This window comes from Neovison vison, chromosome 7 (assembly GCF_020171115.1).
Source record: "Neovison vison isolate M4711 chromosome 7, ASM_NN_V1, whole genome shotgun sequence".
Classification (NCBI taxonomy): domain Eukaryota; kingdom Metazoa; phylum Chordata; class Mammalia; order Carnivora; family Mustelidae; genus Neogale; species Neogale vison.
The window spans coordinates 74,883,077-74,955,165 of record NC_058097.1 but is presented as its reverse complement, the minus strand read 5'-3'; positions in this window follow the sequence as shown (position 1 = coordinate 74,955,165).

Sequence of the window (72,089 nt, the reverse complement as noted above, 5' to 3'; positions counted from 1 at the left end):
ACAAAACAACATTAGAATAATTGGGATTCCAGAAGAAGAAGAAAGAGAGAGGGGAGCAGAAGGTATACTGGAGAGAATTATTGGGGAGAATTTCCCCAATATGGCAAAGGGAACGAGCAACAAAATTCAGGAGGTTCAGAGAATGCCCCTCAAAATCAATAAGAATAGGCCTACACCACGTCACTTAATAGTAAAATTTACAAGTCTTAGGGACAAAGAGAAAATCCTGAAAGCAGCCCGGGAAAAGAAGTCTGTAACATACCATGGTAAAAATATTAGATTGGCAGCTGACTTATCCACAGCGACCTGGCAGGCCAGAAAGAGCTGGCATGATATTTTCAGAGCACTAAATGAGAAAAACATGCAGCCAAGAATACTATATCCAGCTAGGCTATCATTGAAAATAGAAGGAGAGATTAAAAGCTTCCAGGACAAACAAAAACTGAAAGAATTTGCAAACACCAAACCAGCTCTACAGGAAATACTGAAAGGGGTCCTCTAAGCAAAGAGAGAGCCTATAAGTGGTAGATCAGAAAGGCACAGAGACAATATACAGTAACAGTCACCTTACAGGCAATACAATGGCACTAAATTCATATCTCTCAATAGTTCCCCTGAAGGTTAATGGGCTAAATGCCACAATTAAAAGGCACAGGGTATCAGATTGGATAAAAAAACAAAACCCATCTATATGTTGCCTCCAAGAAACTCATTTTAAGCCCGAAGACACCTCCAGATTTAAAGTGAGGGGGTGGAAAAGAATTTACCATGCTAATGGATTCAGAAGAAAGCAGGAGTGGCAATCCTTATATCAGATCAATTAGATTTTAAGTCAAAGACTATAATAAGAGATGAGGAAGGACACTATATCATACTCAAAGGGTCTGTCCAACAAGAAGATCTAACAATTTTAAATATCTATGCCCCCAACGTGGGAGCAACCAACTATATAAACCAATTAATAACAAAATCAAAGAAACACATCAACAATAATACAATAATAGTAGGGGACTTTAACACTCCCTGCACTGAAATGGAAAGATCATCCAAGCAACAGACCAGCAAGGAAATAAGGGCCTTAAATGACACACTGCATGAGATGGACATCACAGATATATTCAGAACATTTCATCCCAAAGCAACAGAATATACATTCTTCTCTAGTGCACATGGAACATTCTCCAGAATAGATCACATCCTCGGTCCTAAATCAGGACTCAACCAGTATAAAAGATTGGGATCATTCCCTGCATATTTTCAGACCACAATGCTATGAAGCTAGAACTCAACCACAAGAGGAAGTTTGGAAAGAACCCAAAAACATGGAGACTAAACTGCATCCTTCTAAAGAATGAATGGGTCAACCGGGAAATTAAAGAAGAATTGAATAAAATCATGGAAACAAAAAATAATGAAAACACAATGGTTCAAAATCTGTGGGACACAACAAAGGCAGTCCTGAAAGGAAAATATATAGCGGTACAAGCCTTTCTCAATAAACAAGAAAGGTCTCAGGTACACAACCTAACTCTACACCTAAAGGAGCTGGAGAAAGAACAAGAAAGAAACCCTAAGCCCAACAGGAGAAGAGAAATCATAAAATCAGAGCAGAAATCAATGAAATAGGAACCAAAAAAAAAAAAAAAACAACAATATAAAAAAATCAACGAAACTAGGAGCTGGTTCTTTGAAAGAATTAATAAAATTGATAAACCCCTGGCCAGACTTATCAAAAAGAAAAGAGAAAAAACCCAATTAAATAAAATCATGAATGAAAGAGGAAAGATCACAACGAACACCACAGAAATAGAAACCATTATAAGAACATACTATGAGCAACTCTACGCCAACAAATTTGACAATTTGGAAGAAATGGATGCATTCCTAGAAACATATAAACTACCACAACTGAACCAGGAAGAAATAGAAAGCCTGAACAGACCCATAACCAGTAAGGAGATTGAAACAGTCATTAAAAATCTCCAAACAAACAAAAGACCAGGGCCAGACAGCTTCTCGGGGGAATTCTACCAAACATTTAAAGAAGAACTAATTCCTATTCTCATGAAACGGTTCCAAAAAATAGAAATTGAAGGAAAACTCCCAAACTCATTTTATGAGGCCAACATCACCTTGATCCCCAAACCAGACAAGGATCCCATCAAAAAAGAGAGCTACAGACCAATATCCTTGATGAACACAGATGCTAAAATTCTCACCAAAATACTAGCCAATAGAATTCAACAGTACATTAAAAGGATTATTCACCACGACCAAGTAGGATTTATCCCAGGGCTACAAGGTTGGTTCAACATCCGCAAATCAGCAAATGTGATACAACACATCAATAAAAGAAAGAACAAGAACCATATGATACTCTCAATAGATGCTGAAAATGCATTTGACAAAGTACAGCATCTCTTCCTGATCGAAACGGTTCAATGTGTAGGGATATCATCAAAGCCATCTATGAAAAATCCACCGCAAATATCATTCTCAGTGGAGAAAAACTGAAAGCTTTTCTGCTAAGGTCAGGAACACGGCAGGGATGTCCATTATCACTACTGCTATTCAACATAGTACTAGAAGTCCTAGCCTCAGCAATCAGACAACAAAAGGAAATTAAAGGCATCCAAATAGGCAAAGAAGAAGACAAACTATCACTCTTCGCAGATGATATGATACTATATGTGGAAAACCCAAAAGACTCCACTCCAAAACTGCTAGAACTTGTACAGGAATTCAGTAAAGTGTCAGTATGTAAAATCAATGCACAGAAATCAGTTGCATTTCTCTACACCAACAACAAGACAGAAGAAAGAGAAATTAAGCAGTCAATTCCATTTACAATTGCACCCCAAACCTTAAGATACCTAGGAATAAATCTAACCAAAGAGGCTAAGAATCTATACTCAGAAAATTATAAAGTACTCATGAAAGAAATTGAGGAAGACACAAAGAAATGGAAAAATGTTCCATGCTCCTGGATTGGAAGAATAAATATTGTGAAAATGTCTATGCTACCTAAAGCATTCTACACATTTAATGCAATTCCTATCAAAGTACCATCCATCTTTTTCAAAGAAATGGAACAAATAATTTTAAAATTTATATGGAACCAGAAAAGACCTCGAATAGCCAAAGAGATATTGAAAAAGAAAGCCAAAGTTGGTGGCATCACAATTCCGGACTTCAAGCTCTATTACAAAGCTGTCATCATCAAGACAGCATGGTATTGGCACCAAAACAGACACATAGACCAATGGAACAGAATAGAGAGCCCAGAAATAGACCCTCAACTCTATGGTCAACTAATCTTTGACAAAGCAGGAAAGAATGTCCAATGGAAAAATGACAGCCTCTTCAATAAATGGTGTTGGGAATATTGGACAGCCACATGCAAAAAAACGAAATTGGACCATTTCCTTACACCACACACAAAAATAGACTCAAAATGGTTGAAGGACCTCAATGTGATAAAGGAATCCATCAAAATCCTTGAGGAGAACACAGGCAGCAACCTCTTCGATCTCAGCTGCGGCAACATCTTCCTAGGAACATCGCCAAAGGCAAGGGAAGCAAGGGCAAGAATGAACTATTGGGTTTTCATCAAGATCAAAAGCTTTTGCAAAGCAAACAGTTAACAAAATCAAAAGACAAATGACAAAATGGGAGAATATATTTGCAAACGACATATCAGATAAAGGACTAGTGTCCAAAATCTATAAAGGACTTAGCAAACTCAACACCCAAAGAACAAATAATCCAATCAAGAAATGGGCAGAGGACATGAACAGACATTTCTGCAAAGAAGACATCCAGATGGCCAAGAGACACATGAAAAAGTGCTCCATATCACTCGGCATCAGGGAAATACAAATCAAAACCACAATGAGATATCACCTCACACCAGTCAGAATGGCTAAAATCAACAAGTCAGGAATTGACAGATGCTGGTGAGGTTGCGGAGAAAGGGGAACCCTCCTACACTGTTGGTGGGAATGCAAGCTGGTGCAAACACTCTGGAAAACAGCATGGAGGTTCCTCAAAATGTTGAAAATAGAACTGCCCTATGACCCAGCAATTGCACTACTGGGTATTTACCCTAAAGATACAAACATATTGATCCAAAGGGGCACGTTCACCCGAATGTTTATAGCAGCAATGTCCACAATAGCCAAACTATGGAAAGAACCTAGATGTCCATCAACAGATGAATGGATCAAGAAGGTGTGGTATATATACATAATGCAATACTATGCAGCCATCAAAAGAAATGAAATCTTGCCATTTGCAACAACATGGATGGAACTAGAGCCTATCATGCTCAGCGATATAAGTCAAGCGGAGAAAGACAACTATCATATAATCTCCCTGATATGAGGAAGTGGTGGTGCAACATGGGAGCTTAAGTAGATAGGAGAAGAATAAATGAAACAAAATGGGATTGGGAGGGAGACAAACCATAAGTGACTCTTATTCTCACAAAACAAACTGAGGGTTGCTGTGGGGAGGGGGTTGGGAGAAGGAGGGTGGGGTTATGGACATTGGGGAGGTTATGTGCTTTGGTGTGTGCTGTGAAGTGTGTAAACCTGGCGATTCACAGACCTGTACCCCTGGGGATAAAAATATATGTTTATAAAAAATAAAAAAAATATATAAAAAAAAGAAAGAAGAAGTTCCCTAAAGGTCTGCGCAGAAACCCGACATGAGGAGCCTGGTGCACAGCTCTCAATGGAACCCAATTATTATAGGCTGCCCTCTGCATGAATGCTCTATCGTACACAGCTCAAGCCCCAACTTCCTGCCAGCCACCCAGACAGCAGGCCCCATATCTTTCAGGTGGGTCATATCTTGGCCCAAGACCGTCATTTCGAACTGACCTGAGTATTCAGGTACCTGTCCCAGAACGTAGAACAAATTCCTGCCCAAGGGTGACCCAGAAGCACAAAGGAGTACTCCTCCTTCCTTATGGCAGGAAAACTGAATTGAGAAGGCTGTTCAACCCTCAGAGTGGGATCCAGGTGCATGGCCCATGAGACCACGCCCATGCCGTAGGGGCTTCTGGACACAAACAGGCATTGTGACCCTTAGCTTGAGACACCTTTCCAACAACCCCCCTTGGGAGCTGGACCAGGAGCCAACAGAGTGGACCTGTCATGCCCCTAGGCCCAAATCCTAAGCCTTGGTGGGGTTATCCAGGTTCCCGAACCCAGAACCAATCTCCGGAATGCCTCTTTGGACAGGACCCCTGAGATGGAAAACTGCGCTTTCCCCTTACCCCAGAAAGACACCAAACTCTTGGATGCCGGGCAGAATCCCCAGATAGGTAGAATCTCCCATGGACCCATGAGGCCACCCCTCCATTCCATGGCCATCCAAGGAATCCAGAGAGAAAAGCCTGTGCTCCTGCCTCCAAGCCATCCGAATTTCAAATCCCGAGCAGCTGCCCTCAGGGTCTGCAGATGGGGCCTGCCATCACTTCACCCCTAACTCTTACCTGAGTTTTTGTCTGAAGAATTTGGTCCAAAATCCCTGACCCACATGCCCTCCTTGATGGTACCTCCAGAACCACATCGTATCACTGGGCCTGCTCTTCCGAGGAAACTCTGGCCGTCTCAGTATCCCAAGCCCTCCAGATTAGCAGAAACCTGCAAAGCCCCTAAGCCCACCCCAATTTCATAGGCCACACTGGAAAAACGCACAATCTGACACAGCCTCAGAATATACCTCCAGCAAGACACACAAGTCAATGGGAAGACATGAATGCCCTAAGACCATGGCGGGTCCAAGGTGCTGGGTGTTCAGCCAGCTGTCTCAGTGTCTTTCAGAAGGTCTGGGCTCAGGCTACGTAAGACAGAGCATTAGTGCTTAGGGTAGCCTATCCAATTGGGGTTTTGCCGAGGGTCGAGCAGTTTGATCCTCACTTGGGGTTTCTGGGCAATGCCATAGACAATGTATTTCTTCTGGTGGACAGGCAGAGTGCTTCGTTTTGGCCCCAGTATATCCAATCAGGAGGGCGTGTGGGCCAGGAGTGTGAGGATGGAAGTCTGAAAACACAGCTAGGGTGAAGTTTGGGGCCGAGGACATGGCAGGCCCACTCTTCAGAGGCTGAATCGAGATCTCCCGCATCTGAGGTGAGGGCTAGTATCAGATGTTGCCTCAGGCTGGAGTTTGTGTCCATGATGGCCCCTTCCTGAAGGGGTTGGGGCCGTCATGATACCAGATATGTTTCCCTATGCTGGGAGTTGTGAGTTGCTCCAAAACTCAAGGTTCCCTTCTGAAGGACTGTCAAGTCCCATTGGATGGTTCCAGGATGCCACATACGGAAAGACTTGAGAACAGGGATCTATGCATGGATGCATAGATCACCTCACATTCCCATTGACTGGTTGGGATAAGGCATGCTCAATCTGCGGGCTCTTGGGCAAGCTACCCAGGGGGCTGGGATGAAATGGACTTTGCTGATGATGGGTCGTAATGTGGGTTGGTGACCATGGAGACCTTTGAATGTGCTGTTGGCTCAGGGTCATTGCAGGATTTTCCAACCCGAAGGGTTTGGCACAGCTCCAACAAGGAAGCTTCCCATGTGGAGACGAGAGGTGTTCTGTTTGATGCCTCAGGAAAGCCCCATATGGTGGTCTTCAGACCCTGGCCTCTCAGGAGTGACACCTGGATACCAAAGCAAGAGTTCATATTGGGGTGGGGGACAAGATGGTGGGGGAGTAGGAGGAGGCGCCTTTTAAGCCGGTACTCCAAAGCGAGCTGATTACCTACCAAAGAACTCCGGTCACCCATGAAATCAGCCTGAGATCAGAATTATACACATCTGGATCTCTACAGGGGCCGAAGATGCCAGTGGGCAGGTAAAGCGGAGTGGGAACGGTGGACTGATATCAGAAGATAAACAAAAGGGGGATGGAGCCACCAGAGGCGACTTGATGGAAAGTAATACCCCAATACGAGTGAGAGTGCCCTGCCTCTGGGGATCAGCATTAACTTGGAGACTGCTCTTCTCCAAAAGAGCAAAGGATCGTGGGGGGAAATTGTGGGAATTGGGGAAGCTAGGGACAGGGGCTTAAGTCCCCGGTCCCAGGACAGCCTCCCCGGCGCTGAGGCAGAGAGAGTGCGGCAGAGAAACCAGGTCTTGGTCCCTAAGCCGCCAGCGCGCCCGAGAATGCGTGGGTTCTAGCTCCTGTGAGAGGATAGGAGCCAAGCCAGTCATCGGAAAACCGGAGCCCTAACACAAAGCTTGAGATACAAGCGCATGTCCCTCATGCTCCCCTGAGTTACAAATGCCTGGCTGGCACTCTTTGACTGGCGCCATTGCTTCAAAGCCTAAGCCGCGCACCCCAAACTCTCCCCTGACACAGGTGCGCAAAAGCCCAGTCTGGTGCTTATGGACTTGCGCCCCATTCTCAGTGCCTGAGACGTGCGCGCAACCCATAGCTGCCTCTGAAAGAGGTGCGCGCAAGCCGGGCACTCCCAGCCTGGGCCAGCGGCAAAATCTCAGTGTGCGATCGCTGCTTGGAACCTCTCTGGCAGTCGGGAGCTCCCAGACAGCTGCCACTGCCTTGGCTTTTGGTACAAGCAAAAGATCCTGAGCCCCCAGGGTCTGCAACTTGGAACCTGCTCTGCCCGCGGCCAAGGGAGAACTTATTTAGGCTCTGCACCCAGACTGAGGCTGCACTCTGAGAGGGAGATCAAGGTGTGGTTTGTTTCCTCTAAAACTACAAAAACCATCAAAGGCGGTCAAGGTGAGAGAAAAAAAAAGTGAACAAATAGAGAAACCGCCAGAGAACAAATGCCTGAAAAAAACCAGTTTCCTCAGAGCCCATCCCCTTGAGGGGGGCGGGAGGACTTAACTCAGGACACATGATTGACTGACAACCCACATGGCAGGCCCCTACTCCAGAAAACAAACCAAGAAAGAAAAAAAAAAAGAAAAAAAAGGACTACAAGAGAACAACCATTACTTCATAGGAAAACTTGTATTCTTCACTCGTTCCCATTATTCTGGTTCTTTTTTTTTTTTTTAAACATAGGTAATTTTTTTAACCTACTTACCATCACAGCAAGCTGTACAGTACATCAAATTCCATAATACCCTTCTAACCTGAGCTTTTTGATACATACACCTATGTTTTTCTTCTGCATTTTTATTTTTTGAATTCCTTTTTTTTAAATTTTAATTTAGTTTAGTCTAGTTTATTCCCTTTTATTCTTATCTTCTTATATTCATATAGAGTTAAACTTCAAAGTAATTCCCTTTCCCCAATCAATACTACCCCTATAGGTAAACCCATTTTTTTTTTAGATTTTATTTATTTATGTATCAGAGAGAGAGGGCGAGAGAGCAAGCACAGGCAGACAGAGTGGCAGGCAGAGGCAGAGGGAGAAGCAGGCTCCCTGCAGAGCAAGGAGCCCGATGCGGGACTTGATCCCAGGATGCTGGGATCATGACCTGAGCCGAAGGCAGCTGCTTAACCAACTGAGCCATGCAGGCGTCCTGGTAAACCCATTTTTAATCCCCTTTATCTTAGGAAAGTTGAGTCCTTTAACAAAGATATAAAGATACATCCAGGAAGAATCAAAACAATCTTCCTCACACACGCTGATAATTTAAAAGAACTCTCCCATTTTCTTCTTCCACAAGTGTTTCTATGTTTTTGTCTTTGTCCTGATAGCATATAAATATTACACCTGGGGTTCTTTTTGATGAGGTTCTTCCTTTATTTGCATATATATATATATATTCTTTTGTCATATACTTGTATTGGTCTTTTTTCTCTTTTTGTTTGTCTACTTCATAAATCTCACCTTGGGGCCCATCTGGGCTGAACCTTCTCTTTCATCTTCCCTTTCTTTCCTGTCTCTCCCTCTCTCTTTTCTTCATTTTTTCTTTTTCTTTTTCTTTTCTTTTGTCTCTCGTTTGGGTGGAGAATCCTGATTGCTAAGAAGTGTGCCAGGTTGCACCTTGATTGCACCACAGTTGATACTGTGCATCAGTATACTGGTTGCACCTTGATACTGCATCTGTTCAGTCATCCCCCACCAAAATGACTAGGAGGAGGAATGCCCAACAGAAGAAAAATACAGAGTATATACCTTCTGCAACAGAGCTAATGGCTATCAACATAGACAATATGTCAGAAAGAGAATTCGGGCTAACAATTATCCAGGCAATAGCTAAGTTGAAGAAAGCCATCGATGACCAAACAGAATTGATTAGGGCCGAACTGAAAGTGACCAGATAGGATGTTCACAATGTTAGGGCAGAGCTTAAAGCTACCAGGGAGAAGGTTCACAATGCTCTCAATGAGTTCCAATCTAATCTAAACTCTCTCAAAGCTAGGGTAACTGAGACAGAAGATAGAATTAGTGATCTGGAAGACAAACAGATAGAGAGAAAGGATCAGGAGGAAGCCTGGAACAAACAGCTTAGAAACCACGAAAACAGAGTCAGGGAAATAAATGATGCCATGAAGCGTTCCAACGTCAGAATTATTGGAATACCTGAAAGGGAGGAGAAAGAAAGAAGTCTAGAAGATATAGTGGAACAGGTCCTTCATGAAAATTTTCCCAAACTCACGAATGGAACCAGTGTTCATGTACTAGAGGCTGAACGGCCTCCACACAAGATTATACATTCCAAAAAAAAACCACGACACCTGATAGTCAAATTGAGGAATTATAATTGTAGATATAATCTCTTGAAAGCCGCCAGGGCAAAGAGGCTCCTTACTTACAGAGAGTGCCCATCAGAATAATGTCAGACCTGTCAACAGAGACCTGGCAAGCCAGAAGAGGCTGGCAAGATATATTCAGGGCACTAAATGAGAAGAACAGACAGCCAACAATACTTTATTCAGCAAGACAGACATTCAAAATGGATGGAGAGATAAAGAGTTTTCAAGACCAGCAAGGCTTAAAAGACTATGCAACCACCAAGTCAACACTGCAGGAAATATTAAGGGGGGTTCTATAAAAGAGGAAAAATCCCAAGAATAGCATTTGACAGAAATATAGAGACAGTCTACAGAAAGAAAGACTTCAAAGGTAATTCGATGTCAATAAAAACGTATCTATCAATAATCACTTTCAATGTGAATGGCCTAAATGCACCCATAAAACGGCACAGGGTTGCAGATTGGATAAAATGACAGGACCCATCCATATGTTGTCTACAAGAGACCATTTTGAACCTAAAGATACACCCAGACTGAAAGTGAAGGGGTGGAGAAGCATCTTTCATGCCAATGGGCCTCAAAACAAGGCTGGGGTAGCGATTCTCATGTCAGATAAATTGGACTTCAAACTAAAGACTGTAGTCAGAGATACAGAAGGACACTACATAATCCTTAAAGGGATTATCCACCAAGATGACCTAACAATTGTAAATATCTATGACCCCAAATGGGAGCAGCCAATTACTTAAGAAACCTGTTAATCAAGATAAAGAGTCATATTGATATGAATACACTAATCGTAGGGGATCTTAAAACGCCTCTCTCAGAAACAGACAGATCATTGAAGCAGAAAATCAATAAAGAAACAAGAGTATTGAATGACACATTGGACCAGATGGACCTCATAGATATATACAGAATATTCCACCCTAAAACAACAGAAGACTCATTCTTCTCAAGTGCACACAGAACCTTCTCCAGAATAGACCACATACTGGGTCACAAATCAGGAATCAACAGATACCAAAAGACTGAGATTATTCCCTGCATATTCTCAGATCACAATGCTTTGAAACTGGAGCACAATCACAAGGAAAAGTTCAGAAGGAACTCAAACACCTGGAAGCTAAAGACCACCTTGCTTAAGAATGTTTGAATAAACCAGGAGATCAAAGAAGAACTGAAACAATTCATGGAAACCAATGAGAATGAAGGCACTTCAGTCCAAAACCTATGGGATACAGCAAAGGCTATCCTAAGGTGGAAATACACAGCAATCCAAGCCTCCCTTAAAAAATTGAAAAATCCAGAATACACCAGCTGTCTCTACACCTTAAAGAACTGGAGAATCAACAACAAATCAAACCAACTCCACATAAGAAGGGAAATCATTAAGATTAGAGCTGAGATCAATGAGGTAGAAACCAGAGGTACAGTAGAACGTATCAATGAAACTAGAAGCTGGTTTTTTGAAAAAATCAATAAGATCAATAAACCATTGGCCACACTAATCCAAAAGAGAGAAGCTTGAATTCATAAAATTATGAATGAAAATGGAGAGATCACAATGAACGCTAAGGAAGTAGAAACAATCAAAAGAAATTATTATCAACAGTTATATGCCAATAAGCTTCGCAACCTAGATGAAATGGATGCATTCCTGGAAAACTATAAACTCCCAAAATTGAACCAGGAATAAATCGACAAGCTGAATAGACCGATATCTAATAACAAGATTAAAGCAGTGATCAAAAACCTCCCCAAAAACAAGAGCCCAGGACCTGATGGATTCCCTGGGGAATTCTACCAAACCTTCAAAGAAGAAATAACACCTATTCTCCTGAAGCTGTTTCAAAAAATTGAAGCAGAAGGAAAACTTCCAGACTCTTTCTATTTAAGCCAGCATCACCTTGATCCCCAAACCAGGCAAAGACCCTACCAAAAAAGAGAATTTTAGACCAATATCACTGATGAATATATGCTAAGTTTCTCAACAAGATCCTAGACAACAGGATCCAACAGCACATTTAAAAGATTATCCACCATGATCAGGTGGGATTCATCCCTGGGCTACAAGGATGGTTCAACATTCGCAAATCAATCAATGTGATACAACAAATTCATATGAGAAGAGAGAAGAACCACATGGTCCTCTCAATTGATGCAGAAAAAGCATTAGACAAAATCCAGCATCCGTTCCTGATTAAAACGTTTCAAAGTATAGGGATAGAGGGAACATTCCTGAACCTCATCAAATCTATCTATGAAAGACCCACAGCAAATATCATTCTCAATGGGAAAAAGCTTTCAGCCTTCCCGTTGAGATCAGGAACAAGACAAGGGTTCCCACTCTCACCACTCTTGTTCAACATAGTATTAGAGGTCCTAGCAACAGCAATCAGACAACAAAGAGAAATAAAAGGTATCCAAATTGTTAATGAAGAAGTCAAACTCTCTCTCTTCGCAGATGACATGATTCTTTATATAGAAAACCCAAAAGACTCCACCCCCAAACTACTAGAACTCATACAACAATTCAGCAACGTGGCAGGATACAAAGTCAATGTGCAGAAATCAGTGGCTTTCTTATACACTAACAATGAAAATTCAGAAAGGGAAATTAGAGAATCGATTCCATTTACTATAGCACCAAGAACCATAAGATACCTGGGAATAAATCTAACCAAAGAGGTAAAGGATCTGTACTCGAGGAACTACAGAACACTCATGAAAGAAATTGAAGGAGACACAAAAAGATGGAAGACCATTCCATGCTCTTGGATCGGAAGAATAAACATTGTTCAAATGTCTATACTGCCTCGAGCAATCTATACTTTTAATGCCATTCCGATCAAAACTCCACTGGTATTCTTCAAAGAGCTGGAGCAAATAATCCAAAAATTTGTATGGAATCCGAAGAGACCCCGAATTGCTAAGGAATTGTTGAAAAACAAAAATAAAGCTGGGGGCATCACATTACCTGATTTCAAGCTTTATTACAAAGCTGTGATCACCAAGACAGCATGGTACCTGTGATCACCGAGACACATAGACCATTGGAACAGAGTAGAGAGCCCAGATATGGACCCTCAACTCTATGGTCAATTAATCTTCGACAAAACAGGAAAAAATATACAGTGGAAAAAAGACAGTCTCTTCAATAATTGGTGCTGGGAAAACTGGACAGCTATAAGTAGAAGAATGAAACTCGACCATTGTCTTACAGCGTACACAAAGATAAACTCAAAATGGATAAAAGACCTCAACGTGAGACAGGAATCTATCAGAATCCTAGAGGAGAACATAGGCAGTAATCTCTGCGATATCAGCCACAGCAACTTCTTTCAAGATATGTCTCCAAAGGCAAAGGAAACTAAAGCAAAAATAAACTTTTGGGACTTCATCAAAATCAAAAGCTTCTGCACAGCAAAGGAAACAGTCAAAAAAAAAAAAAAACAAAGAGGCAACCCACGGAATGGGAGAAGATATTTGCAAATGATAGTACAGACAAAAGGTTGATATCCAGGATCTATAATGAACTTTTCAAAATCAACACACACGAAACAGGCAAACATATCAAAAAATGGGAATAAGATATGAACAGACACTTCTCCAATCAAGACATACAAATGGCTATCAGACACTTGAAAAAATGTTCATCATCATTAGCCCTCAGGGAGATTCAAATTAAAACCACATTGAGATATCACCTTACACCAGTTAGAATGGCCAAAATTAACAAAACAGGAAACAACATGTGTTGGAGAGGATGTGGAGAAAGGGGAACCCTCTTACACTGTTGGTGGGAATACAAGTTGGTGCAGCCTCTTTGGAGAACAGTGTGGAGATTTCTTAAGAAATTAAAAATAGAACTTACCTATGATCCTGCAATTGCACTCCTGGGTATTTACCCCAAAGATACAGATATAGTGAAAAGAAGGGCCATCTGTACCCCAATGTTTATAGCAGCAATGGCCACGGTCGCCAAACTATGGAAAGAACCAAGATGCTCTTCAACTTACGAATGGATGAGGAAGATGTGGTCCATATACACTATGGAGTATTATGCCTCCATCAGAAAGGATGAATACCCAACTTTTGTAGCAACATGGGCGGGACTGGAAGAGATTATGCTGAGTGAAATAAGTCAAGCAGAGAAAGTCCATTATCATATGGTTTCACTTATTTGTGGAGCATAACAAATATCATGGAGGACAAGGGGTGTTAGAGAGGAGAAAGGAGTTGGGGTAAATTGGAAGAGGAGGTGAATCATGAGAGACTATGGACTCTGAAAAACAATCTGAGGGCTTTGAAGTGACGGGGGTGTGGGAGGTTGGGGTAACAGGTGGTGGGTATTATTACATGGAGCACTGGGTGTGGTGAAAAAATAATGAATACTGTTTTTCTGAAAATAAATAAATTGACAAAATTTTAACAAAAAAGAGTTCAGATTAGGGCCTACGGGCCTGTCTGGATCAATTGTCTGTCTCTGTGGACATCTGTCTGCATGACTGCGTGAAGGTAGTTATCAGCTTGTATCAGAAGGCCCTTGTTTGTCCAGGATGGCTTACAGTAGTGGCATGTCATCAGGGGCCTTGAGGTTTCTCTTAATCTGTAGGGTTGTGGCCAATGGAATGGGAAAAGTTTCCTAGAAGAGAGCAGGCACAGTCCTGTGGTGTGGCTCCGGAGGCCCCAGACTTGAGGCTGTGTGTGCCAGGGCCGTGGGGACAGACTTCCCAAAACACAAACTCGGCTCAGGTTTGGGACCGAGGTCATGGCAGGCCTGATCTAGTCTGTAAGGGGATCACCTCGGGATATGAAAGGAGGGTGAATGGGAGGTGGCTGCTCAGGCTTTTGTCTCTGGATATTGTGTCTACGATGGCCGTTTAATGTAGGGGTGGCCCCATGGGCTGAGGAAGAGTATTCCCCCTCTGTTGATATTCCCAGCTCCATAGAGTTTGGGGTCATTCTGTGGGAATGGAGGAGTCCTGTTTTCTGCCTCAGGTCTCCCCCCCCCAGTAGAGGGATTCTAGAGCAGAGCAGTGGGTACTGACAACTGGAATACCCGCCCTCTGGTTAGGCTTGGGGGCCTATGGGCATGGTGAACCCCATATGCTACCTATTCGTCCAGCCACTGAGAGGTGTTACTTGAATATGGGACTCATGCTGAGGGTCACAATGCATGTATGTGCCCAAGGTGACCTTCAAGCATGGGCGTGGCCTCATGGGCCATGCAGGTTTCTCCTACACTGAAGGTTTAATTCCCTGCCAACAGCAGGTTTTTTGCCATGGGGAAGGAGGAGTTCTGACTTGTGTGTCAGATTCCCCCCTGTGCAGGGATTGGAGATAAAGTCTAGGTTTTAATGCCTGAGAACCCAGATTGGGAAGGGATGATGGTTAAGTCCTTGGCAGTTCAGATGTGCTGGTGTGAGGCCAGCTGTCTCGGTGTCAGTCAGAAGGTCTGGGCTGGACTATGTAAGACAGAGCATTAGTGCTTAGGATAGCCTATGCAATTGGGGTGTTGCCGATGGCTGAGCAGGTTGACCCTCATTTTGGGTTTCTGAGAAAAGCCATAGTCATTGTTTTTCTTCTGGTGGTCAGGCAGAGTGCTTCTTTGTGGCCCCAGATTTCCCAATTGGGAAGGCTTGTGTGCCAGGAGTGTGAGGATGGAAGTTTGAAAACACAAGGTAGGGTGAGTTTTGGGGCCAAGGGAATGACAGGCCCACTCTGCAGAGGCTGAATCGGGATCTTCTGCATCTGAAGTCAGGGTGAGAATCAAACGTTTGCTGAGGCTGGAGTTTGTGTCCATGATGGCCCCTTCATGAAGCAGGGGTCTCATGAGGCTAAGGAGGTTTTCCCACATTGAGTTTGTGAGTTGCTCCAAACCACAAGGTTTCCTTCTGTGGGACAGTTGAGTCCTGTTGGATGGCTCCAGGATGTCCCATACAGAAAGACTGGAGAGCAGAGTTCGACGGATGGATTCCCGTACAGCATACCTTGCATTCCCATTGGCTCTTTGCGATCAGACATGTTTGAACTGCTGGCTCTGTGGCGAGCTACCCAGGGGGCTGAGTTGAAATGGACTGTCCACAGGATGGGTTATAATGTGGGTTTGTGTCCATGGAGAACTTGGAATGTACTGGTGGCTCAGGGGCCCAGCAGTATTCGCCTACCCGAAGGGTTAGATACAGCTCCAATAAAAAGCTCCCCATGTGAAGATGAGAGAGGTTCTGTTTGGTGCCTCAGAAAAGTCCCAGATGCTGGTCTTCGAAACCAGTCTTCTTTGGAGAGATACCTGGAAACCAAAGCTAGGGTTCAGATTAGGGCCTAGGGGCCTGTCCTTTTCAATCTTCTGTCTTTGGGGACACTGTCTGAGTGTCAGTGTAGATAGTTGCTCAGCTCGTGTCAGAGTATCCCTCTTAGTCCAGGGCGGCCTACACTATTGGGATGGGGAGCCTTGGAGGTTTCTCCTAATATGTAGGGTTGTGGTCAAAAGATTGGGCACAATGAACGTGGATAGGACAGGCAGTGTCCTTCGGTGTGTCTCCATAGGCCCTATCCTGGAGGGTGTGTTGGTCTGGGCTGGGGGCACAGAGGACTGAAAACACAAATCTGCTTAGGTGTGGCACTGAGGGTATGGCAGGCCGGATATATAGACCATGAGGGTAGCTCCTCAGCTATTGAACGATGGACGAGTGAGAGGCGGTCCCTCAGGCTTTTGTATCTGGATGTTGTGTCCAGGATAGCTGTGGATTGTAGGGTGGCTTCAGGTGCTTGGATGAGTCTCCCCTCTGGGGATTTGGCCCAGCTCCCCAGAGTTTGGGGTCATTTTTTGGGAAGGGTAGAGTACTGTTTTCTGGTTCAGGTGTCTCTCCAAGAGAGGGATTCCAGAGCAGAGACCCGGGTACGGGTGACTGGAAACTTGAACTCTGGTGAGGATTGAGATCATAGGGGCTTGGCAAGCCCTATGTGCGTGCTCTTGGTCCAGGCCCTGAAAGGCCTTACTTTGACATGGGGCTCCCGCTGACGGTCACAATGCGAGTTTGTGCCCAAGTCGGCACTCAAGTTTGGGCCTGGCCTCAGGGGCTATGAAGGTTTCTCCTACCCTGAAGGTGTGAAGCTTGCCAACAGCAAGCTTTCTAGCCATAGGGAAGGAGTTCTGATTTGTGCTTCAGGTACCCACCTGTGCTGGTATTTGATATAATATCTAGGTTCAGATGTCTGAAAACCCAGCTTGGGGAGAGATGATAGCCTAAGGCCTAGGGTTCTGTATGGTTCATTCTTCTTCTCTGGGGACATCTGTCTACAGTCGAAGTGGAGGTAGATGCTCATCTTGTGCCAAATCACTGAGGGTCACAGAGCGTGTTTGTGTCCAAAGCGGCCCTCAACATGGCTGGGGCCTCATGGGCCACACTGGTTTCTCCAACACTGAATGTTGGACAACATGCGAACCAAAGGTTTCTGGGCATGGGGAAGGGGGAATTCTGATTTCAGCATCATGTTCACTGCTAGGCAATGATTGGAGATAAGGTCTAGGTTCTGAAGCCTGAAAACCAAAGTTGGGAAGAGATGATGAATTAAGTCCTTGCGGGTCCAATATGCTCATTGTGTGGCCAGCTGTCTGGGTGTCAGTCGGGACGTCCAGGCTCAGGCTGTGTTAGACAGGGCATTAGTGCCCAAGGTAGATGGTGTTATTGGGGAACAGTTGAGTTGCGTGTACAAATCCTCATTTAGGATTTCTGTTTAGCCCCATAGGGTAATGTATTTCTTCTGGAGGGAAGGCACAATGCTGTATTGTGACTCTGGAATTCCCAAAACGGAAGGCTTGTAGGCCAGGAATGTGAGGATGGAAGTCTGAGAACACAAGCTAGGCTTTGGTTTTGCTGCAAAGTCACAGTAAGCATACCTGAAGAGCTGAATAGAGATCTCGTGCTTCTGAAGTCAGGTGAGGATCAGCCTTTGGCTCAGGTTGGGATTCTGCCCATGATCCTCCTTCATGAAGATTGGGGGCATCATGTGGCCTGGGAAGATTTCCCATGATGGGAGTTGTGAGATGCTCCATGCACAAGGATTCCTTCTTCAGACAGTAGAGACCTTCTGGAAGGCTCCAGGATGTCCCATAAGGAACGGCTCCAGAGAAGGGTTCTAAAGATGGATGCCTGAAGAGCCCGCCTCACATTTCAATTGTCTCCTAGAGACAAGGCAGTTTCGATCTGCTGGCTCTGGGGGAGCAAACCGAGGTTGTTGAGTTAAAATGGACTCTCCTGAGGATGGGTCATAATGTGGGATTGTGTCATAGAGACATTGGAATGGGGCGGTGGCTCTGGTGACGTGAAGTTTTCTCCTAACAGGAGGTTCTGACACAGCTCCATAGAGCAAAATTCCCATATAGAGACAAGATTTGATTTGATTGGTCCTCCGGAAACCTCAAATTGCTGGTATTGGAATCCAGGCCTCTGAGGAGAGATTTCTGGAAACAAAAGCAAATGATCCGATTAGGGCCTAGGTGCCTGTGTGGTTCAATCTTCTTCTCTGGGTATATCTGTACACAGGTCTGAGTGGAGGCAGTGGCTAAGCTTGTGTCACATCGCCCCTGTTTGTCCTGGACATCCTACACTATTGCGATGGCCTTGGGAACATTGGAGGTTTCTCCTAAACTGTAGGGTTGTGTCCAAAGGAATGAGCAGAATTCCCTTGGAGAAGCCAGGCACAGTCCTGAAGTGTGGCTATAGGGGCAACAGAATTGACGGTCAGGGCCAGGATAGTGGAGACAGAAGCCTGAAAACTCAAACTTGTCTTAGGTTTGGAGACATAGGTATGGCAGGCCTGATCTACAGACCGTGAGGAGAAATTGTTGGGCTATGAACAAAGAGAGAGTGTGAGGCGCTTTTTCAGGCTTTTGTCTGCGGATTTTGTGTCAACAGTGGCCGTGGAATGTCACGCTGGCATCATTGGCCATGGATGAGTTTTTCTCTCTGTGGATTTGGCCTGATTCCAAGTGTTTGGGGTCATTCTCTGGATGGTAAAAGTCCTTTCTCTATTTTTTTAAACTCATGTGCCCCACAAAAGAGGGAATCCAGAGAAGACCTCTGAGTAGGGGTGACTAGACTTATTGAGGTCTGATTAAGAACGGGGGACTAGGGGCATGGCAAGCCCCATATGCGGGCTCTTGGTCCAGCCTGTAAGAGGCTTTTCTTGAGGACAGGGATCACGCTGAGGGTCCCAATGTGTGTTTGTGCTGATCATGGCCCTCAAGCATGGGTGGGGCCTCATGGGCTATGCTGGAATCTCCTACACTGAACGTTGGACAACATAACAACCACAAGATTTCTGGCCATGGGCTAGGAAGAGTTCTGATTTCTGCATCATGTACACCGCTTGGCAGTGAGTAGAGATAAGGTCTAGGTTAAGAAACCTGAAAACCGAAGTTGGGAAGAGATGACGACCTAAGGTCATGGCATGCTGATGTGCTCAGTGTGAGGCCAGCTCTCTTTGGTCGAACGGGAGGTCTGGGCTCAGGCTGTGTCTGACTGGGCATTACTGCCCAGGCTGGACTGTATAATTGGGGTACGGTTGAGTGTCGTGTGGGCTAATTTTCTTTTGGGGTTTCTGGGTAGCCCAATAGTGCAACTTTTTTCTTCTGGAGGGCAGGGAGAGTGCTGCATTGTGTCTCCAGAATTCCCAAACTGGAGGGCTTGTGAGACAGGAGTTTGAGGACAGAAGTCTGAGAACAAAAGCTAGGCTTAGGTTTTCTGGGCGAGGACATGGCAGGCACACTCTGCAGAACTGAATTGAGATCTCGTTCCTCTGAAGTCAGGGCGAGGATCAGACATTGCCTCAGGTTGGAGTTTCTGTTCATGATGTCCCGTACATGAAGGTGGGGGCATCATGAGGCCATGGAGGATTGCCCATGGTGTGAGTGTGTGATACTGCAAACCACAAGGATTCCTTCTGCAGGACAGTCGAGACCTGTCGGATAGATCAAGGACACCCCATAAGGAAATTCTCCAGTGCGGGGTTCTAACAATGGATGCCTGGAAAGCCCAACTCGCATGCCAATTGTCTCCTAGCAACAAGGCAGGTTCGATCTGATGGCTCTGGGGAGCAACCAAGTAGGATGAGTTGAAATGGACTCTCCTAAAGAGGGTTTATAATGTGGGTTTGTGTCCATGGAGACCTTGGAATGGGGCGGTGGCTCCCGGAACCTGAAGGTTTCCCTTAACTGGACGTTTTGGCACAACTTCAAAGAGCACGTTTGTGGAGACGAGCGTTGTTGTGATTAGTACCTCCGGAAACCCCCATATGCTGGTATTGGAAAACAGGCCTCTGAAGAGAGATGCCTGGGAACAAAAGCAATGGAACCAACAGGGCCTAGGCGCCTGTCTCTTTCAATCTTCTTCTCTGGGGATATCTGTCTATGGGTCTGAGTGGAGGTCGTTGCTCAGCTTGTGAAAGATCGCCCCTCTTTATCCCGGGTGGCCTACACTGTTCGGATGGCTTTGGGGACTTTTTAGGTTTCTCCTAATCTGTAGGGTTGTGGCCAATGGAATGGGCAGAATTCCCCTGGAGAGGGCAGGTACAGTCCTGAGGTGTGGTTCCAGGGTCCCCAGCCTGGAGGGTGTGTGGGCCAGGACTGTGGGGACAGAAGTCTGAAAACACAAACTTGGCTTAGGTTCTGGGACGTAAGTATGAGAGGCCTGATCTACTGACCGTGAGGAAAAGTTTTCAGGCTATGAACAAAGGGCGAGTGTGAGGCACTTGCTCAGGCTTTTGTCACTGGATTTTGTGTCAACGGTGGCAGAGGAATGTCGGGCTGGCCTCATGGTCCATGGATGAGTCTTTCTCTCTGTGGATTTGACCTGATCCCAAGTGTTTGGGTTATTCTGTGGATGGGAGGAGTCCTTTCTGTATGTTTTTTTTTTTTTTTTTTTTTTTTTACCTCGGGTATCCCACCAAAGATGGATTCCAGAGCAGAGCCCTGAGTAGGGGTGAGTAGACATCTCAAACTCTGGTTAAGATGGGGTGACTAGGGACTTAGAAAGTCCCATATGCGAGCTCTTGATCCAGTCACTGAGAGGATTTACTGGAGGCTAGGGCTCACGCTGAGGGTCACAATGTGTGTTTGTGCCCATCTCGATCATTATGCATGACCTGGTCCTCATGGGCCACACTGGTTTCTCCTACACTGAACGTTGGACAACATGCCAACCACAAAGTTTCTGGCCATGGGTAAGGGAAAGTTTTGACTTCTGCATCACGCTCACCTCTGGGCTGTCAGTGGAGTTAAGGTCTGGGTTCTGAAGCCTGAAATCCGAGGTTGAGAATAGATGACGATCTAAGGCCATGGCAGGTCCAATGTGCTCAGTGTGCATCCAACTGTTTTGGTGTCGGTCGGGAGGTCCAGGCTCAGGCTGTGTCAGACAGAGCATTAGTACCCGGGCTAGACTGTATAATTGGGGTACAGTCGAGTGGCGTGCAGGTTGTTCCTCATTTGGTGCTTCTGTATAGTCCCCTAGGGCAATGTTTTTCTTCTGGAGGGCAGGCAGAGTGCTGCGTTGTGTCTCCAGAATTCCCAGATGGAGGGCTTGTGGGCCAGGAGTTTGAGGATGGAATTCTGAGAACACAATTTAGGCCTAGGTTTCAGAGAGAGGCACGGCAGGCACACTCCGCAGAGCTGAATCGAGGTCTCTTGCATCTGAAGTCAGGGCGAGGATCAGACGTTGGCTTAGGTTGGAGTTTCTGTCCATGATGTCCCCTATATGAAGGTGGGGGGGCATCACGAGGCCTTGGAGGCTTGCCCACGGTGGGATTGTCTGATGCTAAAAAACTGCAAGGATTCCTTCTATGTGACAGTTCCTTCTATGTGATCCTGTTGGATGGATCCAGGACGTTCCATAAGGAACTCAAGAGCAGGGTTCTAATGATGGATGTCTGGACAGCCAAACTCGCATTCCAATTGTCTCTGAGCGACAAGGCAGGTTCGATCTGCTGGCACTGGGTGAACAACTTAGGGGGCTGAATTGAAATGGATACTCCTGAGGATAGGTCAAAATATTTGTTTGTGTCCATGGAGATCCTGGAATGTGGCAGTGGCTCCAGTTCCCTGAAGGATTTTCCTAACCAGAGGTTTTGAGATAGCTCCAAAGAGCAAGTTTCCCATGTGGAGATGAGATTTGTTCTTATTGGTGCCTCAGGAACTCCCATAAACTGGTATTGGAAACCAGGCATCTGAGGAGAGATGACTGTAATCCAAAGCAATTAGGGCCTAGGGGCCTGTCGGCTTCAATATTCTCCTCTGAGAACATCTGTCCACAGTTCTGAATGGAAGTCATTACTCAGCTTGTGTCAGATCGCCCCTGTTTGTCCCAGTAGGCCAACACTATTTGGCTGATCTCAGGGACTTTGGAGGTTTTTCCTAATCTGTATGGTTGTGGCAAATGAAATGGTAAGAATTCCCTTGTAGAGTGTATGCACAGTCCTGACGCGTGGCCCCAGCTGTCTGGGTGTCAGTCGGGAGGTCTGGGCTCAGTCTGTGTCAGACAGGGCATTAGTGCCCAGGGTAGACTGTATAATTGGAGTACAGTTGAGTGGCGTGCAGGTTGATCCTCATGTGGGGTTTCTGGGTAGCCCCATAGGGCAACGTTTTTCTTCTGGAGGGCAGGCATATTGCTGCATTGTGGCTCCGGAATTCCCAAACTGGTGGGCTTGTGGGCCAGAATTGTGAGGAAAGAAGTCTGAGACACCAAGCTAGACTTAGGTTTCAGAGCGAGGGCACGGCAGGCACACTCTGCAGAGCTAAATCGAGATCTCATGCATCTGAAGTCAGATCGAGGATCAGACGTAGGCTCAGGTTGGATTTTCTGTTCAGGACGGCCTCTTCATGAAGGTAGGAGGGCATCATGGGGTCATGGAGTTGTTTCCACCTTGGGAGTTGTGAGATGCTCCAATCGGTAAGGATTCCTTCTGTGGGAGAGTCGAGACCTGTCAGATGGCTCCAGGACATCCCATACAGAACAACGCTAGAGCAGGGTTCTAAGGATGGATCTTTGGGGAGCCCGACTCACATTCCTATTGTCTACTTGTGACAAGGCATGTTCGATCTGCTGACTCTGGGGGAGCAATGAGGGGGGTGTGTTGAAACGGACTCTCCTGTGGATTGGTCTTAATGTGGGTTTGTGTCCATGGAGACCTTGGAATGGGGCGGTGGCTCCGGGAACCTGAAGGTTTCTCTTAACTGGAGGATTTGACTCACGTCCAAAGAGCAAGTTTCCCGTGGGGAGATGAGATTTGTTCTGATTAGTACCTCTGGAAAAACCTATATGCTGGTATTGGAAACCAGATATCTGAGGAGAGATTCCTGGAAACAAAAGCAATGGATCCGATTAGGGCCTAGGTGTCTGTCTGGTTCAATCTTCTACTCTGGGGATATCTGTCTACAGGTCTGAATGGAGGTAGTTGATGAGCTTCTATAGATCGCCCCTGTTAGTCCTGGATGGCCTACACTATTGGGATGGCTTTAGGGACTTTTTAGGTTTCTCCTCATCTGTAGGGTTGTGGCCAATGGAATGGGCTGAATTCCCCTGGAAAGGGCAGGTACAGTCCTGAGGTGTGGCTCCAGGGTCCCCAGCCTGGAGGGTTTGTGGGCCAGGACTGTGAGGACAGAAGTCTGAAAACACAAACTCGGCTTGTGTTTGGGGATGTATGTATGACAGGCTTGATCTACTGAACGTGAGAAAAATTTTTCAGGCTATGAACAAAGGCCGAGTGTGAGGCACTTGCTCTGGCTTTTGTCATTGGATTTTGTGTCAATGTTGTCCGAGGAATGTCGGGCTGGCCTCCTGGGCCATGGACTAATCTTTCTCTCTGGGGATTTGGCCCGATCCCAAGTATTTGTCACCAGTCTGTGGATGGGAGGAGTCCTTTCTGTATTTTTTTTACCTCAGGTGTCCCACCAAAGAGGGATTCCAGAGCAGAGCCCTGATTAAGGGTGACTAGTCATCTTGAGCTCTGGTTAAGATGGGGGACTAGGGGCATAGCAAGCCTTATATCCGAGCTCTGGGTCCAGTCACTGAGAGGCTTTATTTGAGGATAGGGATGACGCTAAGGGTCAAAATGTGTGTTTGTGCCCATGGCGGCCCTCAAGCATAGGCAGGTCCTCATGGGCCATGCTGTTTTCTCCTACACTGAACGTTGGACAACATGCCAACCACAATGTTTCTGGCCATGGGGAACGAGGAGTTCTGATTTCTGCATCACGTTCAGCACTGGCCAGTGATTGGAGATAAGGTCTAGGTTCTGAAGCTTGAAAACTGAGGTTGGGAAGAGATGATGACCTATGGCCATGGCGGGCTTGATGTGCTCAGTTTGCGGCCAGTTTTCTGGGTGTAGGTCGTGAATTCCCGGCTCAGACTGTGTAAGACAGGGCATTAGTACCCAGGCTAGACTGTATAATTGGGGTAAAGTCGAGTGGCATGCAGGTTGATCCTCATTTGGAGTTTCTGCATAGCTCCATAGGACAACATTTTTCTTCTGGAGGGCAGATAGAGTGCTGCATTGTGGCTCTGGAATTCCTAGATTGGAGGCCTTGTGGGCCAGGAGTGTGAGGATGGAAGTGTGAGAACACAAGCTAGTGAGATCTCGATTCAGATCTGCAGAGTGTGTATGCCGTGCCCTCGTCCCAAAACCTAAGCCTAGCTTGTGTTCTCAGACTTCCGTCCTCACACTCCTGGCTCACAATCCCTCCAGTTTGGGAATTCTGGAGACACAATGCAGCACTCTGCCTGCCCTCTAGACGAAAAACGTTGCCCTATGGGGCTACACATAAACCCCAAATGAGGATCAACCTGCATGTCTCTAGACTGTACCCCAATTACTGTACCCCAGTCCAGCCTGGCCAGTAATGCCCTGTCTGACACAGCCTGAGCCCGGACCTCGTGAACAACAACTAGACAGCTGGCCGCACACTGAGTGATGGATACAAACACACGTTGGGACTCTAAGCATGAGCCCTGTCCTCAAGTAAAGTCTCTCAGGAGCTGGACCAAAAGCCCAGATATGAGGCTTGCCATGCCCCTATTCCCCCAATGTTAGCTAGAGCTCGAGAAGTCTAGTCAACCCTATTCAGAGCTCCTTTCTGGAAACCCTCTTGGTGGGACACATGAGGTAAAAAAAAGAGAAAAGAAAAGAGAAAGGACTCCTACCATCCAAAAAACGACCCACAACACTCGAAATCGGGCCAGATCCACAGAGAGAAAGACTCTTCCATGGCCCATGAGGCCAGCCCAACATGCCACTGCCACTGTTGACACAAAATCCAGAGACCAAAGCCTGAAAAAGCGCCTCACACTCGCCCTTTGTTCATAGCCCAAAAAATACTCCTCACGGTCTGTAGATTGGCCCTGCCATACCTATGTCCACAAACATAAGGAAAGTTTATTTTCAGACTTCTATACCCACAGTCCTGGCCCACACACACCCCAGGCTAGGGCCCCTGGAGCCACATCTCAGGACTGTGCCTGCCCTCTCAAAGGGAATTCTGCTCATTCCTTTGGACACTACCCTACAGATTAGGAGAAACCTCCAAAGTCCCCGAGACCATCCCAATAATGTAGGACGTCCAGGACTAACATGGGCGATCTGACACAAGCTGAGCCACTACCTCCACTTAGACCCGTAGACAGATATGCCCAGAAAAGAAGATTGAACCAGACAAGCACCTAGGCCTTAATCTGATCCATTGCTTTTGTTTCCAGGCATCTCTCCTCAGAGGCCTGGTTTCCAATACCAGCATATGGGGGTATCCGGAGGTACCAATCAGAACAAATCTCGTCTCCACATGGGAATCTTGCTTTATGGAGCTGTGTAAAAACCTCCAGTTAGGAGAAAACTTCAGGTCCCCTGAGCCACCGCCCCATTCCAATGTCTCCATGGACACAAGCCCACATTATGACCCATCCTCAGGAGAGTCCATTTCAACTAAACGCCCTCGGTTGCTCCCCCAGAGCCAGCAGATCGAACTGGCCTTGTTGCTAGGAGACAATTGAAATGTGAGGCTCTTCAGGCATCCATCCTTAGAACCCTGCTCTGGCGTCGTTCCTTATGGGACATCCTGGAGCCATCTAACAGTTCTCGACTATCCCGCAGCAGGAGTCCTTGCACATGGACCATCTCACAACTCCCACCATGGGGAAACTTCCAAGGCCACATGATACCCCCAATGTTCATGAAGGCAGATCATGGACAGAAACTCTAACGTGAGCTGATGGCTGTTCCTCGCCTTGACTTCAAATGCACGAGATCTCGATTCAGCTCTTCAGAGTGTGCTTTCCCTGCCCTTGCTCCAAAACCTAAGCGTAGCATGTGTTCTCAGACTTCTGTCCTCACTCTCCTGGACCACACGCACTCCAGTTTGGGAATTCCGGAGCCACAATGCAGCACTCTGCCTACACTCCAGAAGAAAAACTTTGCCCTATGAGGCAACGCAGAAATGCCAAATGAGAATCAAACTGAAGGCCACTCGACTATACCCCAATTTTACAGTCTACCCTGGGCACTAATGCCCTGTCTGACACAGCTTGAGCCTGGAACTCCCGACTGTAACCCGGACAGCTGGGGCCACATTTCAGGACTGGGCCTGCTCTCTCTAAGGGAATTCTGCCTATTCCATTGGCCATAACCCATCAGATTATGAGAAACCTCCAAAGTCCCCGAGAACATCCCAGTAGTGTAGGCCTCCAGGGACAAACAGGGTCAGTCTGTCACAAGCTGAGCAACGACCTCCTCTCAGAACCATAGACAGATGTGCCCAGAGAAAATTGAAGCAGACAGGCCCCTTGGCACGAATCAGATCAATACTTTGGATTCCAGGCATCTCTCCTCAGATGGCTGGTTGCGAAGACCAGCGTATGGGGGTTCTTGAGGCACCAATCAGAACAAATCTCGTCTCCACATGGGAATCTTGCTCATTGGAGCTGTGTCAAAACCTCCGGTTAGGAGAATCCTTCAGGGCCCCGGAGCCACCGCCCCATTCCAAGGCCTCCATGGACACAAACCCACATTATGACCCATCCTCATGAGAGTCCATTTCAACTCAGGCCCCTCGGTTGCTCACCTAGTGCCAGCAGACTGAACCTGCCTTGTCACTAGGAGATAATTGGAATGCGATTTAGCTGCCCAGGCATCCACCATTAGAACCCTGCTCTAGAGAACTTCCTTATGGGGTTTCCTTGATCCATCCATCAGGTCTCGACTCTCCCGCAGAAGGAATCTTTGTGGTTTGCAGCATCACACACTCGCGCCATGGGCAAAACTCCATGGCCTAGTGAGCCCCCACCTTCACGTAGGAGACATTGTGTACAGAAACTCCAACCTGAGCCAACATCTGATCCTCTCCATGACTTCAGATGCACAAGATCTCGATTCAGCTCTTCAGATTTTGACTTCCATGCCCTCGCCCCAAAACCTAAGCCTAGCTTGTGTCCTCAGACTTCCATCCTCACACTCTTGGGCCACAAGCCCTCCAGTTTGGGAATTCTGGAGATTAAATGCAACACTCTGCCTGCCCTCCCTAAGAGAAACATTCCTCTATGGAGCGACCCAGAAACCCCAAAAGAGGATCAACCTGCACGCCACTCGACTGTACCCCAATTATACAGTCTAGCCTGGGCACTAATGCCCTATCTGACAGCCTGAGGCCTGACTTCCTGACTGATACATAGACACTCCTGCTTTGTAGCTAGGAGACATAGACAGCTTGCCGTACACTGAGAACATCTGAACCACCATGGCCGTAGGTTATCATCTCTTCCCAACCTCGGTTTTCAGGCTTCAGAAACCTAGACCTTATCTCCACTCACTCCCCAAGGGTGAACGTGATGCAGAAATCAGAACTCCTCCTTCCCCCTCCCAGAACCTTGTGGTTGGAATGTCGTCTAACTTTCAGTGTAGGAGAAACGAGCTGGTCCATGCTTGAGGGCCACGATGGGGACAAACACACCTTGGGACCCTCTGCGTGAGCCCTATCCTCAAGTAAAGTCTCTCAGAGACTGGACCAAGAGCCTGCATATGGGGCTTGCCATGCCCCAAGTCTCCCAATTTTAACTAGAGGTCGAGATATCTAGTCACGCCTACTCAGGACTCGGCTCTGAAATTCCTCCTTGGTGGGACACCTGAGGTAAATAAATACAGAAAGGACCCCTCCCATTCACAGAATGACCCCAACCACTTGGGATTGGGCCAAATCCCCAGATAGAAAAACTCTTCCATGGCCCATGAGGCCACCCCGACATTCCACGGCCACTGTTGACACAAAATCCAGAGACATAAGCCTGAGCAAGTGCCTCACACTCGCCCTTTGTTCATAGCCAGAAAAATTCTCCTCACGGCCCATAGATTTGGCCTGCCATACCTATGTCCACAAACATAAGGCAAGGTTTTTTTTTCAGACTTCTATGCCCAGAGTTCTGGCCCACACACCCTCCAGGCTGGGGCCCCTGGAGCCACACCTCAGGACTGTACCTGCCCTCTCAAAGGGAATTCTGCTCATTCCTTTGGACACTACCCTACAGATTAGGAGAAACCTCCAAAGTCCCCAAGGCGATCCCAATAGTGTAGGACTTCCAGGAGAAAAAAGGGCGATGTGACACAAGCTGAGCCACTACCTCCACTTAGACCCATAGACAGATATACATAGAAAAGAAGATTGAACAGGACAAGCACCTAGGCCCTAATCGGATCCATTGCTTTTGTTTCCAGGCATCTCTCCTCAGAGGCCTGGATTCCAATACCTGCATATGGGGGTTTCCGGAGGTACCAATCAGAACAAATCTCATCTCCATATGGGAAAATTGTGCTATGGAGCTGTGTCGAAATCTCCAGTTAGGAGAAACCTTCAGGTCCCCAGAGCCACTGCCCCATTCCAAGGTCTCCATGGACACAGTCCCACATTATGACCCATCCTTAGAAGAGTCCATTTCATCTAAACCCCCTTGGTTGCTTCCCCAGGGCCATCAATTTGAACCTGCCTTGTAGGTAGGAGACAATTGAAATGAGAGGCAGGCTCTTCAGGCATCAATCCTTTGAAACCTGCTCTTGCGTCATTCCTTATGGGACATCCTGGAGCTATCCAACAGCACTTGACTGTCCCACAGAAGGAGTCTTTGCTGGTTGGAACATCTCACAACTCACATGGTGGGAAAACTTCTATGGGCACTTGATGACCCCAATCTTCATGAAGGCAGATCATGGACAGAAACTCCAACCTGAGCTAATGGATGATCCTCGCCTTGACTTCAAATGCATGAGATCTCGATTCAGCTCTTCAGAGTGTGCCTAGCGTGCCCTTGCCCCGAAACCTAAGCATAGCTTGTGTTCTCAGACTTCCGACCTCACTCTCCTGGACCACACCCCCTCGAGTTTGGAAATTCTGGAGCCACAATGCAGCACTCTGCCTGCACTCCGGAAGAAAAACGTTGCCCTATGGGTCTACACAGATATTACAAATGAGGATCAACCTGCATGCCACTCGACTGTTTCCCAATTATACAGTCTACACTAGCCACTAATGCCCTGTCTTTCACAGCCTGAGCCCTGACCTCCCGTCCATCACCCGGACAGCTGGGTCCACATCTCAGGACTGTGCCTGCGCTCTCTAAGGGAATTCTGCCCATTCTATTGGCCACAGATTAGGAGAAACCTCCAATGTCCCCAAGACCATCCCACTAGTGTAGGCCACCCGGGAAAAACAGGGTTGATCTGACACAAGCTAGCAAAGACCTCCACTCAGAAGCATAGAAAGATGTGCCCAGAGAAGATTTAAGCAGACAGGCCCCTCGGTGTGACTCGGATCAATTGCTTTGGAATCCAGGCATCTCTCCTCAGAGGCCTGGTTTCCAATACCAGCTTATGGGGGTTCCTGAGGCACCAATTAGAACAAATCTCTTCTCCACATGGGAATCTTGCTCTTTGGAGCTGTGTCAAAACCTCCGGTTAGGAGAATCCTTCAGGGTCCCAAAGCCACCGCCCCATTCCAAGGTATCCATGGACACAGTCCCACATTATGACCGATCCCCAGGAGAGTCCATTTCAACTCAGCCCCATCGGTTGCTACCCAGAGCCAGCAGATCGAACCTGCCTTGTCGCTAGGAGATAATTGGAATGAGAGGTGGGCTGCCCAGTCATCCATCATTAGAACCCTGCTCTGGAGAACTTCCTTATGGGACATCCTGGATCCATCCCACAGGTCTCGACTGTCCTGCAGAATGAATCCCTGCGGTATGGAGCATCACATACTCCCACCATGGGAAAACTTCCATGGCCTCGTGATGCCCAACCACTTTCATGATTGGGCCATCATGGACAAAAACTACAAACTGAGCCAACATCTGATCCTACGTCCCCAAACCCAAGCCGAGTTTTTGTTTTCAGACTTCAGTCACAACAGCCCTGGCCCACACACCCTCTCAGCTGGGTCCCCTGGAGCCACAACTCAGGACAGTACCTGCCCTCTCCAAGGGAATTCTTCCCATTCCATTGGCCACTACTGTACAGATAAGGAGAAACCTCCAAAGTCCCCGAGGCCATCCCAATAGTGCAGGTCACCCAGGACAAACGGAGGCGATCTGTCACAAACTGAGCAACTACCTCCCCTCAGACCTGTAGACAGATATGCCCGAGAAGAAGATTGAACTGGACAGGCACTTAGGCCCTAATTGGATCCATTGCTTTTGTCTCCAGGCATCTCTTCACAGAGGCCTGGTTTCCAATACCAGCATAAGGGGGTTTCCTGAGGTACCAATCAGAGGAAACCTTGTCTCCACATGGGAAACTTGTCCTTTGGAACTCTGTCAAAACCTCCAGTTCAAACAATACTCATGTTGCTGGAGCAACCGCCCCATTCCAAGGTTTCCATGGATACAAACCCACATTATGACCCATCCACAGGAGAGTGCATTTCAAATCAGCCCCGTTGGTTGCTCTCCCAGAGCCAGCAGATGGAACCTGCCTTGTTGCTAGGATACAATTGTAATGTGAGGCTGGCTCTCCAGGGATCCTTCCTTAGAACCCTGCTTTGACGTTGTTCCATATGGGATGTCCTAGAGCCATCCAACAGGTCTCGACTCTCCAGCGAAAGGAATCCTTGTGGATTGGAGCATCTCACAACTCTCATCGTGGCAAAACCCCCATGGCCTCGTGATGCTCCCTTCCCTTCATGAAAGCGCCATCCTGGGCAGAAATTCCAACCTGGGCCAACGTCTGATCCTTGCCCTGACTTCTGATGCACGAGATCTTGTTTCAACTCTGCAGAGTGTACCTGCTGTGCCCTCGCCCAGAAACCTAAGCCTAGCTTGTGTTCTCAGATTTCCATCCACACACTCCTGGCCCACAAGCCCTCCAGTTTGGGAATTCTGGAGCCACAGTGTAGCACTCTGCCTGCCCTCCAGAAGAAAAATGTTGCCCTATAAGGCTACCCAGAAATGCCAAATGAGGAACAACTTGCAAGCCACTTGACTGTACTCCAATTATACAGTCTAGCCTGAGCCCTAAAGCCCTGTCTGACACAGCCTGAGCCCAGACCGCACAACCGACATGCAGACAACTTGCTGTACACTGAGCACATTGGACCCTCCATGACCTTAGGTCGTCATCTCTTCCCAACCTCGATCTTCAGGCTTCAGAAACCTAGACTGCATCTCCACTCACTTCCCAGGGATGAACGTGATGCAGAAATCAGAACTCCTCCTTCCCCCTGGCCAGAACATTGTGGTTGGCATGTTGTTCAACTTTCATTGTAGGAGAAACCAGCAGTCCCATGAGGCCCCACCCATGCTTGAGGTCCACGACAGGAACAAACACACATTGTGACCCTCAGAGTGAGCCCTGACCTCAAGTAAAGCCTCTCAGAGGCTGGACCAAGAGCCCGCATATGGGGCTTGCCATGCCCCAAATATCCCAATCTTAACCAGAGTTAGAGATATCTAGTCACGCCTACTCAGGGCTCTGCTCTGGAATCCCTCATTGGTGGGACACTTGAGGTAAATATATACAGAAAGGACTCTTCGCATCCACAGAATGACCCCAACCACTTGGGATTGTGCCATAACCCCAGAAAGAAATACTCTTCCATGGACCATGAGGCCACCCTGACATTCCACGTCCATCGGTGACACAAAATCCAGAGACAAAAGCCTGAACAAGCACCTCACACTCACCCTATGTTCATATCCTGAAGTTTTCTCCTCAAGGTCTGTAGATCAGGTCTGCCATACCTACGTCCCCAAACCTAAACCGAGTTTTTGTTTTCAGACTTCTGTCCCCAAGTCCTGGCCCACACACCATCCAGGCTGGGGCTCCTGGAGCCAAAAATTAGTTCTTTGCCTGCCCACTCTACGGGAATTCTGCCCATTCTATTGTCCACAATCGTACAAATTAGGAGAAACCTCCAAAGTCCCTGAGGCCATCCTAATAGTGTAGGCCACCTAGGACAAACAAGGGTGGTCTGACACCAGCTGAGCATCTACCTCCACTCATTCCGTAGATGGATGTCCCCAGAGGAGAAGATTGATCCGGACAGACCCCTAGGCCCTAATCAGATCCATTGCTTTGGTTTCCAGGTATCTCTCCTCAGAGGCCTGGTTTCCAATATCAGCATATGGGGGTTTCCTGAGGCACCAATCAGAACAAATATCGTCTCCACATGGGAAACTTGTCCTTTGCAGATGTCTCAAAATCTCCATTTAGGAGAATTCTTCAGGGCCCGTGTACCACTGCCCCATTCCAAGGTCTCCATGGACACACACCCACATCAGGACCCATCCTCAGGAGAGTCCATTTCAACTCAGCCCCATCAGTTGCTCCCCAAGAGTCAACATATCAAACCTGTCTATTCGCTAGGAGACAATTTGAATGCAAGCCGGGCTGCCCAGGCATCCATCCTTAGTTCCCTGCTCTGGCGTCATTCCGTATGGGCCGTCCTGGAGCAATCCAACAGGTCTCAACTGTCAATCAGAAGGAATCCTTGCAGTTTGGAACATCTCACAACTCCCATCGTGGGTAAACCTCCATGGCCTCGAGATGCTGCCACCTTCATGAAGGGGCCATAATGGACAGAAACTCCAACCTGAGCCTAGGTCTGAAACTCGACCTGATTTCAGATGCACGAAATCCCGATTCAGATCTTCAGAGGATGCCTGCTGTGCCCACGCCCCGAAACATATGCCTAACATGTGTTCTCAGTCTTCTGTCCTCACACTCCTCGGCCACAAGACATCCAGTCTGGGAATTCCGGACCCACAATGCAGCACTCTGCCTGCCCTCCAGAAGAAAAACTTTGCCCTTGGGGCTACTCAGAAATGCCAAATGAGGATCAAACTTCATGGCACTCGACTGCACACCATTTATACAATCTACCCTTGACACTAATGCCCTGTCTGAAACTGCCTGAGCCTGAACCTCCCAACCAACACCCAGACAGCTGGCTCCACACTGAGCACATTGGAACTGACATGGCCTTAGGTTGTCATCTATTCCCAACCTCGGTTTTCAGATTTCAGAACCTACACTTTATTTCCAATCACTGCCCAGGGGTGAATGAGATGCAGAGATCAGAAGAACTACTTCCCCATGACAAGAATACATGTGGTTGTCACGTTGTCCAACATTCAGTGTAGGAGAAACCGCATGCACCATGAGTCCCCACCCATGCTTGAGCGCCACAAGGGCATAAACACGCATTGTGACCCTCAGCATGAGCCCAGTCCTCAAGTAAGTCATCAGTGGCTGGACCAAGAGACGGCATATTGGGCTTGCCATGCCCCCAGGCCCCAATTTTTAACCATAGTTCAGGTTGTCCATTCGCCCCTCCCTAGGGCTCTGCTTTGGAATCCTTCTTTTGATGGGATACCTGAGGTTATAAACCTAAAAGTACTCCTCCCATTCCACAGATTGGCCAAAACAATTGGGATCAGGCCAAATCCACAGATAGGAAACTCGTCGATGGCCCATGAGGCCTCCCCGACATTCCACGGCCATCCTTGACACAAAATTCAGAGACAAAAGCCTGAGCAAGCGCCTCACACTCGCTCTTTCTTCATATCCCGAAGATTTCCCCTCACAGTCTGTAGATCGGGCCTGCCATACCTACTTCCCCAAACGTAAGCCAAGTTTGTGTTTTCAGACTTCTGTCCCCACAGTCCTGGCCCACATACCCTCCAGGCTGGGACCCCTGGAGCCACACATTAGGACTGTGCCTGCACAATCCATGGGAATTATGCCCATTCCATTGTCCACAATTGTACAAATTAGGAGAAACCTCCAAAGTCCCTGAGGCCATCCCAATAGTGCTGCTTGTTACAAACAAGGACCATCTGACACCAGCTGAGCATCTACCTCCACTCCTACCGTAGATGGATGTCCCCAGAGAAGAAGATTGAAGGCCCCTAGGCATAATCCCATCCATTTCTTTGGTTTCCAGTCATGGCTCCTTCAAGGCCAGAGTTTTACAATTTGAGCCTAGAGGCATATGAGGCCTGCAATGCTGGATCATGGTGGTGAAACTGAGAGCGATTGTTTAAAAGCATGCAGTCGCCAAACTATGGAAAGAACCAAGATGCCCTTCAACGGATGAATGGATAAGGAAGATGTGATCCATATACACTATGGAGTATTATGCCTCCATCAGAAAGGATGAATACCCAACTTTTGTAGCAATATGGACGGGACTGGAAGAGATTATGCTGAGTGAAATAAGTCAAGCAGAGAGAGTCAATTATATGGTTTCACTTATTTGTGGAGCATAACAAATAGCATGGAGGACAAGGGGTGTTAGAGAGGAGTAGGGAATTTGGGTAAATTGGAAGGGGAGGTGAACCATGAGAGACTATGGACTCTGAAAAACAATCTGAGGGGTTTGAAGTGGCGGGGGGGTGGGAGGTTGGGGTACCAAGTGGTGGGTATTATAGAGGGCACAGCTTGCATGGAGCACTGGGTGTGGTGAAAAAATAATGAATACTGTTTTTCTGAAAATAAATAAATAAATAATAATTAAAAAAAAAAAAAGCATGCTCAGGCTGAAGGTCACATGCCTGTTTGTGCCCAGGGTGACCCTCAGGAGTGGGTGTATTCTCATTGGTCTTGCAACTGGCTCCCCCTTTGAGGGTTGGACAACCATCCCATCAGCCAGGTTTATTGCCATGGGGAAAGAGGAGTTTTCTATTGTGATTCAGCTTCCCCCATTGGCAGGGATTCCAGCAAAGGTCTGTGGACAGGTGTCTGAAAACCAAGGATGGGTAGAGATGAAGTACTTGGGCCATGGCCATCCCAAATGCTAGATATTGGGCCCGCTCTCTGTTGGCTGAAACTCGGTTGGGCCTCGGGCTCTGTCAGAGTCAGCACTAGTGGCTGTGGCAGCCTGTAAATCGGGGTTGAATCGAGGGCCGAGAAGATTTATCCTCATGTTGGATTTCTGGGTAGCATCATCAGGTATTTCTTCATTCGATGGGGAAGGCAGAATGCTGCGTTGTGGCTCCAGATTTCCCTATCAAGCGGCTTGGGGACCAGTCGGTTGAGTATGGAATTTTAAACACAAGCTACGGTTCAATTCACTGTCAAGTGGAAGGCAGTTCCAATGTGCAGTGGTTTATTCGAGACATCCAGCACCAGAATAAGGGTGAATGTCAGATGTGTGCTCACACTAGAGTTTGTGTCTATGATGACCAACCAATGGAGGGGTGGCGTCAAGAGGCCATGGAGGAGTTCACCCGCTGAGGCCTGTGAGTTGCTGCAAACAGTAAGGTTTCCTTGTGCTGGCCTGGTAAAATCTGGTTTCCTTGCTCTAGTTTCTTCCATGTGGTAAGTTTGTGAAGCAGAGCTCTCTGGCATCGATGCCTGGAAAGCACAGCTCCATTGACCATTGCAGCTGAGAAAGATGGCAGGTTTGTTCTGGTGGCTCTGGGGCGAAGTACCAAGGTCTGAGTTGAAATGGGTTCTCTTGCAGTTAGGTCACAATGATGGTTTGTTACCAGGGAGATCTTAGAACGTGCGGGTTGCTAAGGTGCCATGCAGGATTCTTCTACTCTGAGAGTTTGGCACAGGTCGAAGAGAATGGTATCCTTCTGGGAACAGGAGATATACTATCGTGTGGCTCAGAGTCATAATTTGGCATTCCAGAAAAGGCCCCTGAGGACAGATGCCTGAAAACCTAATGGGGTTCCATTGAAGGCCTAGGGGCATTTTAGGTTCAATCTTTAACACACGATCATTGACTTGGCTGTCCCCCTGGATGTAGGTGATCAGGGTGTTTCAGACTGCGTATTTGCATCCTGAGTGGCCGGCAATATTGGGGTGGGCTCAGGGGCCTTACAGGTTTCTCCTAATCTGGAAGGTTTGGGCAACTCTGATATACACAGTGTCCTTGGGGATGGCAGCCAGAGTTCTGTGGTGTGGCTCCAGAGATCCCATTCTGGTGGGCATATGAGCCATGGGTTTGGGAGAGAAGTTTGGAAACACAAATTCGGGTTAGTGACTTTCTGGTGATGTGATCTCAGGCCCAGTGTGTATACCTGGAGGGCAGCTCATCAGGAACATTTTAGGGTGACAGAAAGGCAATAACACAGGCTTTTTTCTCTAGATTGTGTGTCCAGGATGGCCTTGGAATGCAAGTGTGGTCTCATGGTTCCATGGGCGACTTTTCCTCTCTATGGATCCTGGCGGCTTTCCATACTTTGGTGGCTTTTTCGGGGAAGGGAAGAGAGCTGTTTTCCATCTTAGGGGTGTCTCAAAACAGGGATTCCAGAGACAGGCTCTGGTTCTGGGCATCTGGGACATCCCACCAAGGTTTAGGATTTGGAACTAGGGCCGTATGAGACCTGCAATGCGGGTTCATGATGGTGAAACTGAGGGATTGTTTGAAAGCATGCTCAGGCTGAGGGTCACAAAGTCTGTTTGTGCCCATGGCGGCCTTCTGGAATGGGTGTGGTCTCATTGATGTTGTAACTGGATCCCCCTTTGAGGGTTGGACACCCAACCCAACAGCCAAGTTCCCTGCCATGAGGAAGGAGGAGTTCTCTATTGTGCTTCAGGTTACCCCATTGGCAGGGATTCCAGCAAAGGTCTGGGGACAGGTGCCTGAATACCAAGGATGGGTAGAGATGACATACTTGGGCCATGGCAATCACAAATGCTAGATGTGGGGCCATTCTCTGGTGACTGACACTAGGTCGGGGCTCAGGCTCTGTCAGACACAGCACTAGTGGCCATGGCAGTCTATAAATCGGGGGTCCCTCGAGGGCCAAGCAGATTGATCTTCATGTGGGGTTTCTGGCCAGACTCTCCAGGCACTTCTTTCTATAGGGAAGGCAGAATGCTGTGTTGTGACTCCAGAATTCCTTATCAAGAGGGATTAGGGACCGTCGGGTGAGGATGGAATTGTAAACTCAAGCTACAGTTCAATTCAGTGCCAAGCAGAAGTCAGTTCCTATGTGCAGCGGCTTATTCGGGATATCCAGCACCTGAGTAAGGCGGATGTCAGATACTTGCTCACACTGGAGTTTGTGTCTATGGTGACTGACAAAAGGAGGGGTGGCGTCAAGAAGCCATAGAGGGGTTTTCACATTGAGGTTTATGAGATGCTTCAAACAGCAAGGTTTTGTTCTACTGGAAAGTTGGAGAATGGTTTATTTCCTCCAGCATCCCCCATGCGGAAAGTTTGTGTAGCAGAGCTCTACTGCATGGATGCCTGGAAAGCTCAACTCCATTGACCATTGCAGCTGAAGAACATGGCAGATTCGTTCTGGTGTCTCTGGAGCGAAGTACCAAGTCCTTGAGTTGACATGGAATCTCTTGCTGATGGGCCACAATGCTGGTTTGTTACCAGGGAGATCTTAGAATGTGCTGGTGGCTAAGGTGCTGTGCAGGATTCTCCTATCTTGGGCTTTGGCACAGATGGAAGCACACGGTTTCCTTCTGGGGACGGGAGATGTTCTGTTTTGTGGCTCAGGGACCTCATGTTGTATCATAAGTTCGCATTCCAGAACAGGCCTCTAAGTACAGATGTCTGAAAACCGAATCAAGTGTTCCAATGACATCCTAGGGGCATGTTACGTTCACTATTCTGACTCAGGACAATTGATTTGGCTGTCTGCCTGGATGTAGGTGATCAGGGTTTTTCAGACTGCGCATTTGCGTTCAGAGAGGCCGCCAAAATTGGGGTTGGCTCAGGGGCCTCGCAGGTTTCTCCTAATCTAGAAGTTTTGGGCTACTGTGACGGGCACAGTTTCCTTGGGGATGGCAGGGACAGTCCTGTGGTGTGGATCCAGAGACCCCATCCTGGAAGGCATGTATGCCATGGTTTTGGTGGAGAAGTCTGCAAACACAAATTTGAATTAGGGTGAGTGGTGAGGTGATCGCAGGCCCAATGCTTAGACCTGGAGGGCAGCTCATCTGGAACTGTAATTACGGTGACTGGAAGGCAGTAGCACAGGCTTTCCTCTCTGGATTGTGTGTCCAGGATGGCCTCGAAATGCAGGTATATTATCATGGGTCCATGGGAGATGTTTCTTTTCTATGGATCCTGGTGGCTCCCCATAGTTTGGTGGCTTTTTCAGAGAATGGAAGAGTGCTGTTTTCTATCTTAGGGGTGCCCCGAAACAAGGATTCCAGAGACGGGCTCTGGGTCTGGGCACCTCAAAAAACCCATCAAGTTTTAGGATTTGAGCCTAGAGGCGTACCAGGCCTGCAATGAGTAATCATGGTGGTGCAACTGAGAGTGATTGCTTGAGAGTGTGCTCAGGCTGAGGGTCACAATGCCGTTTTGTGCCCAGGGCAGCCCTCAAGCTTGGGCATGGTCTCATTGATGTTGTAACTGGCTCCCCCGTTGAGAGTTGGACACCTATCCCAATAATCAGGTTTATTGCCGTGGGGAAAAAGGAGTTCTCTATTGTGCTTCAGGTTCCCCCATTGGCAGGGATTCCAGCCAAGGTCTGGGGACAAGTGCCTGAATATCAGGAATGGGTAGAGGTGATGTACTTGGGCCATGACCATCACAAATGCTAGATAAGGGGCATGCTCTCTGGTGGCTGAAACTTGGTTGGGGCTCTGGCTCTGTCAGACACAGCACTAGTGGTTATGGCAGCCTATAAATCGGGGTTGACTCGAGGGTCGAGCAGATTGATCCTCATGTGTGTGCCCTTTCTGGGCAGACTCACCAGGCACATCTTCATTCGATGGAGAAGGAATAATGCTGCGTTGTGGTTCCAGATTTCCCTATCAAGAGGGTCTGGGACCAGTCGGGTAAGGATGGAATTGTAAACACAAGCTACGGTTCAATTCAGTGCAAAGCGGAAGTCAGGTCCAATGTTCAGTGGTTTATTGGAGACATCCAGCACCGGGATAAGGGTGCATGTCAGATGTTAGCTCACACTGGAGTTTGTGTCTATGATGACCAATCGAGGGGTGGCGTCAAGAGGTAATGGAGGAGTTCACACGCTGATGCCTGTGAGTTGCTCCAAATATAAGGTTTCCTTCTACTGGGCAGGTGAAATCTGATTTGTTTGCTCTAGGTTCCCCTATGTGGAAAGTTTTCTAAGCAGAACTCTCTAGCATGGATGCCTGGAAAGCACACCTCCATTGACCCTTGAAGCTGAGGAACATGGCAGGTTTGTTCTGGTGACTCTGGGGCGAAGTACCAAGTCCTTGAGGTGACATGGAATCTCTTGCAAATGGGCCACAATGCTGGTTTGTTATCAAGGAGGTTTTAGAATGTGCTGGTGGCTAAGGTGCTATGCAGGATTCTCCTACCCTGAGGGTTTGGCACAGGTCGAAGAGCACGGTATCATTCTAGGGAGAGGACATGTTCTGTCGTGTGGCTCAGGGACCACATGATGTGTCATAAAATGGTACTCCAGAACAAGCCCCTGAGGACAGATGCCTGAAAACCTAATGGGGTTCCATTGAAGACCTAAGGGCATTTCAGGTTCAATCTTCTAACTCACGACCATTGACTTGACTGTCTCCCTGGATGTAGGTGATCAGGGTGTTTCAGACTGTGCATTTGCATCCATAGTGACCGGCAATATTGGGGTGAACTCAGGGGCCATACAGGTTTCTCCTAATCTGGAATGTTTGGGCAACTCTGATTTGCACAGTGTCTTTGGGGATGGTAGCCAGTGTTCTGTGATGTGGCTCCAGAGATCCCATTCCAGTGGGAATGTGTGCCATGGTATAGGGAGAGAAGTGTGGAAACACAAATTCAGGTTAGCAACTTGGTGGCGATGTTATCACAGGCCCAATGCGTAGAACTGGAGGGCAGCTCATCAGGAACTTTTATTAGGGTGACTGGAAGGCAGTAGCACAGACTTTTCCTTCTGGATTGTGTTTCCAGGATGGCCTCGGAATGCAGGTGTGGTCTCATGGGTCCATTGGAGACTTTTCCTTCTATGGATCCTGGTGGCTCTCCACAGTTTGGTGGCTTTTTCGGGGACAGGAAGAGTACTGTTTTCCATTTTAGGGGTGCTACGAAACAGGGATTCCAGAGATGGGCTCTGATTCTGGGCATCTGGGACATCCCACTAAGGGTTAGGATTTGGGCCTAGGGGCGTAGGAAGCCTGCAATTCGAGATCATGGTGGTGGAACTGAGAGGGTTTGTTTGAAAGCATGCTCAGGCTGAGGGACACAATGCCTGTTTACACTCAGGTCGGCCCTCAGGAGTGGGCGTGGTCTCATTGGTCTTGTAATTGGCTCCCCCATTGAGGGTTGGGCACCCATCCAAACAGCCAAATTTCCTGCCATGAGGAAGGAGCAGTTCTCTATTGTGCTTCAGGTTCCCCCATTGGCAGGGATTCCAGAAATGTTCTGGGGACAGGTGCTTGAAAACCAAGGATGGGTAGAGATGAATACTTGGTCCATGGAAATCCCAAATGCTAGATGTGGGGCCCAATCTCTGGTGACTGATACTAGGTCGGGGCTCAGGCTCTGTCAGACACAGCACTAGTGGCCATGGCAGTCTATAAATCGGGGTTGACTCGAGGGCAGAGCAGATTGATCCTCATATTGGTTTTCTGGGCTGACTCACCAGGCAATTCTTCATTCGATGGGGAAGGCAGAATGCTGCATTGTGCCTCAAGATTTCCCTATCAAAAGGGCTTGGGGACCAGTTTGGTGAGGATGGAATTGTAAACACAACCTATGGTTCAATGTAGTGCCAAGCGGAATGCAGTCCCTATGTGCAGCGGCTTATTCGAGATATCCAGCACCTGAGTAAGGGCAGATGTCAGATACTTGCTCACACTGGAGTTTGTGTCTATGATGACTGACAAACGGAGGGGTGGCCTACAGAGACCATGAAGGCATTTTCACGTTGAGGCTTATGAGGTGCTCCAAACAGCAAGGTTTTATTTTACTGGGCAGGTGGAGTCTGCTTTATATGCTCAAGTGTCCCCGTGTGGAAAGTTTGTGTAGCAGAGCTCTAAAGCATGGATGCATAGCAGGTTCTTTCTGGTGTCTCTGGAGCGAAGTACCAAGTCCTTCAGTTGACATGGAATCTCTTGCAGATGGGCCACAATGCTGATTTGTTACCAGGGAGATCTTAGAATGTGCTTGTGGCTAAGGTGCTATGCAGGATTCTACTACCCTGAGGTTGTGATTGTGGCAAAGGAGCTGTGCAGGACTCTACTAACTTGGGCTTTTGCACATATGGAATGGCACGGTTTCCTTCTGGGGACAGGAGATGTTATGTTGTGTGGCCCAGGGACCACATGTTGTATCATAAGTTTTCATTCCAGAACAGGCCTCTGAGGACAGCTCTCTGAAAACCGAATCTAGGTTTCCAAGGACATCCTTAGGGCATGTTAGGTTCACTATTCTGACTCAGGAGCATTGATTTTGCTGTCTGCCTGGATGTAGGTGATCAGGGTGTTTCAGACTACGCATTTGCATTCAGAGCGGCCGCCAATATTTGGGTAGGCTCAGGGGCCTTGCAGGTTTCTCCTAATCTAGAATTTTTGGACTACTGTGACAGGCACAGTTTCCTGGGGGATGGCAGGGACAGTCCTGTGGTGTGGATTCAGAGACCCTATCCTGGAGGGCATGTGTGCCATGGTTTTGGTAAAGAAGTCTGCAGACCCAAATTTGGATTAGGGTGAGTGGCGATGTGTTTACAGGCCCAATGCATAGACCTGGAGGGCAGCTCATCTGGAATTGTAATTAGGGTGAATGGAAGGCAGTAGCACAGGCATTTCTTTCTGGATTGTGTGTCCAGGATGGCCTCGGAATGCAGTTGTGTTCTCATGGTTCCAAGGGAACTTTTCCTCTCTTTGTATCCTGGTGGCTCCCCTTAGTTTGGTGGCTTTTTCAGTGAAGGAAAGAGTGCTGTTTTCCATCTTAGGAGTGCCCCAAGACAGGGATTCCAGACACGGGCTCTGGGTCTGGGTACCTGGAAAATCCCACCAAGTTTAAGATTTGAGCCTAGAGTCATACCAGGTCTGCAATGCGGGATCATGGTGGTGCAACTGAGATGGATTTTTTGAAAGCATGCTCAGGCTGAAGGTCACAATGCCTGTTTGCACCCAGGGTGGCCCTCAGGAGTGGGCATGGTCTCATTAATGTTGTAACTGGCTCCCCTTTGAGGGTTGGACACCCATCCCAGCAGCCAGGTTTATTCCCATGTGGAAGGAGGAGTTCTCTATTGTGCTTCAGCTTCCCCCATTGGCAAGGATTCCAGTAAAAGTCTGGGGATAGGGGCCTGAACATCAAGGATGGGTAGAGATGACGTACATGGGCCATGACCATCCCATATGCTGGATATGGGTCTGGCTCTCTGGTGGTTGAAACTCGGTCAGGGCTCAAGCTCTGTCAGACACAGCACTAGTGGCCATGGCAGCCTATAAATCGGGGTTGACTCGAGGGCCGAGCAGATTGATCCTCATGTGGGGTTTCTGGCCTGACTCACTAGGCACTTCTTTATTCAATGGGGAAGGCAGAATGCTGCATTTTGGCCCCAGAATTCCCTATCAAGAGGGCTTGGGGACCAGCTGGGTGAGGATGGAATTGTAAACACAAGCTACGGTTCAATCCAGTGCCAAGCAAAATGCAGTTCTATTGTACATTGGCTGCTTCCAGATATCCAGCACTGGATTAAAGATGATGTCAGGTGTTTGCTCATGCTGGAGTTTTTGTCTACAATGACCGACCAATGGAGGGGTGGTGTGCAGAGGCCATGGAGAATTTCTCAGGCTGGTGCGTGTGAGATACTCCAAACAGCAAGGTTTCCTTCTACCGGACAGGGGGAATATGTTTTATTTGCTCCAGTGTCCCCCCATGTGGAAAGTTTGAGTAGCAAAGCACTAGCTCATGGATGCCTGAAAAGCATACCTCCATTGACAATTGCAACTGAGGAAAACTGCTGGTTCATTCTGGTGGCTCTGAGGTGAAGGCCTGGAATTGACATGGAGTCTCATGAAGATGGGCCACAATGCTGGTTTGTTACCAGAGAGATCTTACAATGTGGTGGTGGCTAAGGGACCATTAGGATTCAACTATCCTGAGGGTTTGATACCGGTCAAAGAACACAGTTTCCTTCTGGGACCAGAGATGTTCTGTTGTGGGGCTCACGGACCACATGTTGTATCATAAGTTGGTATTCCAGAACAGGTCTCTGAGGACAGATGCCTGAAAATTTAATCTGGGGTTCCAATGAAATCCTAGGGGAATTTTTCAGGTTCAATCCTCTGACTCAGGATTATTGACATCGATGGCTGCCTAGATGTAGGTTATCAGGGTGTTCCAGACTGTGCATTTGTTTACAGAGTGGCAACCAGTATTGGGGTGGGCTCAGGGGCCTTGCAAGTTTCTCCTAATTTGGAAGGATTGGGCAACTTTGACGGGCACAGTTTCCTTGGCAATGGTAGGCACAGTCCTGTGGTGTGGCTCCAGAGACCCCATCCTGGAGGGCATGTGAGCCATGGTTTTGGGAGGGAAGCCTGCAAACACAAACACGGGTTAGGTTTAGTGGCGAGATGATCATAGGCCCAATGCGTAGACCTGGAGGGTAGCTCCTTGGGTACTCTACATCGTGTGCCTTGAAGGCGGTAGCACAGGCTCTTATATCTGGATTGTGTATCCACGATGGACTAGGAATGCAGTTGTTGTCTCAGGGGTCCACGGGTGATTTTTCCTCTCAAGTGTCCTGTTGGCTCCCTATAGTTTGGTGGCTTTCTCAGAGAGGGAAGAGTTTTGTTTTCCATATTAAGGGTGTCCCATAACAGGGATTGCACTGACGTGCTCTGGATCTGGGCACCTGGAAATACCCACCAAACGTTATGATTTGGGCCTAGGGGCTTACCAGGCCTCCAGTGCAAGTAAGTCCTGGAGGTACAACTGAGAGCATTTGTTTGATATCATGCTCAGCCTGAGGGTCACAATGCCAGCTTTTGCCCGTGTTGGCCCTCAGGAGTGAGCGTGGTCTCAATGGCCATGCAGTAGCCTGCCACTCTGAGTGTTGGACACCCTTCCCAACTTCCAGGAATCCTGACATGCAGAAGGAGGATTTCTCTATTGTGATTCAGGTACCCCAATTGGTAGGGGTTCCAGGAAAAGTCTGGGGACAGATCCTTGAATACCAAGGATGGTTAGAGATGACGGTCCTGGTCCTTGGCCTGTCTCACAGACTGGATATGGGCCCCGCCTTCTGGGTGGCTGACACGATGTCTGGGCTCAGGCTCTGTCAGACACAGTATTAGGGGCCAGGGCTGTCTATAATTCGGGGTTCCCTCGAGGACCGAGTAGATTGATCCTCATGTGGAGTTTCTGGGCAGACTCACCAGGCCCTTCTTCTTTCTATGAGGAAGAAAGAATGCTGCGTTGTGGCTGCAGAATTCCCTATCATGAGGGCTTGAGGACCAGTAGAGTGAGGATGGAACTGTAAACCCAAGCTATGGATAAATTCAGTGACAAGTGAATGGCATTTCCAGTGTGCAGTGGCTGATTCGAATATCCAGCACCAGAGTAAGGGCAGCCGTCAGATGTCTTCTCATGCTGGAGTTTGTGTCTATGGTGACCGAAAAATGGAGGGAAAGTGACAAGAGGCCCTAGAGTTTTTCCCACACTTGGGCTTGTGAGATGCTCCAAACAGCAAGGTTTCCTTCTACCAGACAGGAGCAGTCTGGTTTGTTTGCTCGAAAGTCCCCCATGTGGAAAGTTTGGGTTACAGAGCACTCCCACATGGTTGCCTGGAAAGCACACCTCTATTGAATATTGCAGCTGAGGAACATGGGAGGTCCGTTCTGGAGGCTCTGCGGCAAAGTACTAAAGCCTTGAGATGACATGGACTCTCATGGAGATGGCTCACAATGCTGGCTTGTTACTATTGAGATCTTAGAATCTCTTAGCTGGTGGCTAAGGGCCGAGTAGGATTCATCTACCCTGAGGGTTTGACACAGGTCTAAGAGCACGGCTTCCATCTGGGGAAAGGAGATGTTCTGTTGTGGGGCTCTGGGACCATATATTGTATCACAAGTTCATACTCCAAAACAGGTCTCTGAGGACAGATGCCTAAAAACCTAATCTAGGGTTACAATGAGGTCATAGGGGCATGTCAGTTTCAATCTTCTGACTCAGGACCATTGACTTGGGTGTCTTCCTGGATTCAGGTGATCAGGGTGTTTCAGCCTGTACATTTGCATCCAAAGCGGCCTCCAATATTGGGGCGGGCTCAGGGGTCTTGCAGGTTTCTCCTTATCTCAAGGCTTTGGGCAACTGTGATGGCCACATTTTCCTTGGAGATGACAGGTACAGTCCTGTGGTGTGGCTCCAGAGACCCCATCCTGGAGGACATATGAGCCATGGTTTGGGGAGAGACATCTGCAAACACAAACTCGGGTTAAGGTTAGTGGTGAGGTGATCACAGGCCCAATGCATAGACCTGGAGGGCAGCTCGTCAGGAACTGTAAATCAGGTGCCTCGAAGGCGGTAGCACAGGCTTTTTTATATGGCTTGTGTGTCCAGGATGGCCTCGGAATGCAGGTGTGGTCTCATGGATCTTTCGTAGATTTTTCCTCTCAAGCATCCTAGCGGTTCCCTATACTATGGTGGCTTTCTCGTCGAAGGGAAGAGTGCTATTTTCCATCTTAGGGGTGCCCCAAAACGGGGATTCCAGAGATGGGCTATGGTTCTGGGTGCCTGAAAATTCCCACCAGGGGTTAGTATTTGGGCTTAGGGGCATACCAGGCCTCCAAAGTGTGATCCTGGAGATGCAACTGAGAGCATTTGTCTAAATGCATGCTCAGGTTAGGGGTCACAAAGCCTGCTTGTGTCCAGGGAAGCCCTCATGAGTGGGCGGGGTCTCCTTGGCCATTCAGCTGGCTACCACTCTGAGGTTTGGACACCCATCCCAAAAGCCAGGATTCCTGCCATGGGGAAGGAGGAATTCTCTATTGTGCTTCAGGTTCCCCCATTGGCAGGGATTCCAACAAAGGTCTGGGGACAGATGCCTGAAACAAGAATGGGTAGAGATGACAGCCCTGGGCTGTGGCCGGTCTCACATCCTGGAGATGGGGCCCGCCCTCTGGGTCCTGACATGAGGTCGGAGATTAGTTTCTGTCAGACACAGCAATAGTGGCCAGTGCAACCTATAAATCGGGGTTCCCTCAAGGGTCGAGTAGATTTATCCTCATGTAGGGCTTCTAGGCTATCTCACCAGACCCTTTTTCTTACTATGGGGAAGGCAGAATGCTGCACTGTGGCTTCAGAATTCCCTATCAAGAAGGCTTACTGAACACTAGGGTAAGGATGGAATTGTAAACCCAAGCTACTTTTAAATTCAGTGCCAAGCAAAAGACAATTCCAGTGTGTAGCAGCTGATTCAAATATCCAGCACTTGCATGCACGGATGTCAGTTGATTGCTCACGCTGGAATTTGTGTCTATGATGACCAACAAATGGATTGTTGGCCTCAAGAGGACATGGAAGATTACCCACGCTTGGGCTTGTGAGATACTCCATACAGCTATGTTTCCTTTTACCATACAGGGGAGTCTTGTTTGTTTTCTCCAGTTGGTATCATAAGACTCCCACTGGATGCCTGTAAAGTACACCTACATTGACTATGGCAGCTGACGAACATGGCAGTTTTGTTCTGGTGACACTGGGGTGAAGTACCAAGGCCTTGAGTTGTCATTGAGTCTCATGAAGATGGGTCACAATGTTGGTTTGTTGTCAGGGAGATCATAGAATGTGCTGGTTGCCAGGGGTCCTTGCAGGATTCATCTACCCAGAGTGTTTGACACAGGTCCAAGAGCATGTTTTCCTTCTGGGGACAGGAGATGCTCTGTTGTGTGGCTCAGGGGCCATGTTGTATCATAAGTTTATATTCAGAACATCCCTCTAAGTACAGATACTTGAAAACATAATCTAGTGTTCCAATGAATCCTAGGGGCATGTCAGGTGCAATCTTCTGTCTCAGGACCATTGTCTTGGCTATCAGCCTGGATGTAGGTGATAGGGTGTGTCAGACTGCACTTTTGTGTCCAGAGCAGCCTGCAATATTGGGGTGGGCTCAGGGGCCTCTCAGGTTTCTCATAATCTAGAGGGATTGTGCAATAGTGACAGGCACAGTTTCCTTGAGGAAGACAGGTACACTCCCGTGGTGTGGCTCAAGATACCACAACCAGGAGGGCATGTGAGCCATGGTTTTGGGAGGGATGTCTGCAAGCACAAACTCGGGTTAGGGTTAGTGGCAAGATGATCGGAGGACCAATGCATAGATATAGAGGGCAGCTCGTCAGGAACTTTTAATCAGGTGACTCAAAGGCGGTAACACAGGCTTTTCTCTCTGGATTGTGTGTTCAGGATGGCCTCGGAATGCAGGTGTGGCCTCATGGGTCCATGGGAGATTTTTCCGCTCTAAGGATCCTGGCGGCTCCCAATGGTTGGTAGCTTTCTCGGGGAAGAGAAGAGTGCTCTTTTCCATGATAGGGGTGCCCCAAAATAGGGATTCCAGAGACGGGCTCTGGGTCTGGTGCCCTGAAAAATCCCACCAATTGTTAGGATTGGGCCTAGTGGCTTACCAGACCTGCATGCGGGATCCTGGAGGTGCAACTGAGAGGGCTTGTTTGAAATCATGCTCAGGCTGAGGGTCACAATGGCTGCTTGTGCCCAGGGTGGCCCTCAGAAATGGACGTAGTCTCCTTAGCCATGCAACTGGCTCCCACTGTGAGGGTTGGACACCCATCCCAACAGCCAGAATCCTGCCATGGGGAAAAAATAGTTCTCTATAGGGCTTCAGCTTCCTCCATTAGCAGGGATTCCAGCAAAGGTCTGGGGACAGATGCCTGAATACCAAGGATGGGTAGAGATGACGGACATGGGCCATGGCCAGTCTGAAATCGTGGATATGGGCCACGATCTCTGGGTGGCTGACACTAGGTCTTGGCTCAGGATCTGTCATACACAGCACTAGGGCCCATGGCAGCCTATAAATCGGCATTCTTTCGAGTGCCGAGAAGATTGATCTTCATGTAGGGTTTCTGGGCAGACTCACCAGGCCCTTCTTGTTTCTATGGGGAAGGCAGAATTCTGCATTGTGGCTCCAGAATTCCCTATCAAGAGAGCTTGTGGATCAGGAGGCTGAGGATGGAATTGTAAACCCAAGCTATGGTTACATTCTGTATGAAGCAAAAGCCATTTCCAGTGTGCAGCGGTTGAATCCAATATTCAGCACTTGAGTAAGGGCGGATGTCAGATATTTGCTCATGCTGGTGTTTGTGTCTATGATGACCCACAAATGGAGGGGTTGCATCAAGAGGCCATGGAGGATTTCCCAGGCTGGGGCTTGTGAGATAATCCAAAAAGCAGGGTTTCCTTCTACTGGACAGGGGCAGTCTGGTTTGTTTGCTCCAGGGTCTCACATGGAGAAAGAATGGGTAGCATAGCTCTCCAGCATGGATGCCTGGAAAGCACACCTCCAGTGACCATTGCTGCTGAGGAACATGGCAGGTTCATTCTGGTGGCTCTGAGGCGAAGTACCAAGGGCTGGATTGGACATGGAATCTCATGAAGATAGGTCACAATGCTGGTTTGTTACCAGGGAGATCATAGAAAGTGCTAGTGGCTAAGGGGCCGTGCAGGATTCATCTACCCTGAGGATTTGACACAGGTCCAAGAGCCCGGATTCTGTCTGGGGACAGGAGATGTTCTGTAGTGTGGCTAAGGGACCATGTGTTGTATCATAAGTTGGTATTCCAGAACAGGAATGATGACAGATGCCTGAAAACCTAATCTAGGGTTCCAATGAAGTCCTAGGGGCATGTCAGGTTCAATCTTCTTACTCAGGACCATTGACTCTGGTGTCTGCCTGGATGGAGGTGATCAGGGAATATCAGACTGCGCATTTTCATCCAGAGCGGCATCTAATATTGTGGTGGGTTCATGGTCCTTGCAGTTTTCTCCTTATCTGGAGGGTTTTTTGCCACTATGATGTGCACAGCTTCCTTGGGGATGGCAGGCACAGTCCTTTGGTGTGGATCCAGAGAACCCATCATGGAGGGAATGTGAGCCATGGTTTTTGAAGAAAAGTCTACAAACACAAACTCGGGTTAGGGTTAGCGGCATGGTGATCACAGGCCCAATGCATAGACCTGGAGGGCAATAAGTCAGATACTGTAATCAGGTGACTCCTTGGAATGCAGGTGTGGTCTCATTGGTCAATGGTAGATATTTCCTCTCAAGGATCCTGGTGGGTCCCAATAGTTTGGTGGCTTTCTCAGGAAAAGGAAGAGTGTTGTTTTCCATCTTAGGAGTGCCCCAGGACAGGGATTTTAGAGACAGGTTTTGGGTCTGGGCACATGGAAAATCCCACCAAGGGTTAGGATTTAGGCCTAGGGGCGTACAAGGCCTGCAATGTGGGTCCTGGAGGTGCAACTGAGAGCATTTTTTTGAAAGCATGCTCAAGTTGAGAGTCACAATGTCTGCTTGTGCCCAGGCAGCCCTCAGGAGTGGGTGTGGTCTCATTTCCCATGAAGCCAAATCCCATTCTGAGGTTTGGACACCCATTCCAAAGCCCGGATTCCTGTCATGGGGAAGGAGGAGTTCTCTATTGTGCTTCATGTTCCCCCATTGGTAGGGATTCCAACTGTGGTCTAGGGGACAGATGCCTGAATACCATGGATGGGTAAAGATAACGGACATGGGCCATCGCTGGTCTCACATGCTGGATATGGGCTCCGCCCTCTGAGTGGCTGACACGAGTTCGGGGCTCAGGCTCTGTCAGCCACAGCTTTTGTGGCCAGGGCAAACTATAAATCAGGGTTCCCTCGTGGGCCGAGTGGATTGATCCTCATGTGCAGTTTCTGGGCAGACTCACCAGGTCCTTCTTCTTTCTATGGGGAAGGCAGAATGCTGCGTTGTGGCTCCAGAATTCCCTAATAAGAAAGCTTGCAGACCAGTAAGTTTAGGATGGATTTGTAATCTGAAGCTAGGGTTATATTCAGTGCCAATCAAAGGGCTGTTCCAGTATGCAGTGGCTGATTCCAATATCAGCACCTGAGTATGGGCGGATGTCAGATGTTTGCTCAGGCTGGAGTTTGTGTCTATGATGACCGAGAAATGGAGGGGTGGCGTCAAGAGGCCATGGAGGATTTCCCACCCTTGGGCTTGTGAGATGCTCCAAACATCAAAGTTTTTTTCTACCGGACAGTAGGAGTCTGGTTTATTTGCTCAGGTTTCTCCATATGGAAAGTTTCTGTAGCAGAGCACTCCCACATGGATGCCTATTAAGCACACCACCATTGACCGTTGCAGCTGAGGAACATGACAGGTTCGTTTTGGTGGCTCTGGGGTGAAGTATCAAGGCCTTGAGTTGACATGGAGTCTCATGAAGATGGGTCACAATACTGGTTTGTTACCAGGGAGATCATAGAATGTGCTGGCTGCTAAGGGGCCGTGTAGGATTCATCTACCCTGAGGGTTTGACACAGGTCCACAAGCACGGCTTCCTTCTGGGTCCAGGAGATGTTCTGTTCTGTGGCTCAGGGACCACATGTTATATCATAAGTTGGTATTCCAGAAGGACATATACCTGAAATATACCTGCCTATGAGAACAGATACCTGAAAACCTAATCTAGTGTTCCAATGAAGTCCTCAGGGCATGTCAGGTACAATCTTCTGACTCAGGATCATTGACTTGGGTGTCTGCCTGGAAGGGGTTGATCAGGGTTTTTCAGACTGCGAATTTGAGTCCAGAGTGGCCTTCAATATTGAGGTGGGCTCAGGGGCATTACAGGTTTCTCTTAATCTAGAGATTTTGCACAACAGTGACAGGCACAGTTTCCTTGAGGAAGGCAGGCATAGTCCTTAGGTGTGGCTCCTGGAGGAGGCATGTAAACCATGGTTTCGGGAGGGAAGTCTGCAAACACAAACTGGGGTTAGGGTTAGTGGTGAGGTGATTGCAGGCCCAATGCATAGACTTGGAAAGCAACTCGTCAGGAACTGTAAATTAGATGACTCGAAGGGGGTAGCACAGGCTTTTGTATCTGCATTGTGTGCTCAGGATGGACATGGAATGCAGGTGTGGTCTAATGGCTCCATGGAGATTTTTCCACTCTAAGTTACCTGGTGGATCCCAATAGTTTTGTGGCTTTCTCGGGGAAGTGAAGAGTGCTGTTTTCCATCTTGGAGGTACCCCAAAATATGGACTTCCAGAGGCTGGCTCTGGTTCTTGGCCCCTGGATAATCACACTAAGTGTTAGGATTTGGGCCAAGGGGCATACCTGGACTGCAATGCGGGATATTTTTTTTCACAATTTATTTATTTTCAGAAAAACAGTATTCATTATTTTTTCACCACACCCAGTGCTCCATGCAAGCTGTGCCCTCTATAATACCCACCACCTGGTACCCCAACCTCCCACCCCCCCGCCACTTCAAACCCCTCATATTGTTTTTCAGAGTCCATAGTCTCTCATGGTTCATCTCCCCTTCCAATTTACCCAAAAGCACATACCCTCCCCAATGTCCATAACCCTACCCCCCCTTCTCCCAACCCCCCTCCCCCCAGCAACCCACAGTTTGTTTCGTGAGATTAAGAGTCACTTATGGTTTGTCTCCCTCCCTATCCCATCTTGTTTCATGGATTCTTCTCCTACCCACTTAAGCCCCCATGTTGCATCACCACTTCCTCATATCAGGGAGATCATATGATAGTTGTCTTTCTCCGCTTGACTTATTTCGCTAAGCATGATACGCTCTAGTTCCATCCATGTTGTCGCAAATGGCAAGATTTCGTTTCTTTTGATGGCTGCATAGTATTCCATTGTGTATATATACCACCTCTTCTTGATCCATTCATCTGTTGATGGACATCTAGGTTCTTTCCATAGTTTGGCTATTGTGGACATTGCTGCTATAAACATTCAGGTGCACGTGCCCCTTTGGATCACTACGTTTGTATCTTTAGGGTAAATTCCCAGTAGTGCAATTGCTGGGTCATAGGGCAGTTCTATTTTCAACATTTTGAGGAAACTCCATGCTGTTTTCCAGAGTGGTTGCACCAGCTTGCATTCCGACCAACAGTGTAGGAGGGTTCCCCTTTCTCCGCATCCTCGCCAGCATCTGTCATTTCCTGACTTGTTGATTTTAGCCATTCTGACTGGTGTGAGGTGATATCTCATTGTGGTTTTGATTTTTATTTCCCTGATGCAATGCGGGATATTTTGGGGTCAGCTAAGAGGGCTTGTTTGAAAGCATGCTCAGGCTGAGGGTCACATTGCCTGCTTGTGCCTAGTGCAGCTGTCATGAGTGGGCGTAATCTCCTTGGCCATACAGCCAGGGCCCACTTTGAGGTTGGACACCCATCTCAACAGTCAGTATTCTTGCCATGGGGAAGGAGGGACTCTCTATTGTGCTTCAGGATCCCCCATTGGAAGGGATTACAGCAAAGGTCTAGGGACAGATGCCTGAATACCGAGGATGGGTAGAGGTGATGGACCTGGGCCATGGCCGGTCTCACATGCTGGATATGGGCACCGATCTCTGGGTGGTTGACACAAGGTCTTTGCTCAGGCTCTGTCAGACACAACACTAGTGCCCAGGGCAGCCTATAAATTGGGGTTCCCTTGAGCACCGAGCAGATGGACCATCATGTGGAGCTTCTGGACAGACACACCAGGCCCTTTTTCTTTCTATTGGGAAGACAGAATGCTGTATTGTGGAGCCAGAATTCCCTATCAATAGGACTTGTAGACCAGGAGGCTGAGGATGGAATTGTAAACCCAAGCTATGGTTAAATTCAATGCCAAGCGAAAGGCATTTCCAGTGTGCAGAGGTTGAATCGAAAATCCAGCACTTGAGTAAGGGCGGATGTCAGATATTTTCTCATGCTGGAGTTTGTGTTTATGATGACCCACAAATGGAGGGGTGACATCAAGAGGCCATGGATGATTTCCCAGGCTGGGGTTTGTGAGATGCTCCAAACAGCAAGGTTTCCTTCTATGGGACAGGGGCAGTCTGGTTTGTTTGCTCCAGGGTTCCCCATGTGGAAAGATTGGATAGCATAGCTCTCCCACATGGATGCCTGGAAAGCACACCTCCATTGGCCATTGCAGCGTAGGAATATGGTAGGTTCATTCTGGTGGCTCTGAGGTGAAGAACCAAGGGCTGGATTGGACATGGAACCTCTTGAAGATGGATCAAAATGTTGGTTTGTTACCAGGGAGATCTTAGAATGTGCTGGTGGGTAAGGGGCTGTGCAGGATTCATCTACCCTGAGTATTTGACACAGGTCCAAGAGCCCGGATTCCATCTGGGGACCGGAGATGTTCTGCTGTGGGGCTCAGCGACCATATGTTGTATCATAAGTTGGTATTCCAGAACAGGCCTCTGAGGACAAAAGCCTGAAAACCTAATCTAGGTTTCCAATGAGGTCCTAGTGGAATGTCAGATTCAATCTTCTGACTAAGGACCATGGACTTTGGTGTCTGACTGGATGCAGGTGATCAGGGTGTTTCAGACTGTGCATTTGCGTCCAGAGTGGCGTCCAGTACTAGGGTGGGCTCAGGGTCCTTGCAGTTTTCTCCTTATCTAGAGGGTTTTGGCAACTGTGACAGGAACAGTTTCCTTTGGGATGGCAGGAACACTCCTGTGGTGTGGTCCCATAGACCCCATCCTGGAGGGCATGTGCTCCATGGTTTTGAGAGAGAAGCCTCAAACACAAACTTGGGTTAGGGTTAGCGGCGAGGAGATCATAGTCCCAATCCTTAGACCTGGAGGGCAGCAAGTCTGGAACTGTAAATCAGGTGACATGAGGTCAGCAGCACAGGCAATTGTATCTGGATTTAATTTCCAGGATGGCCTCTAATGCATGTGTGGTCTCATGTGTCCTTGGGAGATTTTTCCTCTCAAGGATCCTGGTGGTTCCAAATAGTTTGGTGGATTTCTCAGGGAAGGGAGTAGTGCTGTTTTACAGCTTAGGCGTGCCCCAAAACAGGGATTCCAGAGATGGGCTCTGGGTATAAGCGCTTGGAAGATCCCACCAAGGGTTAGGATTTGGGCCTAGGGCCATTCCAGGTCTGCAGTGCAGGATCCTGTAGGTGCAACTGAGAGCGTTTGTTTGAAAGCATGCTCAAGATGAGGGTCACAATGTCTGCTTGTGCCCAGTAGGCCATCAGGAGTGGGCATTGTTTACTTGACCATGCAGCCGTTTCCCATTCTGAGGGTTGGACACCCATCCGAAAGCCAGGATTCCTGCCATGGGGTAGGAGGAGTTGTCTATTGTGCTTCGGGTTCCCCCATTGGTAGGGATTCCAGCTAAGGTCTAGGGTACAGATGCCTGAATTCCAAGGATGGGTAGTAATGATGGCCGTGGACCATGGGCGGTCTCACATGCTCAATATGGACCCCACCTTTTGGGTGGCTGACACAAATTCATATACCCTGAGGGTTGGACACAGGTCCAAGAGCACGACTTCCATCTGGGGACAGGAGTTTTTCTGTTGTGGGGCTCAGGGACCATATGTTGTAACATAAGTTGGTATTCCAGAAGAAGTCTCTGAGGACAGATGCCTGAAAAGCTAATCCCTCTTCCAATGAGGTCCTAGGGCCATATCAGGTTCAATTATCTGACTCAGGACCATTGACTTGGGTGTCTGCCTGGATGGAGGTGTTCTGGGTGTTTCACACTGCGCATTTGCATCCAGAGAAGCCTCCAATATTGGGGTGGGCTCAGGAGCCTTGCAGTTTTCTCCTCATCAGGAGGGTATGGGCAACTGTGATGGGCCCAGTTTCCTTGGGGATGACAGGCACATTCCTGTGGTGTGACTCTAGGGGCCCCATCCTGGAGGGCATGTGAGTCATGGTTTTGGGAGAGAGATCTTCAAACACAAACGTGGGATAGGGTAGGTGGTGAGGTGTTCGCAGTCCCAATCCATAGACCTGGAGGGCAGCATATCAGGAACTGTAAATCAGGTGACTCGAAGGCAGTAGCACAGCCTCTTGTATCTGGATTGTGTATCCACGATGGCTTCGGAATGCAGGTGTGGACTCATGGGACCATGGGAGATTTTCCTTCTCAAGGGTCCTGGGGGCTCCCAATAATTTGGTGACTTTCTCAGGGAAGCGAAGAGTGTTGTTTTCCATCTTAGGGGTGCCCCAAAACAGGGATTCCAGTGACGGACTCTGGGTATGGGCACATGGAAAATCCCACCAAGTGTTAGGATTTGGTCCTAGGGGCATACCTGGCCTGCTATGCGAGTTCTTGGAGGTGCAACTGAGAGCGTTTGTTTGAAGGCATGTTCAAGGTGAGGATCACAATGGCTGCTTGTGCCCAGGGTAGCCCTCCTGACTGTGCGTGGTCTCTTTGGCCATGCAGTTGGCTCCCACTTTGAGGTTTGGACACCCATATTCAACAGCCAGGATTCCTGTCATGGGGAAGGAGGAGCTCTCTATTGGGCTTCCAGTTCCCCCATTGGCAGGGATTCTAGCAAAAGTCTGGGGACAGATGCCTGAATACCAAGGATGGTAGAGGTGATGGATTTGGGCCCTGGCCGATCTCACATGCTGGATATGGGCTCAGATCTCAGGGTGGCTGGAACTAGGTCTTGGATCAGGCTCTGTCAGACACAGAAGTAGTGCCTAGGACAGCCTATAAATCAAGGTTCTCTCGAGCACCAAGTAGATTGATCCTCATATGGAGTTTCTGGGCAGACTCACCAGGGCCTATTTCTTTCTATATGTATTTATTGTATATATGATGGCCCTGGGCCATGGCCGGTCTCACATGCTGGATAAGGGCACCACACTCTGGGTGGCTGATACGAGGTCGGGGCTCAGGCTCTGTCAGACACAGCACTAGTGGTCAGGGCAAAGTATAAATCAGAGTTCCCTCGAGGGCCGAATAGATTGATCTTCATGGGGAGTTTCTGGGCAGACTCACAAGGCCCTTCTTCTTTCTATGGGGGAGGCAGAATGTTGTGTTTTGACTCCCGAATTCTCTCTCAAGAGGGTTTGCAGACCAGTAGGGTGAGGATGGAATTGTAAACCCAAACTACGCATGAATACAGTGTCAAGGGAAAGGCATTTCTAGTGGGCAGCGACTGATTGGAATATCTAGCACCTCAGTAAGGGCAGACGTCAGATGTTTGCTCATGCTGGAATTTGTGCCTATGATGACTGACCAATGGAGGGGTGGAGTCAAGAGAATATGGAGGACTTCCCATGCTGGGGCTTGTGAGATGCTCCTAACAGCAAGGTTTCCTTCTACCTGACAGGGACAGTCTGGTTTGTTTGCTCTAGGGTGCCCCATGTGGAATTTTTGGGTAGCAGAGATCTACTTCATGGATGCCTGGAAAGCACACATCCGTTGATCATTGTAGCTGAGGAAGATGGCAGGTTCCTTTCATGGCTCTTAGGCAAAGTACCAACACCTTGAGTTGACATGGAGTCTCATGAAGATGGGTCACAATGCTGGTTTGTTACCAGGAAGATAATAGAATGTGCTGGGGCTAATGGGCAGTGTAGGATTCATCTACCCTAAAAGTTGGACACAGGTGCAAGAGCACTGTTTCCTTCTGGAGACAGGAGATGTTCTGTTGTGCGGATCAGGGACCACATGTTGTATCATAACTTGGTATTCCAAAACAGGATGCTGAGAACAGATGTCTGAAGACACAATCTAGGGTTCCAGTGAAGTCCTAGGGGCATGTCAGCTTCAATCATCTGACTTAGAACCATTGACTTGGCTATCTGCCTGGATGGAGGTGCTCAGAGTGTTTCAGACTGTACGTTTGCATCCGGAACGACCTCCAGTATTGGGGTGGATTCAGGGTCCTTGCAGGTTTCTCCTATTCTGGAGGGTTTGGGCAACTGTGATGGGCACAGTTTTCTTGGGGATGGCAAGTACTATCTTGTGGTGTGACTCCAGAGACCACATCCTGGTGGGCATGTGAGCCATGGTTTTGGGAGAGAAGTCTGCAAACACAAACTGGGGTTAGGGTTAGTGGTGAGATGATTGCAGGCCCAATGCATAGACATGGAGGGCAGCTCATCAGGAACTGTAAATAGGGTGACTCAAAGGCTGTAGTACAGGCTTTTCTCCATGATGGCCTGGGAATGCAGGTTTGTTTTCATGGGTCCATGGGAGATTTTTCCTCTCTAAAAACCCTGGCGGCTCCCAATAGTTTGGTGCCTTTCTCAGGGAAGGGAAGAGTGCTGTTTTCCATCTTACGGGTGCCCCAAACAGGGATTCCAAGACAAGCTCTGGGTCTGGGCACCTGGAAAATCCCACCAAGGTTTAGGATTTGGGCCTAGGGGCATACCAGGCCTGCAGTGTGGGTACTGGATGAGCAACTGAGAGCGTTTGTTTGAAAGCATGCTAGGGCTGAGAGGATCACCATGCCTGCTTGTGCCCAGCTCCGCTCTCAGGACTGGGAATAGTCTCATTGGCCATGCAGCTGGCTCTCATGATAAGGGTTGGACAACCATCCCAACAGCCATGATTCCTGCCATAGGGAAGGAGGAGACCTCTATTGTGCTTCAGGTTCCCCCATTGGCAGGAATTCCAGCAAAGGTCAGGAGACAGATGTCTGGATACCAAGGATGGGTAGAGATGATGGCCCAGGGTCATGACTGATCTCTCATGATAAATATGGGCCCTGACCTCTGGGTGGCTGACACGAGGTTGGGGCTCAGGATCTGTCAGACACAGCACTAGTGGCCAGGGAAAACTATTAATTTGGGTTGCCTCGTGGGCCGAGTAGATTGATCTTCATGTGCAGTTTCTGGGCAGACTCAACAGGTCCTTCTTCTTTCTATGTGGAAGGCAGAATACTGTGTTGTGGCTCCAGAATTCCCTATCAAGAGATATTGCGGACCAGTAGGGTGAGGATGGAATGTAAAACTATTATGTTTTAAACAAACCTATGGTTAAATTCAGTGTGAAGTGAAAGTCAGTTCCAGTGTGCAGCTGCTGTTTCAAATATCCAGCACCTGAGTAAGGGCGGAAGTCAGATGTTTGTTCACGCTGGAGTTTGTGTCTATGATTACCTACAAATGGAGGGGTGGCATCAAGAGACCATGCAGGACTTCCCACGCTGGGGCTTGTGAGATGCTCCAAATAGCAACGTTTCTTTCCACCAGAAAAGGTAATCTGGTTTGTTTTCTCTAGTTTCTCCATGTAGAAAGGTTTTGTAGCAGAGCACCCTGCATAGTTGCCTGGAAAGCACCGCTCCATTGAGCATTGCAGCTGAGGAACATGGTAGGTTCGTTTTGGTGGCTCTGGGGCAGTGTATCGAGGCCTTGAGTTGACATGGAGTCTCATGAAGATTGGTCACAATGCTGGTTTGTTACCAGAGAGATCTTAGAATGTGCTGGTTGCTAGGGTGCCATGCAAGATTCAATTACCCTGAGAGTTTGACACAGGACCAGGAGCACGGTTTCCTTCTCGGGGAGAAGATGTTCTGTTCTGTGGCTCAGGGACCGTATGTTGTATCATAAGTTGGTATTCCAGAACAGGCCTCTGAGGACAGATACCTGAAAACCTTATCTAGTGTGCAAATGAAGTCTTCGGGGCATGTCAGGTTCAATCTTCTGACTCAGGATATTTGACTTGGGAGTCTGCCTGGATGGAGGTGATCAGGGTATTTCAGACTGTGCATTTGCATCCAGAGCATCCTCCATTATTGGGCTGTGATCAGGGGCCTTGCAGGTTTCTCTTAATCTAGAGGTATTGGGCAAAAGTGATGGGCACAGTTTCCATGAGGATCACAGGCACATTCCTGTGGTGTGGCTTCAGATACCAGAACCTGGAGGTTATGTGAGCCATAGTTTTAGGAGGGAAGTCTGCAAACACAATCTCGGGTTAGGGTTAATGGCGAGGTGATTGCAGGCCCAATGCATAGACCTGGAAGGCAGTTCATCAGGAACTGTAAATCGGATGACTCAAATGTGGTAGCACACGATTTGTATCTGGATGTATGTCCAGGATGGCCTCGGAATGCAGGTGTGGTCTCATAGGTCCATGGCAGATTTTTCCTCTCAAGGATCCTGTGGCTACCAATAGTTTGGTGGCTTTCTCGGGGAAGGGAAGAGTGCTGTTTTCCATCTTAAGGGTGCCCCAAAATAGGGATTCCAGAGACGGGCTCTGTGTCTGGACCCTGGAAAATCCCACCGAGGGTTAGGATTTGGGCCTTGGTGTGTACAAGGCCTGCAATGCGGGATCCTGGTGGTGCAACTGTGAGTGTTTGTTTGAAAGCATGCTCAGGCTGAGGGTCACAATTCCTGCTTGTGCCTAGGGCAGCCCTCATGAGTGGGCATGGTCTCCTTGGCCATGCAGCAGGCTCCCACACTCCAGAGTTCCCCATGTAGAAAGTTTGGGGAGTAGAGCATTCCTGCATGGATGCCTGGAAAGCCAACCTCCAGTGTCCATTGCAGATGTTTCGTACTGGTGACCCTGGGGCGAAGTTCAAACTCTCCGGTGTTGACATGGAGTTTCATGCTGTAATATAAGTTGATATTGAAGAACAGGCCTCTGGGGACAGGCACCTGAAAATCTAAGATAGGGTATTGATAAAGTCTATTTATACAAAATGTAGAGGTGGCTTCATGGGGCCATGGGAGATACTTCAGCTCTGGGGATTTTTCTCAGCTCCCAAGAGTTTGTTGTCTCTTGGAGAAGGGAACACTGCTGCTTTCCTTCTCAGGGAACCCCCAAAAGAGGGATTCCAGAGACAGGCTCTGGATGTGGGCACCTGGAAAACACCTATGAGGGTGAGTGTTTGGCCCTCGGGTGGTAGGCATGCTCTGTGGGCTCCTGGTCCAGCTACCAAAGGGTTTTGTTTGAAAGCAGCCTCATGCTGAGGGTAACAATGCCATTTTGTTCCCAGAGTGTCTCCCATGAGTGGCAGTCTTCTCATGGGCCATACAGATGGTTCTCAATCTGAGGGTATGGTCACCTATCTCAATAGCCAGGTTTCTAGCCTTTGGGAAGGAGGAGTACGCTTGTGCTTCAGGTTCCTCCGTAGTCAGGGATTTGAGCTTCAATCTGGGAAAGATGCTTGAATATCCAGGTTGAGTAGAAATGATGGCTTTGGGCCACGACAAGTCCAACCTGCAAGATATGGGGCCCACTATCTGCATGGTTGACTGTAAGTCATGGCTCAGGCTAGGTCAGACAGAGTCTTAGTGCCCATATCAACAACCAGGTTTCCTGCCATCGGGAATAAGGATACTCTTGTGCTTCAGGTTCCCCCATCGTCAGGGATTTGAGCTATGGTTTGAAAAAGATACCTGAATACCCAGGTTGAATAGAGATGACGGCTTCAGGGCAAGGTAGGTCCCACCTGAGGGATATAGGGCCCACTGTCTGCATGGATGCCTGGAGGTCGTGGGTCTGGCTCTGTCAAACAGAGCCTGAGAGCCCATGGCGGCCTAAGATATTAGGGTGCCATCGAGGGCCATGCAGGTGGATTCTAATGTGGGGTTTCTGAGCAGACTCACCAGGCACTTCTTCTTTCTATGGGGAAGGCAGAATGCTGCATTGTGTCTCCAGAGTTCCCTATCAAGAGTGCTTGGGGACCAGGTGGGTGAGGATGGAATTAAAAACACTTCTCCAATCAAGAAATACAAATGGCTATCAGACACATGAAAAAATGCTCATCATCATTAGCCCTCAGGGAGATTCAAATTAAAACCACATTGAGATATCACCTTACACCAGTTAGAATGGCCAAAATTAACAAAACAGGAAACAACATGTGTTGGAGAGGATGTGGAGAAAGGGGAACCCTCTTCCACTGTTGGTGGGAATGCAAGTTGGTGCAGCCTCTTTGGAGAACAGTGTGGAGATTCCTCAAGAAATTAAAAATAGAGCTTCCCTACGACCCTGCAATTGCACTCCTGGGTATTTACCCCAAAGATACAGATGTCGTGAAAAGAAGGGCCATCTGTACCCCAATGTTTATAGCAGCAATGGCCACAGTCGCCAAACTATGGAAAGAACCAAGATGCCCTTCAACGGATGAATGGATAAGGAAGATGTGGTCCATATACACTATGGAGTATTATGCCTCCATCAGAAAGGACGAATATCCAACTTTTGTAGCAACATGGACGGGACTGGAAGAGATTATGCTGAGTGAAATCAGTCAAGCAGAGAGAGTCAATTATCATATGGTTTCACTCATTTGTGGAGCATAACCAATAGCATGGAGGACAAGGGGCGTTAGAGAGTAGTAGGGAATTTGGGTAAATTGGAAGGGGAGGTGAACCATGAGAGACTATGGACTCTGAAAAACAGTCTGAGGGGTTTGAAGTGGCGGGGGGGTGGGAGGTTGGGGTACCAGGTGGTGGGTATTATAGAGGGCACAGCTTGCATGGAGCACTGGGTGTGGTGAAAAAATAATGAATACTGTTTTTCTGAAAATAAATAAATTGGGAAAAAAAAAAAAAAAAAACACAAGCTATGGTTCAATTCAGTGACAAGTGGAAGGCAGTTCCAGCATGCAGAAGCTGATTCGAGACATCCAGCACCTGAGTAAGGGCAGAAGTCATATATTTGCTCACACTGGTGTTTGTTTCTAGGGTGACAGACAAATGGTGGGTTTGCGTCAAGAGGCCATGGAGGATTTCCCATTATGTGGCTTGTGAGATGCTCCAAACAGTAAGGTTTCCTTCTACTGGACAAGGGGTGGTCTGATTTGTTTGCTGCAGGGTCCCCCCTATGGAAAGGTTGGTAGCAGAGCTCTCCCTCATGGATGCCTGGAAAGCACTACTCCATTGACCACTGCAGCTCAGGAACATGGCAGATTCGATCTGGTGGCTCTGGGGCGAAGTTCCAAAGGGGCTGAGTTGACATGGAGTTTGATGCTGTTCGATCACAATGCTGGTTTGTACCCAGGGAGAAACTGGAATGTTGGGATGGTCATGGGCAATGCAGGATTCTAATACACTGAGTCTTGGACACAGCTACAAAGAGCAAGGTATCCTTCTGTGACAGGAGGGATCTGTTATGTGGCTCAGGGACATGTTGGAATGCAAGATGGTATGGGGGGACAGTCCTCTCGGGACAGGCGCCTGAAAACCTAAGCTAGGGCATCGATGAAGTCCTAGGAGCATGTGAGGTTCAATCTTCTGACTCAGGGCCTTTGACTTGGATGTTTGCCCTCAGGCAGGTGCTCACTGTGTGTCACAATGTACACTTGGGTCCAGACCGTTCTTGGAAATTGAGATGGGCTCAGGGGCTTTGTACTTTGCTCCTAAGCTTCAGGGTTTGGGCAACAGTGAAGGGCAGAGTTTCCTTCTGGAGAGTAGGCAAAGTCGTCTGGTGTTGTTCCAGAGGCCTCATCCTGGAGGGCATGTGTGGCAGGGTTTTGGAGACAGAAATCTTCAAACGCGAACTAGTGTTAGGGTGAGACCCGAGGTGATCACAGCCCCTATCTGCAGGCTCTGAGGGAAGCTCATAGTGTAGTCTAATTAAGGTGTCATCGAGGCAGTTGGGCAGACATTTCTGTCTGGATTTTGTGTCCAGAGCGGTCGCAAAATGTATGGGTGACTTCATGGGGCCATGGAACATTCTTCATCTCTGGGGATTCTGCCCATCTCCCAAGAATTTGCTGTCTCTGGGGGAAGGGAAGACTGCTGTTTTCCTTCTCAATGGACCACAAAAGAGGGATTCCAGGGACAGTTTCTGGGTCTAGGCGACTGAAAAACACCAACCAGGGTGAGGATTTGTCCCTAGGGATCTGGATGTCCCACTCTAGGGGTTCCTGGTCCAGCTACCAAGGGGGTTTCTTGGGAGCAGGTTCACGCTGGTGGTCATAATGCCTGTTTGTGCTCAGGGCGGCTCCCATGTGTGGCCGTGGTCTCATGTCCATGCAGCTGGTTCCCACTCTGAGCATTGGACCCCCATCGCAACAGCCGGATTTCCTGCCATCAGGAAGGAGGGGTACCCTTGTGCTTCAGGAACCCTATAGGCAGGGATTTGAGCTACTTACTGGGCAAAAAGGCTTGAATATCCAGGTTGAGTAGAGATGATGGCTTTGGGCCACAACAAGTCCCACCTGCAGGAAATGGGGCCCACTGTCTGGGTGGCTGACTCGAGGTCGTGGCTCAGGCTCTGTCAGAGAGAGCCTTAGTTCCCATGGTGGCCTAAGATATTAGGGTGTTGTCAAGGGCCTTGCAGGTGGATCTTCATGTGGGGTTTCTGGGCAGACTCATCAGGCAATTCTTCTTTCTTGGGGGCAGTGTTGTTGCTCCAGAATTTCCTATCAAGAGGGCTTGTGGACGAGCAGGGTGAAGATGGAATGGTAAACACACGCAACTGTTAAAGTCATAACCAAGCAGAAGGGAGTTCTAAGCAGAAGGCAGTGGCACTGACTGGATATACCCAACACCTGAATGAGTGCGGATGTCAGGTGATTGCTCACACAAGAGTTTGTGTCTATGATGACCAACAAATGGAGGCTGGCATCAAGAACCATGAGAGACTATGGACTCTAAAAACAATCGGAGGGGTTTGAAGTGGCGGGGGGGTGGGAGATTGGGGTACTAGGTGGTGGGTATTATAGAGGGCACAGCTTGCATTGAGCACTGGGTGTGGTGAAAAAAAAAGAATAATGTTTTTCTGAAAATAAATAAATTAAAAACAAACAAACAAACAAAAAATCCAGCTAATAAAGTAATGACTTTCATGGGATCTCTGACAAATATTTGGTTTCTCTTGCAAGCTTAAATGCCTCAAATATTTTAAACGGCTTTTATAAATTTAACATATTCACTTTCTTTAAGTGTCTCCCAAGAGACTGTATTAATAAAAACCATCTTTCTGTATAGTTTAAAAAAAAAAGAATTCATGGAGGATTTCCCACGCTGGGGCTTGTGAGATGCTCCAAACAGCAAGGTTTCCCTCAACCAGACGGAATTCTGGTTTGTTTGCTCCAGGGTCCCCCATGAGGAAAGTTTGTGTAGCAAAGAACTCCCATATGGATGTCTGGAAAGCACACCTCTATTGATCATTGTAGCAGAGGAACATGGCAGGTTCGTTCTCTTGGCCCTAAGGCGAAGTACCAAGGCCTTGAGTTGAACATGGAGTTTCATGAAGATGTGTCACAATGCTGTTTTGTTACCAGGGAGATCTTAGAATGTGCTGGTGGGTAAGGGGCCTTGCAGGATTCATCTACCCTGAGGGTTTGACACAGGTCCAAGAGCACAGTTTCCTTCTGGGGACAGGAGATGTTCTGTTGTGTGGCTCAGGGACCACATGTTGAATAATAAGGTGGTTTTCCACAACAGGCCTCTGAGGACAGGTGCCTGAAAACCTAATCTAGGGTTCCAATGAAGTACTAGGGGCATGTCAGGTTGAAACATCTGACTCAGGCCCATTAACTTAGGTGTTTGCCTGGATGTAGGTGATCAGGGTGTTTCAGACTGAGCATTTGAGTCCAGAGCGGCCTCTAAAATTGGGGTGGGCTCAGGGCACTTGCGGATTTCTCCCATCTGGTGGGGTTGGGCAACTTTGACGGCACAATTTCCTTGGGGATGGCAGGCACAGTCCTGTGGTGTGGTTACAGATACCCCATCTTGGAGGGCATGTAAGTCATGGTTTTGGGAGAGAAGTCTGCAAACACAAACTAGGCATAGGGTTAGTGGCGAGGTGATCACAGGCCCAAAACATAGACCTGGATGGCAGCTCGTCAGGAACCGTAAATCGGGTAACTCGAAGGCGGTAGCACAGGCTTTTGTATCTGGATTGTGTGTCCAGGATGACCTCAGAATGCAGGTGTGGACTCATGGGTCCATGCGAGATTTTTTTCGCTCTAAAGATCCTGGCAGCTCCCATTGTTTGGTGGCATTCTCGGGGAAGGGAAGAGTGCTGTTTTCCATCCTATGTGTGCCCCAAAACATGGATTCAAGAGACGGGCTCTGGGTCAGGGTGCTTGGAAAATCCCAACAAGTCTTAGGATTTGGTCCAAGGGGCATACCAGGCATGCAATGTGGTATCCTTGTGGTGCAACTGAGAGGGCTTGTTTGAAAACATGCTCAGGCTGAGGGTCACAATGCCTGTTTGTGCCCAGCGTGGCCCTCAGGAGTGGGCGTGGTTTCATTGGCCATGCAGTTGGCTCCCACTTTGAGGGTTGGACATCCATCTCAACAGCCAGGTTTCCTGCCATGGGAAGGAGTTATCTATTGTGCTTCAGGTTCCCCCATTGACAGGAATTCCAGCAAAAGTCTGGGGACAGGTGCCTAAACACCAAGGATGGGTAGAGGGGAAAGACTTTCTCCATGACCAGTCTCACATGTTGGATATGGGGCCCGATCTCTGGGTTGCTGACACTAGGTAAGGGCTCTGGTCTGTCAGACACAGAACTAGTGGCCCGGAAGTCTATAAGTTGGGGTTCCCTCGAAGGTCGAGCAGAGAATCTCATGTGGGGTTTCTGGACAGACCCACCATGCACTTCTTCTTTCTATGGGGAAGGAAGAATGCCGCATGGTAGCTCCAGAATTCCCTATCAAGAGGGCTTGGGGACCAGTAGGGTGAGGATGGTACTGTAAACATAAGCTACGGATCAATTCAGTGCCAAGCGGAAGGCAGTTCCTTTGTGCAGTGGCTTATACAGGATATCTAGCCCCTAAGGGTGGCTTTCAGATTTTTGCTCACACTGGAGTTTGTATCTATGATGACCAACAAATGGAGGGGTGGTGTCAAGAGGCCATGAAGGATTTCTCACTCTGAGGCTTGTGAGATGCTCCAAACAGTAAGGTTTTCTTCGACTGGACAAGTGGAGTCTAATTTGTTTGCTCCAGGGCCTCCATGTGAAAAGTTTGGGTAGCAGAGCTCTCCCGCATGGGTGCCTGGAAAGCACACCTCCATTGATCATTGCAGCTGAGGAAGATGCAGGTCCGTCTAGTGACTCTAGGACGAAGTATCAAGGCCTTGAGTTGACATGGAATCTCTTGCAGAGGGGTCACGATGGTGGTTTCTTAACTGAGAGATCTTAGAATGTGCTGTTGGTTAAGGTGTCATGAAGGATTCTCCTACTCTGAGGGTCTGGCAGAGGTCGAGGAGTACTGTTTCCTGCTGGGGACAGGAGATCTTCTGTTGTGTGGCTCAGGGATCACATGTTGTATCATAAGTTGGTATTCCAGAAAGTTCACTGAGGACAGATGCCTGAAAACCTAATCTAGGGTTCCAATGAGGTCCTAGGGGCATGTCAGTTTCAAATTTCTGACTCAGGACCATTGACTTGGGTGTCTGCCTGGATGTAGGTGATCAGGGTGTTTCAGACTGGGCATTGTGTGCAGAGGGGCCGTCAATATTGAGGTGGGCTCTGGGGCCTTGCAGGTTTCTCCAAAACTGAAATGTTTGGGCAACTGAGACGGGCACAGTTTCCTTGGGGATGGCAGGCACATTCCTGTGCCCTGACTCCAGAGACACCATCCTAAAGGGCAATTGAGCCGTGGTTTTGGGAAAGAAGTCTGCAACACAAATTTGGGTTAGGGTTAGTGGCAACGTGATCGCAGGCCCAATACGTACACCTAGAGGGTAGCTCATGAGGAACTGTAATTAGGGTGACACGAAGGTGGTAGCACAGGCTTTTCTATCTGGATTGTGTTTGCTGTATGGCCTCAGAATACAGGTGCGGTCTCCTGGGTCCATGGGAGATTTTTCCCTCTTAGGATTCTGGCAGCTCCCCAAGTTTGATGGCTTTCTCAGGGACAGGAAGTGTGCTGATTTCTGTCATTGGGTTGCCCCAAAACAGGGATTCCAGAGACGGGCTCTCAGACTGGGTGTCTGGAAAATCACACCAAGGATTATTATTTGGGCTTAGGGTCGTACCAGGACTGCAGTGCGGGATTCTGGCCATGCCACTGAGAGGGCTTATTTGAGAGCATGCTCAGGCTGAGGGTCACAATGCCTGTTTGTGTCCAGGGCGGCCCTCAGGAGTTGGTGTGATCTCATTGTCCATGAAGCTTGCTCCCACTGTGTCATTTTGACAAACATCCCAACTGCCAGGTTTCCTGTCATGAGGAAGGAGGAGTTCTCTATTGTGCTTCATGTTCCCCTATTGGCAGGTATTCCAGCAAAAGTCTAGGGAAAGTTGCCTGAATCCAAAGATGGATAGAGATGATGGACTTCGGCCATCGCCGGTCTCACATGCTGGATATGGGGCCCGATCTCTGGGTGGCTGACACTAGGTCGGGGCTTAGGCTTTGTCAGACACAACACTAGTGGCCATGGAAGCCTATAAATCAGAATTCCTTCGAGTGCCCAGCAGATAGATTCTCATGTGGGGTTTCTGGGCACACTGTCCAGGTAATTCTTCTTTTTGTGGGGAAGGCAGAATGCTGCGTTGTGGCTCCACATTCCTCAGCAAGAGGGCTTGGGGACCAGTAGGTTAAGGATGGAATTGTCAACACAATTTACGGTTCAATTCTGTGCCAAGCAGAACGGATTTCCAATGTGCAGAGGCTAATTCAAGATACCCAGCACCTGGGTAAGGGCGGATGTCAGATGTTTGATCACACTGGAGTTTGTGTCTATGATGACTGACAAATGGAGTGGTGGCATCAAGAGGCCATGGAGGATTTCCCATGCTGGGGCTTGTGAGATGCTCCAAACAGCAAGGTTTCCTTCTACTGGACAGGGGAAGTCTGGCTTGCTAGCTACAGGGTCCCACATGTGGAAAGATTGGGAGCAGAGCTCTTCCACACGGATGCCTAGAAAGCACATCCCCAGTGACCATTGAAGCTGAGGAACATGGCAGGTTCGTTCTGGTGGCTCTGGGGCGAAGTACCAAGGCCTTGAGTTGACACTGAATCTCTTGCAGATGGGTCACAATGCTGGTTTGTTTCCACGGAGATCTTAGAATGTGCTGGTGGCTAAGGGGCCATGCAGTATTCTCCTACCCTGAGGGTTTGATGCAGGTCCAAGAGCACAGTTTCCTTTTGGGGACAGGAGATGTACTGTTGTGTGGCTCAGGGAACACATGTTCTATCAGAAGTTGTTATTCCAGGGAAACCGAGGGTCATGGCTTCTGGAAAATCCCACCAAGGGTTAGGTTTTGGGCCTAGGGGCGTACCAAGCCTACAATGCAGGATCCTGGTGGTGCAGTTGAGAGGGCTTGTTTGAAAGCATGCTCGGGCTGAGGGTCATAATACCTGTTTGATCCCAGGGAGGCCCTCGGGAGTGGGCGTGTTCTCATTGGTGATACCACTGGCTCTCACTCTGAGGGCTGAACACCCATCCCAGAAGACAGGTTTCCTGCCATTGGGAAGGAGGATTTCTCTATTGTGCTTCAGGCTCCCGCATTGACTAGGATTCCAGCAAAGGTCTAGGGACAGATTTCTAAATACCAAGGATGGGTAGAGTTGACGGACTTGAGCCATGGCCGGTCTCACATCCTGGATATGGTCCCCGGTCTCTTGGTGGCTGATATGAAGTCGGGGCTCAGGCTCTGTCAGACACAGCACTAGTGGTCAGGGTAGCCTACAAATTGGGGTTCCCTCGAGAGTCGAGCAGATTGGTCCTCATGTGGGCTTTCTTGGAAGACTGACCGGCACTTCTTCCTTCTATGAGGAAGGCAGAATGCCCTGATCTGGCTCGAGAATTACCTATTAAGAGGCCATGGAGACCTTGAGGGTGAGGATAGAATTGTAAACATAAGGGACGGTTAAATTCAGTGCCAAGCAGAAGGCTGCTCCAGTGTGGAGTGGCTGATTAGAGATATCCAGCACCTGAGTAAGGGTGGAAGTCAGATGTCTGTTTACACTGGAGTTTGTATCTATTATGACTGACTAAAGGAAGGGTGGCATCAAAAAGCCATGGAGGATGTCCCACGCTGGGGCTTGTGAGATTCTCCAAACAGCAAGGCTTTCTCTACTGGAGTTGGAGAGTCTGGTTTGTTTGCTCCAGTGTCCTCCATGTGAATAATTTGGGTAGTACAGCCCTCTTGCATGGATGCCTTGAAAGCCCACCTCCATTATCCATTGCAGCTTAGGAATATGGAAGGTTCGTTCTGGTGTCTCTGGTGTGAAATACCAAGGGCGATGAATTAACATGGAATATCTTCCAGATGGGTCACTATGCTGGTTTATTACCAAGGAAATCTTAGAATGTCCTGTTGGCTAAGGGGCCATGCAGTATTCTCCCACCCAGAAGGATTGACACAGGTCGAAGGGCATGGTTTCCTTCTGGGGACAGGACATGTTCTTTTTTTGTGGCTCAGGAACCACATGTTGTATCATAAGTTTGTATTCCAGAACAGGCCTCTGAGGACAAATGCCTGAACACCTAATCTAGGGTTCCAGTGAGGTCCTAGGGGCATGTCAATTTCAATCTTCTGACTCCAGAACATTTACTTGAATGTCTGCCAGATGTAGGTGATCAGGGTGTTTCATAATACACATTTACTTCCAGAGCGGCCTCCAATATTGTGGTAGGCTCAGGGGCCTTTCAGGTTTCTCCTAATCTGGAGGGTTTGGGAAACTGTGACAGGCAAATTTTCCTTGGGGATGACTGGCACAGACCTGTGGTTTCGCTCCAGAGACCCCATCCTGGAGAGCAATTGAGCCATGGTTTTGGGAGAGAAATCTGCAAATATAAACTAGGGTTAGGGTTAGTGGCGAGGTGATCACAGGCCCAGTGCATAGATCTGGATGGCAGCTCGTCTGGAACTGTACTTAGGGTGACTTGAAAGAGGTAGCACAGGCTTTTATATCTGCATTGTGTGTCCAATATGGCCTTGGATTGCAGGTGTGCTCTCATGGGACCATAAAATATTTTTCCTCTCTAAGGAATCTGGCAGCTCCCAATACTTTGGTGGCTTTTTCGGGGAAGACAAGAGTGCTGTTTTCCATCTAAGGGGTGCCCCAAAAGAGAAATTTCAGAGATGGGAACTGGGTATGGGCACCTGGAACTTCTCACCAAGGGTTAGGATTTGGACCTAGGGGTGTACCAGGCTGGAAAAGCAGGATCCTGGTGGTGAAACTGACAGTGCTTGTCTGAAAGCATGCTCAGGCTGAGGCTCACAATGCCTCTTTGATCCCAGGGCCGTCCTCAGGAATGGGTGTGGTCTCATTGGCAATGCGGCTGGCTCCCACACTGATGGTTGAACACCCATACCAACAGGCAGGCTTCCTGCCATGGGGAAGGAGGAGTTCTCTCTTGTGCTTCAAGTTTCCCCATTGGCAGGGATTCCAACAAAAGACTGCGGACAGATGCCTGAATATCAAGGATGGGTAGATATGACGGACTTGAGCCATGGCTGGTCTGCATGCTGGATATGGGCCCCACCCTCTGGGTGGATGACACGAGGTCGGGGCTGAGGCTCTGTCAGACACAGCACTAGTGGCCAGGGCAGCCTATAATTCGGGGTCCCCTTGAGGGCTGAGCATATTGATCCTCATGTGGGGTTTCTGGGCAGACTAACCAGGCACTTCTTCTTTCTATGGGGAAGGCTGAATGCTGCATTGTGGCTCCAGAATTCCCTCTCAACAAGGCTTGGAGACAAGTAGGGTGAGGATGGAATTGTAAAACCAAGTTACGGTTCAATTCAGTGCCAAGCAGAAGGTAGTTCTAATATGTAGTGCCTTATTTGAGAAACCAGCACCTGAGTAATGGCGGTTGTCAGATGTTTGCTCACACTGGAGTTTGTATCTATGATGATCGACAAATGGAGGGGTGGCGTCAAGAAGCCATGGAGGATTTCCCACACTGAGGCTTGTGAGATGCTCCAAACAGCAAGGTTTCCTTCTACTGGACATGTGGAGTCTGTTTTTTTTGTTCTAGGTTCCCCCATGTAGAAAGTCTGGGTAAAAGAGCACTACCGCGTGGACACCTGGAATCAAACCTCTATTCTCCATTGCAGATAAGGAACATGGCAGGTTTGTTCTGGTGGACCAAGGGCGATGAGTTAACATGGAATCTCTTTCAGATGGGTTACAATGTTGGTTTTTTACCAAGGAACTCTTAGAATGTCCTGGTGGTAAGGGGCCAACCAGGATTCTACTACCCGGAGGGTTTGACAGAGGTCGCAGAGCACAGTTTTTTCTGGGGACAGGAGATGTTCTTTTTATATCATGTAATATCATAAGTTGGTATTGCAGAACATGCCTCTTAGAACAATACCTATAAACCTAATCCAGGTTTCCAGTGAGGTGCTAGGGGCATGTCAGGTTCAATCTTCTGTCTCAGGACCATTGACTTTGGCGTCTGATGGGTGTAGGTGATCAGGGTGTTTCAGACTGCACATTTGCATCCAGGGCAGCCTCCAATATGGCAGTGGGCCCAGGCGCCTTTGAGGTTTCTCCTAATCTAGACAGTTTGGGAAACTGGGACAGGCAAATTTTCCTTGGGGACGGCAGGCACAGACCTGCGGTGTGGCTCCAAAAACCCCATCCTGGAGGACATATAATCCATGGTTTTGGGAGAGTAGACTGCAAACTCAAACTCGGGATAAACTTAGTAGTGAGGTGATCACAGGCCCAATGCGTAGACCTGGAGGAGAGCTCGTCAGGAACTGTAATTAAGATAACTGGAAGGCAGTAGCACAGGCTTTACTATCTGGATTGTGTGTTTGGATGGCCTCAGAATGCATGTGTGGTCTCATGGGTCCATGGGTGATTTTTCTTCCTTAAGTATCCTGGCGTCTCCAATAGTTTGGTGGCTTTCTCGGGGAAAGGGAGAGTGCTGTTTTCCATTTTTGGCGTGCCCCAAAACAGGGATTCTGGAGACCTTCTCTGGGACTGGGCACCAAGAACTTCCCACCAAGGGTTAGGATTTGGGCTAAGGGCATACCAGCCCTGCAATGCGGGATCCTGGTGTTACAATAGAGAGGGCTTATTTGAAAGCATGCTCAGGCTGAGGGTCACAAAGCCTGTTTTTTTTCCCCCAGTGGAAAAAACAGTGGAGTGGGCATGGTCTCATTGCCC